This window comes from Oryzias latipes, chromosome 12, assembly GCF_002234675.1.
Source record: "Oryzias latipes chromosome 12, ASM223467v1".
Classification (NCBI taxonomy): Eukaryota; Metazoa; Chordata; class Actinopteri; order Beloniformes; family Adrianichthyidae; genus Oryzias; species Oryzias latipes.
The window spans coordinates 29,904,048-29,961,980 of NC_019870.2; the positions used below are offsets into that span (position 1 = coordinate 29,904,048).

At 47.0% G+C, this 57,933-nt stretch overlaps 4 protein-coding genes across 6 annotated transcripts; all 4 read left to right on the forward strand.

Annotated features, from left to right (window-relative positions):
* Window positions 1–10,632: 10,632 nt before the first annotated feature.
* Window positions 10,633–17,994, forward strand: LOC101168517. The gene is made up of 15 exons (XM_023960931.1): window positions 10,633–10,674; window positions 10,990–11,122; window positions 11,413–11,554; window positions 11,675–11,842; window positions 12,074–12,209; window positions 12,925–12,979; window positions 13,067–13,259; window positions 14,526–14,626; window positions 14,836–14,944; window positions 15,017–15,109; window positions 15,639–15,684; window positions 15,775–15,826; window positions 16,497–16,667; window positions 16,755–16,810; window positions 17,066–17,994. Exons 2-15 carry the CDS (start codon window positions 10,991–10,993, stop codon window positions 17,220–17,222), a joined length of 1,611 nt encoding a protein of 536 aa, XP_023816699.1. The 5' UTR covers window positions 10,633–10,674; window position 10,990; the 3' UTR covers window positions 17,223–17,994.
* Window positions 17,995–19,040: 1,046 nt separating this feature from the next.
* wdr91 (WD repeat domain 91) lies at window positions 19,041–41,552 on the forward strand. 2 transcript variants are annotated; one of them, XM_011492897.3, is made up of 18 exons: window positions 19,041–19,253; window positions 19,815–19,954; window positions 20,213–20,392; window positions 24,014–24,221; window positions 24,383–24,465; window positions 25,003–25,112; window positions 29,147–29,318; window positions 31,268–31,453; window positions 33,233–33,420; window positions 33,504–33,558; window positions 33,810–33,905; window positions 34,008–34,102; window positions 36,468–36,621; window positions 38,167–38,275; window positions 38,477–38,589; window positions 38,691–38,798; window positions 39,000–39,089; window positions 41,263–41,552. In XM_011492897.3, exons 2-18 carry the CDS (start codon window positions 19,832–19,834, stop codon window positions 41,425–41,427), a joined length of 2,235 nt encoding a protein of 744 aa, XP_011491199.1. In that variant the 5' UTR covers window positions 19,041–19,253; window positions 19,815–19,831; the 3' UTR covers window positions 41,428–41,552. The 2 variants fall into 2 exon arrangements, with proteins under 2 accessions (XP_011491199.1, XP_011491200.1); XM_011492898.3 differs by having other exon boundaries at window positions 31,268–31,375.
* A 1,448-nt stretch (window positions 41,553–43,000) lies between these two features.
* LOC101168763 (uncharacterized protein DDB_G0283697) lies at window positions 43,001–45,550 on the forward strand. The gene is made up of 2 exons (XM_023961196.1): window positions 43,001–43,937; window positions 44,008–45,550. Exons 1-2 carry the CDS (start codon window positions 43,398–43,400, stop codon window positions 44,194–44,196), a joined length of 729 nt encoding a protein of 242 aa, XP_023816964.1. The 5' UTR covers window positions 43,001–43,397; the 3' UTR covers window positions 44,197–45,550.
* A 2,045-nt stretch (window positions 45,551–47,595) lies between these two features.
* Window positions 47,596–51,785, forward strand: thap1 (THAP domain containing 1). Of its 2 annotated transcripts, none has more exons than XM_023961197.1 (3): window positions 47,596–47,964; window positions 49,531–49,723; window positions 50,795–51,785. In XM_023961197.1, the coding sequence occupies exons 2-3, from the start codon at window positions 49,577–49,579 to the stop codon at window positions 51,173–51,175; spliced, it is 528 nt and encodes a 175-aa protein (XP_023816965.1). In that variant the 5' UTR covers window positions 47,596–47,964; window positions 49,531–49,576; the 3' UTR covers window positions 51,176–51,785. The 2 variants fall into 2 exon arrangements, with proteins under 2 accessions (XP_023816965.1, XP_004084658.1); XM_004084610.4 differs by having other exon boundaries at window positions 47,604–47,895.
* The last annotated feature ends 6,148 nt before the right edge of the window (window positions 51,786–57,933 follow it).

Genomic DNA, 57,933 nt, shown 5'->3' on the forward strand with positions numbered 1-57,933 from the left:
AACGTTCAAATGCAGTTCAGTCAGGCTCACATCCATCTCAGGACGGGTGTTGTTCCCGTCCTCTTTCAGGATCAGGATGTTTCCTTTTCTGTTAACTTCTATAGAACTCCATTCACGGATTTCCGTAATATTGCATTCTGGACAGGATGCTACTCCAGGACCACTCTTCCAGCCGGTCCATATGTTCATGGTCTTTGCATCCTCAACAAAATGAGGACGCAGTCGTCAGTGTAAAACTCACGATGTGACAGCAGTGGTACCCGCTGTGGTCTTCTGCTGCTGCAGTCCATCTGCCTCCGGGTTGGACGGGTTGTTCAGAGATGCTCTTCTGCAGACCTCGGTTGGAACTAGTGGTTCTTTGAGTTTCTGTTTATCAGCTGGAACCAGTCTGACCTCTGGCATCAACAAGGCATCTCTGCCCACCGAACTGCTGCTACTGGATATTTCCTCTTTCTGACCATTGTCTGTAAACCCCAGAGATGGTTGTGGGTGAAAATCCCAGTAGATCAGCAGTTTCTGAAGTCCTCAGACCAGCCAACAACCACGTTCAAAGTCACTTCAATCACCTTTCTTCCTCATTCTGATGCTGGTTAGACCTGCAGCAGATGGTCTGGACCATGTCTACATGCATAACGTGTGTAGTGTGTAGAAGCAGCTGGACAGGTGTACTTAATAAATTGGAAAGCGTAAATAATCTTTTAAAAATTCAAAAGTACCTAAGTTCTGCTAGATGAATGGCATACCTCACAGAAACATTACAGACCAGGTAGCAAATGGTTCTGCACATTACTCCTTATGTTGCACATATTGTATAGAATAGTGCACATAAATATTACATACTTTTGCCTAAAGATAAAATTTGTTTTATTGGCTCTGGATGTAGTGATTTAGAAGGTGACTGTTCAAAGACTGTTCAAACGGCAACTGAGATCAACGATCAACTTCTGAGTGACCCAGATCCTCCGTCCATCTTCAGAACCGGCTGATTCCCTTTTGGGGTCAGGGATTTGCTGAGGCGGCCCAACATTTGTTGGGTGAAGGCGGGGACGCCCTGGACAGGCTGCCAGTGAGTTGCAGGGCCACACACTCTCAGGGACAACTTAGAATTTTCTGTTAACTTTTGAAGCATATTTGTGGACTGTGGGAGAAAGGCGGAGTGTCTGGATAAAAGCCAAGCATGCAAGAGGAGAACATGCATGGCCCTCGTAGAAAGAACCCAGCTAGGAGCACCAACCACAAGGCCGCTGCACGGCCCAGACCAGATCTTCATGTGAAAATAAAAGATGTCTGTGGGATTCTAATGAAATGTTAAGCTGCCGTCTCCTGCTGACAGAATTGGAGTCTGGTAGCTGTGTTGCTATGCCAACTGTAATTTTTATCTTCTTTACTGTGTTTGGAGGTTCTGCTAAGGAAAGGAGGGATGTCTGTCCGTCTGGTTATTGAATTCAATGGATATTTTCACATCAAATCAAATAAATGTCATTGTTTCAAAGGATATTGGTCTTGGACCCACAGTTCCAGTGGCTGCATTTACAGTACAGACCAAAAGGTTAGACACACCTTCTCATTCAAAGAGTTTTCTTTATTTTCATGACTATATTTGTAGATTCACACTGAAGGCATCAAAACTATGAATTAACACGTGTGGAATTATATACATAACCAAAAAATGTGAAACAACTGAAAATATGTCATATTGTAGGTTCTTCATAGTAGCCACCTTTTGCTTTGATTCCTGCTTTGTACACTCTTGGTATTCTCTTGATGACCTTCTAGAGGTAGTCACCTGAAATGTTTTCCACTTCACAGGTGTGCCCTGTCAGGTTTAATAAGTGGGATTTCTTGCCTTATAAATGGGGTTGGGACCATCAGTTGTGTTGTACAGAAGTCAGGTGGATAAACAGCTGATAGTCCTACTGAATAGACTGTTAGAATTTGGATTATGGCAAGAAAAAAGCAGCTAAGTACAGAAAAACGAGTGGCCATCATTGCTTTAAGAAATGAAGGTCAGTCAGTCCCAAAAATTGGGAAAACTTTGAAGGTCCCCGGCTGGACGGTGTTGCAGTGGTTAGCGCTCTTGCCTCACAGCAAGAAGGCCCCCGGTTCAAGCCCAGGCTGGGGGACATGGAAAAAAAAAACACAACATCAATGGGGGACCTTTCTGTGTTTTGAATTGAATTGAAGGCAGTTTGCATGTTCTCCCCGTGCATGCGTGGGTTTTCTCCGGGATCTCCGGCTTCCTCCCACCGTCCAAAAACATGCTTCATAGGTTGATTGGCAACTCTAAATTGTCCATAGGTGTGAGTGTGAGAATGAATTGATGTGTGGTTGAGGATATTCCATCCTGCGACAGACTGGCGACCAGTCCAGGGTATCCCTTGCCTACGCCCAAGTGGCCGGGATAGGCTCCGGCAACCCCGTGACCCCGAAAGGGAATAAACGGTTAAGAAGAAGAAGAAGAAGAAGAAGATGAATGAAAGTGTCCCCATGTGAGTCACAAAAACCATCAAGCGCTACAAAGAAAATGGCTCACATGTGGACCCCCCCCAGGAAAGGAAGACCAAGAGTCACCTTGGCTGCAGAGGATGAGTTCATCCGAGTCAGCAGCCTCAGAAATGGCAGCTTAACAGCAGCTCAGATTAGAGAGCAGGTCAATGGAACACAGAGTTCTAGCAGCAGACAAATCTCTACAACAACTGTTCAAAGGAGACTGTGGGAATCAGGCCTTCATGTAGAATATCTGCTAGGAAACCACTTCAAAGAAAGGCAACAAGCAGAAGAGACTTGTTTGGGCTAAACAACACCAGGAATGGACATCAGACCAGTGGAAATCTGTGCTTTGGTCTGATGAGTCCAAATGGGAGATTTTTGGTTCCAACCACCGTGTCTTTGTGCGACGCAGAAAAGGTGAACGGATGGACTCTACATGCCTGGTTCCCACTATGAAGCATGGAGGAGGAGGTGTGATGGTGTGGGGGGGCTCTGCTGGTGACACCGTTGGGAATTTATTCCAAATTGAAGGCAGACTGAACCAGCATGGCTACCAGAGCATCTTGCAGTGGCATGCTATTCCATCTGGTTTGCATTTAGTTGGACCATCATTTCTTTTTCAACAGGACAATGACCCCAAACACACCTCCAGGCTGTGGAAGGGCTATTTGACCAAGAAGGAGAGTGATGGGGGGCTGCACCAGATGACCTGGCCTCCACAGTCACCTGAACCCAATCCAGATGGCTTGGGGTGAGCTGGACCGCAGAATGAAGGCAAAAGGGCCAACAAGTGCTAAGCATTCTGGGAACTCCTTCAAGACTGTTGGAAGACCATTTCAGGTGACTACCTCTGGAAGCTCATCAGGAGAATGCCAAGAGATTTTATGCAGGTGTCTGAATTCAGTCAAGAGTTGGATGAATGATTATTTTCTCCAACTTAACAAAGTCAAAACTGAGGTTCTAGTCTGTGCTCCTGACAGTTGCCTCCCCCAGATAGTCCAGTGGTTCGGTCCAATTGCTTCCCTTATCAAGCTGTCTGTCAGGAACCTTGGGGTGACTCTAGACCCGGTTTTATCCCTTTATCTCACGTTGGGTCAGTTGTTGCTCTAGTTTTTATCATCTTAAAAGTATTGCAAAACTGAGTCCAGTTGTGTCGCGTTCTGAGTTGGAGATGCTCATCCAGGCTTTTCTATCTTCTCGTCTTGATTACTGCAACTCCATCTTCACGTTTAAGCAAAAAATCTCTAGAACGGCTCCAGGTTGTCCAGAACTCTGCACGCTGCAAGGCTTTTAACTAAATCCTCCAAGTTTTCACACGGCACCCCGTTGTTAATCCAGCTGCACTGGCTCCCCATCCGCTACAGAGTGCATTTTAAAATCCTGGTTTTAACACACACAGCGCTTAATACCTGAGCCCCAGTCTACATAGAAGACCTTTTGCAGCCGTCCACTCCCAGCAGGTCGCTGAGGTCATGTGACCAGGTCTGCTGGTTGTTAAAAACTAAAGGTGACAAATCCTTTGCAGCAGTGGCTCCATCCCTCTGGAACTGCCTTCCTCTCAGCCTCAGATCTGCAGACTCAGTGTTTTCTTTAAAAAAAAAACAGCTAAAAACATCTTTTTAAAATTGCATTTTATTAATTATTTTTTATTTTCTGTGTTTTACTGTGTTTTATTGTGAGGCACTTTGTAAATTTTTATCTTGATAGGTGCTATACAAATAAAAAAGGTTATTAATATTAAGAGTGTACAAAGCAGGAATCAAAGCAAAAGGTGGCTACTATGAAGAACCTACAATATGACATATTTTCAGTTGTTTCACATTTTTTTGTTATGTATATAAATCCACATGTGTTTATTCATAGTTTTGATGCCTTCAGTGTGAATCTACAATTTTCATAGTCATGAAAAGGAAAAAAAACTCTTTAAATGAGAAGGTGTGTCCAAAGTCTTGGTCTGTACTGTACATTTGTGCACGTACATGTGCAGGGTGTTAGGTGTGCTGTGCCGGAGTTACACACCTCTATGTCGTTAAGTTCTTTTATAAGAAGTTGTTTACACAGTGACTCAATGTAAGACAAAGGTTAAAACCTTATAAGACATTTCAAACATCCATTTTGTTATAGATAGTCCCTAAAAAATGGCAAGTTCATAAAAATGCTATAAAATCAGAAGTCAAATGCAATGTAAAAACAGCCTATGAGGTAAAACATAACTGGTAAAACTGTGAGGGTATACGAGAAAATATGTAAATAAAAATAAAATACAGGAGTTTGTAATTAAGCTGCATTTGACTCGAGTGCTTAACCATGCTTGTTTAGTAATGCAACAGATGTAGGAATAAATGATCATTTGTAGCTATTGCTTTTGTGTCTCATTCCTCAACAGCGCCGCCCTGTTGGTAAATGTTCATATTTGCCATGCAGTGGATTGGAGGTTATGTTTATGATTCTTTTTGCCTGACCCCCAACACGGACTCATACACCTTGAGCAGAAAAGGATCCTTTTAAACTACGATCCGATTCCTAGATCCCTAAAGTGGATCCAGATCCTCTTCATCCAAACTTCCAGACAGAAATTCCTGCTACTGAACAGTTTTCCAGATTCTTGGATTTCTTCCAGATCATCAAGTTAAATGAAATCTGTGTCCAAACCAACAAGTAAACTAGAATGGATGTCACATGTTAGTTTCCTAAAGTTCTCCAATGTTGTTTTTCCACATCCAAAGAATCCAAAGGGAACATTCTTAGAACATTCTTAGAACATTCTGATGTGTATCTTGTGATGATCTATGTTATGTTACCAAATACAGTACAGACCAAGAGTTTGGACACACCCTCCCATTCATTTGAATGAGAAGGTGTGTCCAAACTTTTATTTTGTTCTGGATGGTCACATGACTTTATTCAAAGTCTTTACACTTTCTTTAATTGCATCTGCTAGCGGATCCAGTGCCTGTCATGGCAGCAGCATGGCACCTGCTACTAATTGTCTGATTTCCTACGAATTTCCTACGTACGGATGAAACATAGGACGTGCGTACGCACAGAAATATTGGGATTTATAAAACCGTGCGCACGCACATACTACGCATCTTTCCCTTAATAAATCACAACCAATTCTAAATGCAGCGCAGCTTTTGTGGCTTCATGACACGCCCATAGTTGCCCATAAATAGTCCGTGAAACGCCCACAAATTAATATTCATGTCTTGCGTGATCATGGCAAACACAGAGAGGAAATGAAAAAAACGTAACTTCACTCAATGTGAAGGGGCAGCCGTGGTGCAGCGGTAGGGCGGACCCATGATCGTAAGATTGCAGGTTCAATTCCCGCCTTGCACGCTCATGAGTCGAAGTGTCCTTGGGCAAGACACTGATCCCCACCTTGCCTCTGGTGGTAGGCGGGCGCCTGTGTTTGGCAGCGGAGCCGCCACCAGTGTGTGAATGTGTGAGTGAATGTGTGACTGGGTGAATGGGTCTGTGACTGTAAAGCGCTTTGTCCTTGTAGGAAGAAAGGCGCTATATAAGTATACGCCATTTACCATTTTTACCAATTATAAGTTATCGTTGGCGAGGTGGAAAAGAGGAGAAAAGTGTTGTTTGGAGGGCACAGTGTGGGCATTACTAATGCCAAAAAGGCACGTGAGCGGCAGACGCCGTTAATGCTTTAGCCTCACAACCTCCAACCGTGGCCGAAATACAAAAGAAAAGGTCGGACATCAAAGTCAGATAGTTTGTTTTTCAAACTATCTAGTTATCTTTCACCCGCCGTGTATGGAAACTTTATGGAATCATGGGACGAAGCTATTATGCCTTTTAACACGTCTGGCATTACCCGGCTAAGGGTCGGCTGAGATATTCCTGACCCGTCAGCCAATTCCCTCTGAAAAGTGCCAGTCGCCAGGAATCCTAGTGTTGCTAGGACTTGAAGTGGGACAGGCACGGCGTGGTTCCTCCGAGTGCTCCGTAACGCCAGGCCCAAAAGCCCACAGAGGTCCAACAGGACGGCTGGAGGAAGTCGGAACCGGCTCATAAGCCACTCGTCCTCGTTTGCCAACAAGTCTTCTTGCTGTCTAAAGATGCGTTCACTCCGTATTCTTCCATTTGCCACATCTTCTAAGAGCGCAAGATCAGCCATTGTGCGTCATTACGCATTGTGATGGGGCATTTTATTTCCATCCATTTAATTACATCTGACAAGCTACAGATGTCGGTAATTAGTAAAAAAATTAGGTTTAGCAAGAACATGTTAAAAACAAGTAGGCTATCAGATCCAGATGGTTCTTCTGACCAATAGAATGACCGAGTAACTGCTGTTTAATTCTGAATGGTTTCTACATAGTGCTCTATCTAGTGCGTTCACCATTTTGTAGTTCTGTACGAATCTACAATCCCCAAATCCAGAGCCCTAGAAATTTCTCAGAAGTCTCTTCGAAAACACAGTGTGGATCGATGCTCACTAGATTGGTAAATATATACCACAAAGCACTGCGTCTGAACAATTTTTCACACAAAAAGATGTATTTAAATGTATTTTTTATCAAAGTTTTCATCTTCAGAACTCAGTGGATTCATGAGTGTGATTCAAATAATCGTGGCAAAACGCTCATATTAATGAGATTTTCCCCCGCGTGAAATCAATGATGTCATATTCGCCGATTGAAGAAAAAAAGTAGTGATCATGGTGTCTGACTTGCTTTAAAATTCAGGGTTTTACACAGTTCTGCGCTATATAGTTTGTAGTAGTTAGGCGTTTAGGGCGGGAATTCAGACACAGCCTAAGTTTATGGGATTTTGTCTTCTTGGAGCCATCATGTAGGGGGGCCAGGGGGCGGGGTCACTCAGTCCAGTGCTCATTTATAGTCAATGATCTTAATAACACTTTTTTTAGGGGGGGAAAAATCTCCTTTAAAAGTGACGTGATCAAATCAACAGTGGCGCGCGGCAACGAGCAGTGTGCGTCATTGTTTTTCTTCCCCTCTCATCAGTTCCGCCTCCGTGAAGCAGCTTCCCGCCTCGTTCCCCCGCATCGGTGGACGGTTTCCTTCCGTTTCTGCCTCCGGGGCTCGGATGTAAAAGTCTGGACGTGAACAGACGGCGGCTGTGGACGGAAGTGGGGGTGTTGGCCTTATAGATTTGAAATCGCTCTGGAAGCGGGGGCTCTGTCTGCGTCTGTGTGAGTAAAGTTTTCAGATTTGTTCAAAATCTGCTCTCTTCATTCTAAGAATCAGAGAAATAAAGTTAACTGGATGCTTTGGAAAGGATTATAGAAACAAATGACGTGGCTTCAAACGTTTATTTAGCTAGCTGTCAGCACAGACCCGGGATAAATAAACCCGGGATAAATCCATCCACAAGTGTCCCTGGTGACGTCATAGGGTGTCAGTTAGACTAAGTTAACGCTGTTTCTTCATCTTCAACTTCCAAAGAAATGAATAACCTCTTAGTTAACTTTGCATGGAAAAATAGACGTCACTATCTCCAGAAAGAACAACTTTATGCCCCCTCATGTAAAGGAGGGTTTGAACTCATACATTTTTCTGATTTGAATTATACATTTAAAATTAACTGGATTAAAAAATGCCTTCAACACTCGAATTCAATTTGGTATTTCATCCCTTTCAATATTTTTAATAAAATTGGTGGCCTTCAATTTCTATTAAAATGTAACTATAATATCAAAAAGATTCCCGTCAATCTCTCAAATTTTTAATATCAGCAGGCTCTTCTTGCTAGGAAGTTATCATGTTATAATCACAATTTTTCACCACACAAAAGTATAATTTGGAACAATGAAGACATAACAATACAAAATAAATCTTTGTTTAAACAAAACTGGATTGACAAAAAAATAATTTATGTTTCGGATCTTTTTGACGAGAATGGTACGATTTTGGATTATGGCAGATTTCTAAATAAAATGTGTTTTCCAGTAACCAGCAAAGAATTTAATGGTGTAATGAAAGCTCTCCCTTTAGGGTTAATTCAGCTGATGACCTCTGACCTTAAATATCAAGACGCCTCTAAAATTGACTCTCCTTTAATGATTAATGGCATTGATATTCTCAATAAAAAATGTGACAATAAATATATTCGGAATACCTTAAGTGAAAAAAGACATATCACACCAAAAGGAGAAATATTTTGGAACAACCTTTTAAATGATATAAATTGGAAAAAAGCTTGGTTATTGCCAGATACATTTTGTATAAATAACAAAGTTAAAGAAATACACAAAAAAATTCTACATAACATTTACCCCACAAATATGTTTATATCCAAATTCTCAAATATAGAAAATAATTGTAGTTTTTGTATTGATTTCCCTGAATCAGTTCTTCATCTTTTCTACTTTTGTAAACTTTCCCGTGAATTTTGGAACCAATTAGAACGCTTTGTAAACAGCAAATTTAAATGTAACATTGCTTTAAATTTGAAACAAATAGTTGCATATTTTGATTCGGATGATAAAAAAGTAGAAAAAAGTATTAATTTGTTACTTCTCCATTCCAAATTTTACATTCATAAGTGCAGAATAATAAAAACAACTCCCAACTTCACCATGTTTAAGATCGAGATGCTCCAGTTTTATGAATATATAAAAAAATTAACACACCTAAAGCAAGTAACACTGAAATAATTTGTGCTTTTTTGTTTGATAGGTAATCCCCTCCCCTAAGAAAACTTTGTATTATAAATATTATTATTATCATTATTTTGTAATCCCCTTTTATATAATTTAAGATACTTTATTTTTCTAACAGCATATTCTATTTTGGATATTTTTCTGATTATTTTTTTTTTTATTTTTTTTTTATTTGAGATAATTCAATAAGTTTGAATTGATAGCATTGACTTTCCCTGCTGATGTTCTTTCTGATTCATTGATGCTGGATTTTGTATGTTTATACTTTGTTCAATAAAGTTGAAAAAAAAACCCCGCTGTTTCTTCACTTTTTCTACTTTTGTAAATTCTAACTACAGTTTTTTAAACATCACATTTAACTGTAACATTTTTATAAAATCAAACAAATCCTCACATATTTCAATTCTGATGATGTAAAAAAAGTAGAAAATAGTATTCATTTGTTTCTTCTCCAATCTAAATATTACATACATAAGTGCAGAATAAAAGAAAATGTTACTGCATTAAGATAGAGATGCATTAATACATTAACAAGATGAACACACCCAAAGTAACACTGCATCAATGTTTGCTCTTGGTTTGATAATGAATCCCGTCCTCTAAGAAAAGGTTTGGTAATTATGATTATTTTGTGTCTCGTCTTTGTGAGATATTTTAAGCTGTTTTATTTTCTTATCAGCAGCTGTTTTTGAGAAGCTCCTGCTGTGTCTGATACCTTTGGAAAGCTAACATTGATGTCGATGCTGATGTTTGATTCCTGATGTTTTCTTCTTTCATATTCTGTTCAGTAAAGCTGAAAAATCAAAGCTACGGCGTTTCGGTCACTTGTGTTGGTAAAGTCTGATCAGATGCTGCTGTAGTCTGAAGGATTTTTGTCTGTCTGCAGTTTATAAAGTGGAAAAACAACAGCTTAGTGTCCTGATCTCATCTGACGTTACGTCTTGACTAAACCTACGGACAATCGTCTGATTTTAAATGAATTTTTCTCTGGTTCCCTGAAAAAATAGACACTTTTATTTAAATGGTGGTTCTAGTTCCTTTCAGACGCATCCGCATGTCAGGTTGATGCAGCCGTACACAACCTGCAGGTTATTTCATCATAACATGGTGACAGATGGACTTGCACAGGGGGGGCAGCGGCCGGCCCTCTTGTCTGACAGTGAGAAAGCGCTGGTTCAAATCCCGGTTGACATCGTTTCTGTGCATGTGTGGCTTTTGTCCTAGAACAAAAGCATGCTTCATTGGTTACTTAAGTTGCCCCCAGGTGTACTTGTGTGGCCCTGTCCAGGGTGTACCCCTCCTTCAGCCAACAGCAGTTGGGATAGGCTCCAGCAACCCAAAGGGGATTAAGTGGGTTTGGAGAGAGGATGGATGGAAGACTGTGTCTGAGAAGTCGATGACTAATGGAAGCTGGTTTCACCCGTCTTCTGATTTCAAAACCTTCTGCACTCATTCATCTTCTAAACCTGCTTTGACCCTTTCGGGGTCACGAGGCTGCTGGAGCCTATCCTGGCGAAGGCAGGGGACATCCTGGACAGGTCAGTGGCAGGGCCCATTGCCTCAGTCTTCTTGGGGTTTTTGCTGCTTTTTAAGACTTGCCCTGTCCATGCGGTGATGTGGTGTAGTGTGCCACCTTACATTAGTGAGTAGTGCTTTCACAGATGTGCAGCGTGTCGCTGAGAAGCCCCTCCTCCTCCTGGTTGTGCAGGAACAGTTGCTTTTGTGGGATCAGGGACGTCCGTTTCCTTCTCGTTGGGTCACTGGTCTGGAAAGTGGGCCGTTTTCTTTAAGTCGTGCTCATCGTTTTACCAAAGTGGGAACACTGAAGCCTCTCTTTCTTGGATTTTCCTCAGCATGGACTGCAGCCGCTGGTCTGAGTTCCCGTCTCCAGAGTCGTGCGTCACCTCCCTGCTGTCAAGTTCGGGTCACCTCAGGAGCAGTCTGCGACCTTCGGATCAAAACGCAACCTTCACATACAAGGACAAGGTTCATACGCCTCCTTTTTGGGAAATGAATGTCTTACAGTGAAGGTCAAGCTGCATTTCCAGGAACATCACTTTTCTTAGTGAATCATGCAGACACGCATGTGAATCCACACATGTATGCATTTTATTTAAAGCCCCTTTCATTCGTTCATTACAAAACGCTAAAACTGCTAACAAGACGAGCGTGATTGTTGGTGCTGGGGCGTGCCATCACCATTGTAGCGTTTCCCGTCACATGACGGGGGTTTCAGAAGCCAGCAGACGCCCTGATGAGCTTTGTCTGTCCCGCAGCAGTACGACTCCGCCTCCGCCGCGCTGGACGCTTACATCGCAGACTTTGAGGAGAGCGGTCGGACGGCTGGCCCGCTGCGTCTGCCGCGCGGCCCGCCCCCCACGCCCAGGAGAAAAGGGGGAGCCCCCAGAAACCGAGACGGTAGGAGGTGTTTTTGTCCTCCTGCCCCCACATTGATCGTTAGTGTGGCGCTATCGTCATGAGTCCAGCCGTCCTCTGGTCACATGACCTCAGAGTTTTACTCTTCGTCTCTACCTGCAGTTCTCAGGGAGCGTCTGACTGACAGAGAGCTGGACTTCCTCCACCTTCCTGTGAGCTCCCTCCATCACCATAGCAACCGCCAGAGACTCTCCATGACAACAGACGAACTGCTGTCCATGCCAAACGATGGCTCGATGCCCGTCACTCACACATCAGCCTTTATACAAGGTGTTTAAATGCATCGCTCACAAGCCGAGCCGTCAGATGGTCTTTGAACGCATCGTTTGCTGTCCTACAACTTATAAAACTCTTTTGCTTTGAAAACTTTGATGTTTTCCACTGTCTTCCCTGTCAACAAAAGCCTTCTCTGAAAGCATCATGGAGGCTTCACGTCTGTGCTGACTTGTACACCTTTGAGCCGGTCTCGGCGGCCCTGACTCGTCTCTCATGCTGGTTCAGGTCTCCTCCCATCCGGAGCCCCCCAGTCCTGCTGCTTCTCCCCCAGGTCTTCAGACAGAACCGATGCTGGACCCAGTGGGAGCCGTGCCGCCCCCCACCCCCAGAACCAGCCCTCTGCTCCGCCCAGGCTTCCCAGGTTCACCCGCTGTTGTTGCTCACAGGCTGCCAGCTGCTCTTCAGTTTTGTGCTCAGAGATGTTTCCTTTTAGTTTTCTGACCGAGCAGAAACTCCACTGTTCAGGTCTGTGCTGGATTATATTCATGCAGCTTGTCTAACCCTCACCCATGACCTGTAATCCAGCGTGACGGGCTCGTGGCCACGCCTCCTTAGATGCAGCTGATCTGCTGAGATCTCAGCTGGGTGCTGTGAATGTCTGCCACCACCAGGGGGCGCTAGAGCCCGGAAGCCACATGTGCGGGTGGTCAGCTGTGACCCAGATACTGAAGCCCCACAGACAGATCTGACCGACGTGTCATGAACTCGGTTTGACAGATTCTCATCTGTTCATAAAGTATGTCTGCATCTTCAGAGTTTTCCTGAACAAACATGAGGAAATCTGAAAGCAGCAGAGCCTTAACGCTGCATCAGAATCGTCCAGTTCTGATCCAGATCCAACTCACACCAGGAGAACAAAGACAGTCATGGATCTATCTGCAGGTGGAGGATCAGAAAGGGGCGGAGCTTGGAGACTGTGGCCCCGCCCACACAGCTGAGAGCTTTTTTTTAAGCGACATGTTTTCATGTCTCTTTTAAACATTGAAGCTAAAACATTCAGAAAAATGTCAAATCTTGTGAACATTGACTACGGTTTGATTATTGATGTCCTGACTAGGTTTTGTGTTTGGGTTTAGGTGCAGAGAAAGACCAGAGGTGTTGTCTCTGAAAGCAGCGGATCACTCCTCACCGGTGAGGTTTACGCCAAATAACTGTTGGTTTTACTCAGAGATTTCCACCCCAGTGCCCTTCAGCATGTCTCCTTCTGCCGCCGGTCAGTCTGCAGACAGAGCGCCGGTTCCAGAGGCCTCCTCGCTGCTTCACTTCCCTCACTGGTTCACCAGAAACAAAGCCGCCATGGACTGCTCTGACATCAGCAGCGTGCCTGACCTCATGTACCCGGCCTGGCTCCAGCTGTTCGACGGCGCCGACGCTGCTCGGCCCTCAGGGCCAGAGCCCCGCCGTCACCGCGGTTAGTGGCCTTCTGCAGCTCCTCTGTGTGACGGGATGTTTGCAGGCGACCTCTGTGGAGGTTAGGGCAGGAATGACCCGTGAAGAGATCCAGACTCCTCTCTGAGTTTACTGTTAGTAACGGAGTCGTGTGAATGGAGAGATGGAGAACTTCCCAGTCCATCCTGCCTGCAGCCAATGGATGGAGGGGACGCCGTGCAGCCACGCCACGATGTGCAGCCACGCCACGATGTGCAGCCACGCCACGATGTGCAGCCACGCCACGATGTGCAGCCACGCCACGATGTGAAGCCACGATGTGAAGCCACGCCACGATGTGCAGCCACGCCGTGCAGCCACGCCACGATGTGCAGCCACGCCACGATGTGAAGCCACGATGTGAAGCCACGCCACGATGTGCAGCCACGCCACGCCGCGCAGCCACGCCGCGCAGCCACGCCGCGCAGCCACGCCGCGCAGCCACGCCGCGCAGCCACGCCGCGCAGCCACGCCGCGCAGCCACGCCGCGCAGCCACGCCGCGCAGCCACGCCGCGCAGCCACGCCGCGCAGCCACGCCGCGCAGCCAAGCCACGCCGCGCAGCCACGCCGCGCAGCCACGACGCGCAGCCACGACGCGCAGCCGGTACAACAAGCCGGACTGGTTTGTGGCTTGTTGGGAGTGTTCAGGGATCAATCCTGTGGGATCTTTAGGAAGCTTTTTTACCCAAATGCTCCAGTTTATGGATAAGAAGATCAGATCAGACTTTATTGATCCCTGGAGGGAAATTCAGATGTTAATACAACAGTTAGAAAAAACAAAGAATAAAAATATTAGTAAAGTCCACTTCATGAATAAAGAAGTCTCTACAGCAGCAGAGGCAGCAGTCCTAGACCGTGTCCTCGTCCCGTCTAACTGCTGTTGGGACAAAGGACCTCCTCCTTTTTGCACCGCGGGTGCAGCGGTCTGCGGCTGGACCAGCTCCTCATGGTCCTCGCCGTCTGTGTGGTCGTTGTAGACGTTAGAGGTAGTAATCAATATTCAATATTCCCATAGGCTTACAGACATCAGGTCAGCTGCCTGGAATTTCCCAGCATTCTCCTCTCCGGTCACACGTCCTGCAGAATCCGTCCTCCTTTCTGTCACATTGACATATTTTAGAGGAAAACCGTTGACTTTGGTTCTCAGCTGTGACTGACTGCAGTTTAACCTCATGATCTTCCTCTGAGCGTCCCGTCTGACTCTTACTCCACCTCCTGCTGAACCGAGGATCTTTGCTTTTGCTTCAGCCGTTCCGTCCCGTGCCGTTTCCAGAACCGGCGCTCCGTCCTGGGTAGCTGATTTGGAGGAAGACGATGCTGCTGACCACGCCTCCACGCCGGTGACTACAGTAGGTGTCCTCTCCATTCTCAGCCCCCTTTTCCTACAAGATGACATCATTTTAAACAAACTCATTCATAACTGATGTGTGTCATGAGAGCTCATGCGTCTGCATGAACGCTCGCAGAAGCTCCTCCCACCCTCAGCTCTTCTTTCTTTGCCTCTTTCTGTTGAACTCCTGCCGGTGAATCCGACCTCCGCATGTCTGCATGTCTGCAGTCGGACAGCCAGCAGCTGCTGCGACGTCTGCGGCTGCAGCTGGCCGAACAGATTTCTGCGCTGGCTGCAGACCGGAGCGGCTCTGCCGCCGTGACGGCGCTGCACAAAGGTACAGCCCCCCCCCTGCAGAGTAGCAAGCTCCGCCTCCGCCTCCTGCAGTCTGCGTGTGCTTCCCCTTCAGAAAACAAGATGGGCTCTTTGATCCACAAAGCGGACCGAGTGCTGACCTGGCTGTCCCAGAGCGCCGCGGCGGCAGGAAGTTCTGCCCCCCTCAGTGAGTCCAGCTGCAGCTTTTCTGGTGATTCTCTGGAGGCTCGTGTTCATTTGTCCGGGAAGTATCAACACATGCGTGTTACGTGTGAAAGAATCCCATAAATCCTGCCAGTCGGGTCAGAACGAGCAGAAAAGGTCCGTGTTCTGGTTAAATGTCGTGAGATGTTTGTCATCCTGGTGGGATGCAGAGGAGATGAGGACCCGGATGTGGATTTTCTGTTTGAAACCATAGAAACTGGAACAAGAACACGTTAGGAGAGGACACATGCGTGATGCGTGGATCATGTTAGAATCTACGCTGACCTAAGCGTGATCACACCAACCTACGCCATCACAGTCACTACATGTTACCACTCACAAGGCTTTTATTGTGAAAGGCCAAGGGGATTGGGTTGCCTGAAGTCAGACACCTGTCGGCTTGGCTGTTCCGGCTCGGTTCTGGCTCGGTTCTGGTTTGGTTTAAACCGGTCTGCAGATACTTTTGACAGTTTTTGATAAGAAACTCAATCCTCACGTTTGCATTTCTTCAGTCAGCAGTGACGCCGTCTCCATGGAAGACCCGCCTCCTTTCCCTCTGTGAGACTCTGACTGCTTCAGCGCTGGTGGTTCTGGTTTCTGGTGGACGTGAAGACGTTCCTCATGTGGCTTTCTGTGTTGAACCTGCAGAGGCACCGCAGGTGAGGCGTGCGCCCAGGTGGAGACGGACGGGACCCATCAGGTAGGTCTGAGGCTGGATCACTTCACGCCGTCTGTCTTAGTCCAGAACATCCTTGTGTGGTCACACATTACTGCAGGCTCACACGCCATCCAGACCGGTCCGGCGTCTCCGGTTTGTTGGTTTCCAAATCTGGCTGGAGTGATTTTCTCTGAGGTTGGGGCAAAAGAAACCACCTAAACGGGAAATGATACCAGCGAGCGGAAAGTGCATCCTGTACATTTTTCAAAATAAAACCTTTTTTCCGCCGTACTCAGCATATTCTCCCCGTGGTGTAGACATGACATCATCTCTGCGTCACGCAGAAGCAGAGGTGTGGTGGATTTGATCCAGAATCCCGGAGGACCGAGGGTTTGTTTACAGCACGCCCTCTAGAAATGGCGGGTTATGGCGGCACTGCAGCTAGACCGCTCCGCTGGCCGCACCAAGCCCAGTGGAGGCCGTGTGATTTACCGTGCTTTTCAAATTAAAAGCCCCACACAGGGGACCCTGCACTGCAGTTTACCATTTACCCCAAATCCCAGTCCAGGTCATCAAATCCTGAACCCGTTTTTGTCCCAGTGCACCGCTTCAAAGGCCGTCACGTGACACTGACTCCTCATCTGTGGTTCACCTGGAAACCCGAGGACATGCAGGACAGATGACCAACCGTGACGGCTGCTGTCTCTCTCAGGTTGATGACTGTGGTTCCCATGGAAACGGCATCCAGACGCTTCCTGGACCGGTGGAGGCGTTGAAGCTGATGCTGTTCAGACTGCAGACTGTGGAGGCGGAGCTGCAGAGACGGGTAGAGACGACAGCGCCCCCCTCCCTCTGTGGGACGCCGCAGACCCCACGAGCTCAGGTGGAGGCCTAACCCGTGACGACCTCCAGCGGGTTCTGGGGTTGAGGGTGGTGTTGGTGGGACTGATGTCAGCTGCTTGTGTCGCAGGTTCCTGAGGGTGAAGCCCGGCTCCGGGGCTCACCTGGGAGCCCGTCGCTGCAGAGGTAACTGCAGCCGAGGCCGCTGGGGTGGGGCTCAGGGGTGGGGGTCACGGTCTGGTTGCATCAGTACTAGACTTGTTGTGATTCAACACAGTTTGTCAGGTGGAAAAGGATCGAACATGACTTTAAACACATCAGCATTCCCATCACGTCACTCATTTGCCAACGCTTGTCGTTTGTTGGGTCATAAACATGAATAATTATAGTGATGTCATAACTGTGTGGACCTGCTCCTGTGACGCGTGTGTCCGTCCTCAGAGCTCTGCATCACCTGAACCGCCTGAAGCTGCTGGTGGAAGAGCCCACACGGAAAAACCCAGACCCGGGAGAGGAGAAGGACAAAGACGAAGATGAGGGACGATACTCCTCTTCGTCTGCTGACAGACTCTTCAGCTCCCAGCAGCAGCCTTTGTGAAACCGACCAAAGGAGCCGCATGTGTGGAGTCTGAACGTGGAGGAGGTTCCTGCTGCTCCAACTTCAAGGAAAAGTCCAAACACGTCAACAGCCGGCCGTGACACGGACACGTGTGAGCGGGACTGTCGGCACAGAAACCCGACATGTTCTGTCACCACAGAGAGAAACACTGATACTGGATCAGTGCAGGGACACCGTCTAAGGAAAGGTTCACGCCACGTGACGGCAGTGTGACGTCATGTTCTCGCTCAGAAGGCGGCCCTGCTGGACCTGGAGGACGAGGCCAAAGCTGCTGCCACGCTTTGGTCTGCTGGAACCTCCGTCCCACCGTCGGCTTTAGCCTCTTTAACTGATTTTCCAGACAGTTTGGATCTGAAAACGTTCCTGATGGTCTTTTCATTAAAAAAATAACATTTGTCGTTTTTCTAGGACATATTTTCTGCAGAGTGGCAGGAGTTCATTAGAAATTCATCACTCAGTTGTCATCAGGACCGTTGGCCAGGAGTAAGCCTGCCCCCACTTCCCATCATCCCTTTGTGTCCACTGTCTCCTGCTAGCTTACTGCTAGCCTTGAGCTAACGTTAGCGGAGCAACAGAAATGGCAGCAGTATCGTAGCTGTCCAGCCGTCCAGTTTCAGTCCAGATTCCAGAGACGGGGGCGTGGCCCGCCGACTGTACCACCTATGTCACGACCACAAGCGTTTTCCAGCAACATACTTTTTTCTGCTCCTGATTCAGAACAATTTATGATAAATAAAGAAATGCATTCTAATTCTCTTCCTGCTTGTCCTCCGTCGTCAGAAAAATCCTTAAAAACTGGATTTTCCTTGGAGGGGGCCTTAAAGGGCCTGAAAAAAGATGCACAGTATTTAGTCAAAGCATCATTCAGAATCAGTGTAAAGAATAACAATCATTGAGGTGAACGCCACGTCTTTATTGGGATTCACAACACTTGGAATCCTGGAAAATCTAAATGGGAAACACTTCATAAATGCTCCTTTTTAAGATGATGAAGTCTTACAGTGAAGGACTTGGTGAGAAAATAAACGTCATATTTTATCTTTGACAAATACTAAAGAAACAAGCTGGGCCTCAGTGTTTGTCAGCAGTCTCCTCTTTTTGGGGTCCAAGACTTGGACAACCATGTATTTCATGCGTGTTCCAAACCACAACCGTTAGGATTCTTTCAGTTCCTCGTGTTCACGGCATCCTGGGCAGAACCCTCAGGGACGGGCTAGTGGGTTTGGGGTTGAAGTCCGCTCCGTACCAGAACCAGGATGTGCAGCCCTCCAGTCCCTGACATGGATTTCACACATTTCAGTGAGCTGTCAGAGGACACCAGCACATCAGCTGTCCGTGTTTGGCCCCTCGTCAGACTGACGACCTGTTCAGGGTGAACCCCGCCTTTGCCCAACAGTCGCTGGATTGGCTCCAGCAACCCAGGACCCCGAACTGAATCCAGGAAGTTCTGAGTCCATACACCTACAGGCAGCTGTCTGACACAGCGCTCCTGCAGAAGGGTTGCAGGGGGGGGGGCTTTTTTAAGCACAACACCATCAGAGTAAAGTGTGGGGCTCAGGGGCCGTGAGTGAAACGTCCATCTCTGTTCTTACAGATAACTCATGGGAATGTAAAAAAAAAACTCTACAACTGTTCGTTTTTTTCTCTTTACAATTTTTAAAATTCATTTGGAAGTTTTCTGATTCTAAATGCCGCATTCAAAAAGGTTTATTTGTAAAAAAAAGAAATTCAGTTGTTTTTCTGGACCGGTTTCTTATCATCGCCAGCAGATGGCGCTCAAGAGGAAATGCAACTCGTGCGTCACGTGATCCCGTCACATGACTATCAGCAGGAAGCGCTTTTCCCCTTTCTGGATGTTGTTGCTCCAAGTTTTCATCTTTTATCCGCTAAAAATCCCAAAAATAGAACAAATATCAGCAGTGATTCCTTTTTCTGCTTCTTCAGGATCATTTTTGTTTGGTTCTAAGAACCAGACCGGACATTTTCTCCGGATCTTCTGACTGGACGGAGGTTCGTAGAAGCTGCAGATCGAAGCAGAGAATCGTTTGAAATAATCTGTTTGTCTGTGAAGTTATTCAGATTGTTTTTCATGGTCATGAAAACAGCGGGAAAATCCTCAGACTGAAACAGACACACCGGAGTCACGTGACTCAGTGTTTTTTCAGAGGAGCGGTTATCAAATACTGCAGGAAATCGATCAGGTGTTCAGAACCTCATAATATAACATCTGCGTAGAAGCACGGCGGTGGTAGTGTCATGATGCAGGACGTGCTCTGAATAAACCTGCATAGTTCCTGTGCTATTTCACTTTTACGGTTTAGAAATCGGTTATATTTAAGGACCAGAACAAGATCAGAACTGGTTCTGAGTTTTAGTCCATGAACTTTATTTGAATAAATCTGAATGAGACACATCAGGCACCAGACATGCTGGCCACGGTTCTTCAAAAGAGACCTTCCTGTTTCTAAAATGCTCTTTCTGCTCATTCTGTGCTGTTCTAGTGAACCTGCGTTCTCCCCTCTTATACCTTTATTCTGACGGTTGAAGAGCTTCTTGGGCGATGCGTTTCAGGTGAAAAGGGCATCAGCATGGCGTCGGCGGTGGAGAGGACGGATGAACACGTCCGGGAGTATCTGATCTACCGCGGCTTCACCAACACTCTGAAACATCTGGATCATGAGATCAAGGCGGACAAGGAGAAAGGCTTCAGGGTACGTCCTGCAGAGGAACTTCATGACGGTTTGGCAACAACCAGCCAACGGCTGCTGACAAGTGGAAGCTGACAGGCGAAGACTCTTGATGTCTGTGTCTGCTGTTCTCTGTGAACGACTGTCTCTCTGCATCACACGCCAAACATCCCAGCATGAACGCACAGCCGTGGAAACCAGGAAACCCTTTTGTTGTGTCGACTGAAGAGCTGCAGTCTGGAACACGGCTGGAGCTCATCTGGGCTTGTTTTCTGCTCTCAGGTGGATAAGATGATCGAGCAGCTGCAGCAGTTCGTTCAGAGCTTTGACCTGTTCAGCCTGAAGGAGTACTGGCTGTACCTGGACAGGCGTTTGTTCTGCAGGCTGGAAGACGTCTACAAGTCCACCGTCAACAAGCTAAGAACCAGCCTGTACAGATACTACGTCATCAACACCATCCAGGTAACAGCAGAACACCTCAGCCGGCTTCTCTGTGGCTTCTGTCACCTATGAAGAGGGTGTGGCTTCTGTCACCTGTGGGGAGGGTGTGGCTTCTGTCACCTGTGGGGAGGGTGTGGCTTCTGTCACCTGTGGGGAGGGTGTGGCTTCTGTCACCTGTGAAGAGGGTGTGGCTTCTGTCACCTGTGGGGAGGGTGTGGCTTCTGTCACCTATGATGAGGGTGTGGCTTCTGTTACCCGTGGTGAGGGTGTGGCTTCTGTCACCTGTAATGAGGGTGTGGCTTCTGTCACCTGTGATGAGGGTGTGGCTTCTGTCACCTGTGAAGAGGGTGTGGCTTCTGTCACCTGTGAAGAGGGTGTGGCTTCTGTCACCTGTGAAGAGGGTGTGGCTTCTGTCACCTGTGAAGAGGGTGTGGCTTCTGTCATTTGTGATGAGGGTGTGGCTTCAGTCACCTGTGAAGAGGGGATGGCTTCTGTCACCTGTGGGGAGGGTGTGGCTTCTGTCACCTATGATGAGGGTGTGGCTTCTGTTACCCGTGGTGAGGGTGTGGCTTCTGTCACCTGTAATGAGGGTGTGGCTTCTGTCACCTGTGATGAGGGTGTGGCTTCTGTCACCTGTGATGAGGGTGTGGCTTCTGTCACCTGTGGGGAGGGTGTGGCTTCTGTCACCTATGATGAGGGTGTGGCTTCTGTCACCTGTGGGGAGGGTGTGGCTTCTGTCACCTGTGAAGAGGGTGTGGCTTCTGTCACCTGTGATGAGGGTGTGGCTTCTGTCACCTGTGAAGAGGGTGTGGCTTCTGTCACCTGTGGGGAGGGTGTGGCTTCTGTCACCTATGATGAGGGTGTGGCTTCTGTTACCCGTGGTGAGGGTGTGGCTTCTGTCACCTGTGATGAGGGTGTGGCTTCTGTCACCTGTGATGAGGGTGTGGCTTCTGTCACCTGTGAAGAGGGTGTGGCTTCTGTCACCTGTGAAGAGGGTGTGGCTTCTGTCACCTGTGAAGAGGGTGTGGCTTCTGTCATTTGTGATGAGGGTGTGGCTTCTGTCACCTGTGAAGAGGGTGTGGCTTCTGTCACCTGTGGGGAGGGTGTGGCTTCTGTCACCTATGATGAAGGTGTGGCTTCTGTTACCCGTGGTGAGGGTGTGGCTTCTGTCACCTGTAATGAGGGTGTGGCTTCTGTCACCTGTGATGAGGGTGTGGCTTCTGTCACCTGTGATGAGGGTGTGGCTTCTGTCACCTGTGATGAGGGTGTGGCTTCTGTCACCTGTGGGGAGGGTGTGGCTTCTGTCACCTATGATGAGGGTGTGGCTTCTGTCACCTGTGGGAGGGTGTGGCTTCTGTCACCTGTGAAGAGGGTGTGGCTTCTGTCACCTGTGATGAGGGTGTGGCTTCTGTCACCTGTGAAGAGGGTGTGGCTTCTGTCACCTGTGGGGAGGGTGTGGCTTCTGTCACCTATGATGAGGGTGTGGCTTCTGTTACCCGTGGTGAGGGTGTGGCTTCTGTCACCTGTTATGAGGGTGTGGCTTCTGTTACCTGGGATGAGGGTGTGGCTTCTGTCACCTGTGATGAGGGTGTGGCTTCTGTCACCTGTGGGGAGGGTGTGGCTTCTGTCACCTGTGATGAGGGTGTGGCTTCTGTTACCCGTGGTGAGGGTGTGGCTTCTGTCACCTGTATGAGGGTGTGGCTTCTGTACCTGGATGAGGGTGTGGCTTCTGTCACCTGTGGGGAGGGTGTGGCTTCTGTCACCTGTGATGAGGGTGTGGCTTCTGTTACCTGGGATGAGGGTGTGGCTTCTGTCACCTGTGATGAGGGTGTGGCTTCTGTCACCTGTGATGATGGTGTGGCTTCTGTCACCTGTGAAGAGGGTGTGGCTTCTGTCACCTGTGAAGAGGGTGTGGCTTCTGTCACCTGTGGGGAGGGTGTGGCTTCTGTTACCTGGGATGAGGGTGTGGCTTCTGTCAACTGTGATGAGGGTGTGGCTTCTGTCACCTGTGAAGAGGGTGTGGCTTCTGTCACCTGTGGGGAGGGTGTGGCTTCTGTCACCTATGATGAGGGTGTGGCTTCTGTTACCCGTGGTGAGGGTGTGGCTTCTGTCACCTGTGATGAGGGTGTGGCTTCTGTCACCTGTGAAGAGGGTGTGGCTTCTGTCACCTGTGGGGGGGGGGGTGGCTTCTGTCACCTGTGAAGAGGGTGTGGCTTCTGTCACCTGTGGGGAGGGTGTGGCTTCTGTCACCTATGATGAAGGTGTGGCTTCTGTTACCCGTGGTGAGGGTGTGGCTTCTGTCACCTGTGATGAGGATGTGGCTTCTGTAACCTGTGATGAGGTTGTGGCTTCTGTCACCTGTGAAGAGGGTGTGGCTTCTGTCACCTGTGGGGAGGGTGTGTGGCTTCTGTCACCTATGATGAGGGTGTGGCTTCTGTTACCCGTGGTGAGCGTGTGGCTTCTGTCACCTGTGATGAGGGTGTGGCTTCTGTCACCTGTGATGAGGGTGTGGCTTCTGTCACCTGTGAAGAGGGTGTGGCTTCTGTCACCTGTGAAGAGGGTGTGGCTTCTGTCACCAGTGGGGAGGGTGTGGCTTCTGTCACCTATGATGAGGGTGTGGCTTCTTTTTCCTGGGATGAGGGTGTGGCTTCTGTCACCTGTGATGAGGGTGTGGCTTCTGTCACCAGTGGGGAGGGTGTGGCTTCTGTCACCTATGATGAGGGTGTGGCTTCTGTGACCTGTGAAGAGGGTGTGGCTTCTGTGACCTGTGAAGAGGGTGGGGCTTCTGTCACCTGTGAAGAGGGTGTGGCTTCTGTCACCTGGGATGAGGGTGTGGTTTCTGTCTCCCGTGGTGAGGGTGTGGCTTCTGTGACCTGTGAAGAGGGTGTGGCTTCTGTCACCTGGGATGAGGGTGTGGCTTCTGTCACCTATGATGAGGGTGTGGCTTCTGTCACCTGTGATGAGGGTGTGGCTTCTGTTACCTGGGATGAGGGTGTGGCTTCTGTCACCTGTGATGTGGGTGTGGCTTCTGTTACCTGGGATGAGGGTGTGGCTTCTGTCACCTGTGATGAGGGTGTGGCTTCTGTCACCTGGGATGAGGGTGTGGCTTCTGTCACCTGGGATGAGGGTGTGGCTTCTGTCACCTGGTATGAGGGTGTGGCTTCTGTCACCTATGATGAGGGTGTGGCTTCTGTCACCTGGGATGAGGTTGTGGCTTCTGTTTCCTATGATGAGGGTGTGGCTTCTGTCATCTCTGATGAGGGTGTGGCTTCTGTCACCTGTGGGGAGGGTGTGGCTTCTGTCTCCTATGATGAGGGTGTGGCTTATGTCACCTGTGATGAGGGTGTGGCTTATGTCACCTGTGATGAGGGTGTGGCTTCTGTCACCTGTGATGAGGGTGTGGCTTCTGTCACCTGTGATGAGGGTGTGGCTTCTGTCACCTATGATGAGGGTGTGGCTTATGTCACCTGTGATGAGGGTGTGGCTTCTGTCACCTGTGATGAGGGTGTGGCTTCTGTCACCTGTGATGAGGGTGTGGCTTCTGTCTCCTATGATGAGGGTGTGGCTTCTGTCACCTATGATGAGGGTGTGGCTTCTGTTTCCTAAGATGAGGGTGTGGCTTCTGTCTCATCGTTCTTCCAGAGAGGGAACCTGGAGAAGACACAGGAGTTTTTCCAGAAGCAGGCTCTGGAGCTGCAGGGGCAGCCGGAATGGCGCGACTGGTTCATGCTGCCGTTCCTTCCCGCCCCGGAGCAGAACCCCGCCATCGCACCGTATTTCTCCAGGCAGTGGGCCGACACCTTCCTGGTGTCGCTGCACAACTTCCTGTCAGTCCTCTTTCAGTGTGTGCATATCCTTCAGCTGGACAGATGACCTGTCTTTACAGGTGCAGAACCGACTCCAGAATGTGGTTCTGATCCATGTTCCTGGTTCTGCTGCTGGCTGCAGAGACCAGCTTCAGACGTTTGAATGGAAACTGATCATGAAAAATAATCCTTAACTGGATTTCACCTCAGCCTTTGCTGCTGAGTTTTGATGCTGAAGTCCAGAGGATGACCAGCCTGACGGAAGAGAATGAGCAGCTCCAACAGCAGGTGAGGACAGGGTAGCCTAACCCAGACCCCCTAACCCAGACCCCCTAACCTAGACCCCCTAACCTAGACCCCATAACCCAGACCCCCTAACCCAGACCCCTAACCCAGACCCCCTAACCCAGACCCTAACCCTAAAACTAAACCAAAACATCGACCCCTAACCCAACTGAACCAGCCCCCCTGCCTAAACTGAACCACAAAACCCCTTCTACAAACCTGACTTCCACACCACACACTCTTCAAAGGACCATCTGATCCCTCTGCACAAACGCAAATCATTTCAAAGGACCCCCAGATCCTAAATCCATCCCTGATCCACTGACAACACTCCTCTATACCCCCCTTCACCCACTGCCCCCAATTCTGAGGAACCTCATTTCCTCTTTCCTAGTCTTTTGGTTAGAGTTACCTCTTTACTACAATGTGTCCCACCTATTAGTGCCGTAAGGTAGATACCTGTGTCACAGGTGTCCAACACACGTCACAGCACACTCCACGCCACGGCACCGTTTGTAAATGTGTTTTCATCTCTTCCAGCTGTTTGCTATGCAGACGGAGAGCCGGGACCCGAAGGACGGAGAGGGGGTGACCCTCCACAAGCTGCCCCCATACGTCCAGAACATGGACCGACTGGGAGACACCGAGCTGTGAGCCCCCACCCTCCGTCTGTATTGATGACTGACTGTTCAGTGACATGAAGATCCTCCTATCCAGCATTCACAAAGAAACTGCTGAGCACTCATGTTTAGAGAGAAATGAACCAGTTAGATTCAACACCAACTGAATGACTATCTAGTATTGTAGAACCGGGTTATAATACACCATACTTTACAGGGTGAAGAAATAAAAGAAGGCTGACAGTAAGCCTGCTGAGAGAGCTATCCTACCGATGACTGTAGAAGACGACATAAACCTAAGATTTAACGTAGAACCTGCCCCCATAAAGCTAGAACTACGGAAACTAGAACTGCTTTAGACCGACCCGTCAGGAAAAGTTTGCAGTTCTCCCCACACAGTTGTCAATTAAACAACTGAATGTGTTAAAAATACTCCTGGATTTAAACACCAATGGGCTGTAATTACTTAGGTGTGATACAGCTGAAGAAGAAATCCGCTCTGATCTAAATAGGTCAGCTGGTTTTATGCCACTGAACTCTTACAAAGAGTCTGGAGTGAGCGCCGTCTCTGTCCGGCACAATAGATTCAGTTTTTATCCTTTAGAAAGGAGATTCTGGTCTCATCAGATCAAAGCAGGTCTTGTCATCCTGTTTGTGACGACTCTTCTGCAAACTCAATCAATGGTTCACAGAGGTTAGTTCTGCTGCTTTATACCATGGTCCGGTTGAATACTCGATTCTGATTGGCTGCTGGGTGTCCATTAAAACCTGAAAACCGAACAGTGAAAAAAGAAGTTCCGGTCAGCTAGCTTAAATGTTTTGTATCACTGCGCCGGCTTCTTTAAAACAACCTTTAGCTTCATCATCTGGACAAAAACAAGCGGTTAGAGGAGAACTTTCTCTCTGAACTGATGCTTTATTCAACCCATCGGGACGATCAGCATAGATATATCACTTTATATCACCGAATCTTGACTGCAGTGCTGGTGCGGCGCGACGCACCAGCACTGCTACTTGGATTGCTTTTTTGTGAGAAAAGCAATCCAAGTAGGAAAAAAAACAAGAATTAAGGACTAAAACCTGGTTAATATGTATTCCTTTTGTAAGTGACCATGGTATAAGTGGGTTAATGGCCTTCGAAGTGTGCGTTATTACTTTGTAACGCATTTCGCGGAAGCAAGGTGACACACTGCCCGGCTTTGGACAACTCATCATGTTCCAGAAGTGGGCGGGAGTTTTTTTTGCTCCTTAATGCTCCACAGTTTGAGCTCTGAAAAAATCAATCCAGCTCTTTTCATAACCCCCCTCCTCCCCCACTCTATCTTCTGGAATAGAGTAGAACTGTGATTCTAGAGGTGCAACGATACAGGTAGTTGAACTCCACCGTTTCGGTACGGCAGTTTCGGTTCAGTTCACTTCTGTACCGTTTCGGTACGTTTTTTCTTTTTCCCCGCTTCTGCATCGTAACGTTCCAGCTGCTTTGTCACTCGTAGCTGGGAAACGAGCTGCTCCTTAACCAAGATCCCAACTTCTGCCTCTTGGCTGATGCAGGGCTCGACATAGCCATTTGTCCGCTGGCCCGGTCCTGTTTTTCAAGCAGTACGGACCACAAGACTTTATTTTTTACTTGTCCGCTCGGGCCACTAAAATATCTAACAATTAATACATTTTTCACCTTTTACAATAAAGTATATTTTGCGAAAACGTGTAGATTTACCTCGTCTTCATAATTTACTTTTTCTGCTATGGGAAACCTTTGATCGCTTCTCCTCCTCTCCCGCCTGCGCGCGCGGCTGCCACTGCCGAGCACCACGCGGCACGCGCTCACTCAATTTTTTTTAAAAACGTTATTGAATGTAACAATTCAATACAAAACAATGTTAAACAGCAACAACGAAGGAACAAGCCAGTGGGTTATTATTACATTTTATGCAGATATATTTAAACTGACACACATATCAGCGCGCCCCCTGGTGGTTTTTCACCGCGATGATCATAAATCCAACACCGTCACTGAAGAGAGACTGAAGCATGTCAGAGATGTGGAAGACATGGCAGGAATAGATAGGAATATGTTAGTAGTTATTAATTATTAGTATGGACAGCAAGATATTTAATGAATGCATTGAAGATGAAACTGTATGCACTAAGCTTTAAGCTGAACGTCAAAGAATCAAAGGCAACTCCAAATACCTGAATCTCAGACTCTAATGCAGTATAAGGTCAAACTACTTAATTTTGTTTTTCTTTACAACACTGTAAGCAGTAAGTATTTCTAGTTAGCTGAATGATCTCAGTAATTTAATTGTATTTAATTTTTCAATTATTTAATTTAATTAGGTAACTAAAGTAACTAAAAAGTAAATGTAACTTTGCAACAGTAACAAAAAGCAGAACCTTAAGGCAGTCAGAGCAAAAAAGTCAATAAAACTTCTTAACTATTGATTAGGAACAAATGTGAAATAGCAGTGATTAGAAGCAGCATGAAAACTTCTTAACTAGTGTTAACTACTACACTGCAGTGCTCTCTTCAAAACATCTGAAACAGACTAGAGCAGATTTAAGTTTGATATGCTCTATTTTCAGTCATTGAAAAGTGTATAAATAAGTGCTAGATGTCACCAGAATGCACCAAATTGCACCATATTAAAATTTTCCGGGGGGGCATGCCCCCGGACCCCCCTAAAGTTGCAAGCACCTGCGGAGCGGCGGGTCTCGCTGTGCGCGGTGTCGGGCCAGTAACTTTCAAAAACTACTGGCCCTGTGGGCCAGTGCAAATTTCTGGGCTATGTCAACCCCTGTGATGCTTCTGATGCTTCAGTGTTTCCAGCTGTTTCTTCATCAAGCTGGTCCCTGAGGTGCACATCTTCCTTCTGCAGCATCAGTCACGTACCTGCCGAGCCTGAAAGTTGGTGCTTTCAGTTTCACAAGCATCCTCGCTGTTCTCCAAATAATCGTTTTGTCCATCTGCTCCACTCAAATGTCATCAGGCAAATGTCTCCAAAAAGAGCGTCTTTGTCCCTCTCGTCCATTTTTGCTACTTCTTTGGAGAAATGTCTTCTTCCTGGCTGAATAACTGATCTCTGAATGAAAAGTCTCATTTCCTGGAGACAATCACACACTTAACTAGCGTCTCCGACCAAGACTTTTGCTTTGGTCTGGCGTTGAGGCCCACCTTTAAGACCAAGGGTGGACGCCCCTGGGGCACAGATCTCCTTCCTGGTTGGTGAGGGCTGGACGTTCCCAGATCAATATTTCAACCTTCAGGCATCTGAAAACTGACCCACGGACTCTCCTGGTCATTTTCAGTTCACTCAGACGGCGTTAATGCAATGTGGGCAGCTTCTGGAGCTTCACACCTTCGTTAAAGGAATCTAAACTTCAGAGGAAAGTGATGAAAATCCTGTTTCTCCTCTGAGGCTGTAGAACTTTGGACCAGCGGAGGCTTTTATAGAGAAGCTTTAGAAGAGCTAAAGGAGAATCCTTAAGAATTGGATCAATGCAGCAGTTTCTACGTTTGACCGTCTTTGATGGTTCACAGTTCCTGTTTTTGTCTCAGATGACTCTGATTTCTCACAGCTGGACTGGAGAGCAGATTGATGTCGTCCGCTGTAAATGTTCAGTGCGATCAATTGGACTCTTAAATAGGTTTGTAGCAAAACGTCCTGCCTGTTCAGGTAGCAGGGGTCCTGTAGGGTACATAAGCGTGCACAGAGATGTCTGTTGAGACGCTGCCACCACGGTACGAAACACTTCACCGAAGAGACGGTTCATTCCAGAAAACCTCTTTATTTTTGAAATGTTTCCACTGGGATTGGATTCTCTCTTAGATCAGAATTGACTAAACCGGAGTGAAAATGTGACCCATTACTACAGATTTCACTAAAAGTTAGGTTTTCATGAGCTTAAACACAGTTCATGTGCAGAAACATCAAGGATCTTTCTACAATAGAAGGTTGTCATTTGGATAGAATGTCTGTGTTTGTCCTGCTGGACTGTAGCGTGACCTGTTTGGACCGGCGTGTTGTCATATCGCCATTCCTCCTCCTCCTTTCTTCCTGCAGGGACTTGGTGTCGAGCCAGCGAGCCGTCAGCACCACCACCCCTCCTTCCAGGAACTTCTTCTCCACATTCCTGCCTCAGGGCAGACGGACATCAGGAAAAACCCCTCAGATGACCTCTGGGTCCTTACCGAGCCACCCGTCAGGAGCCAGGAAGGAGCCTTCGGCCGGCCAGGTGAAGGCAAACGGCGGCTTCATGGAAACGCTTTCACAGACGGCGAAGGCCTCAGAAAGTTCATGTCTGTCTCTGGATTCTCCATAGACAACCTTCTAAAGTAATCAGTCAGGGCTGAACCCTGAGGTTCATGCTGGAGCCAGTTTGTGCAGAAGACAGAAGGGATTCTCAATACTGCATAACAAATGATGCAGCACTTTAAGGAGAAAATCCATGAAATATAATGACCTTCATGACTTTGTTCCTAACTAAAAACAAAAAAACTGTTAACATTTTTGAATTAAATGATAATTATAATGCAAAAAATAGTTTTCTTTCTTCTAAAATAGACAGTAAATGTGATCACTAGTTTGTAAAACTATTATAAGTATTATATGTTTCTGATTACTGGTCCCTTTTTTTAATCATTTTTACATTTTACTCAATATTTATTCAGATAAAATAAAACAAGATTTACAGCGGTTTAAAAATCATTGTAAATTACTAGATAATTTAGATTAAAGTCCTTTTTTATTACCTTTCTTCATCTTTCAGTTGCTCCCTATAGGGGGCGCCACTGCCAGTCCTCCGTCTAACCCTCTCCTCCGCATCCTCCTTGATCCTCTGTGATCTGATCCTTTGATGGATCCAATCTTGATCCACCCTGGTGCCAAAGAGAATCTCAGCATCTTCATCTCTGCTGCCTCTAGCTCCGCCTCCTGTCTCTGCATCAGTCTCTCTAAACACACCTCTCCTTTCCAGATCAAACCTCCTCCTCTCTGGCTCCACCTGCACCACCTGCACCGTGCTTTCACTACAGATCACAGTGTCATCTGCAACCACGATGGTCCACAGTGATTCCTGTCTAACCTCATCTGTCAGTCAGTCCATCACCATAGAAACAAGGATCTCAAAGCTGATCCTTGGTCCAGTCCCAGATCCACCCACAGGACATCTGTCTTCCAGCTCTCATCCACGTTCTGATCAACTCCATCGTTCTTCTCTGTCACTCCAGACTTCCTCCAACAAACCACAGCTCCTCTCTGGATCCTGTCATAGACTCCCTCTACATCTACAAAGACAATGCGGCTCCTTCTGACCTTCTCTGTTCTTCTGCAGGAGCATCCTTAAAGCAAATATTGTTTCTGTGGTTTGTTTGGTCTTTGCCACCATCACCCCGTGTCACCTCCCAGTACTTGTGTCTGCTGCCTTCTAGCCTCTAGGTGTCCCACCTTGTCTTTGCTACCTTATTCTCTGGTCTTCTGCTCTGCTCTCACAAAGTGGAACCAGTGAGTTCTCCTCCCTCCATCATGTTAGCCCTCTCTGTTCTGGAATAACATCTTCACTGCTCTTTACGTTTTTTTAGCCGTCTACCAGCATCTGTCCGTCTGCATTTCTGTCCTTAAGACCGTGTCGCACAGCTTCTACGTCCATTTTCCACGACATTACTGACATGTCGGTCTTTGGTGATCCATGCGTTGATGAACGTCTCTCATAAGTATTCGTCATTCGTTGATGTGCTCAGATGTCCGTCGAGGGTTTCGATGGATCTTCACGTGAATTCAGTACTGAGCTATTCTAAATGTGTTTTTCATTTGTCTCCGGCTACGTGGCTGCATGCACAGAACAGACCAAAGGTTTGGACACACCTTCTCATTCAAAGAGTTTTCTTTATTTTCATGACTATGATAATTGTACAATTGTACAATTTTCATATTCATGAAAATAAAGAAACCTCTTTGAAAACCTTAGGTCTATACTGTATGTAAGACTCCAGTGTTTTCTCTTTCTTTATTGCCACTACAACTTAATCTCCCTGCAGGGATTCCTAAAGTTCCTCTTAATCTTAACCACTGATGAAAAGTGAATGAAGCAAAGACTTTCAGGTTATTTACTCCGAACAGATGACTACATCTGCGTTGTACTGAATGTTCTCATAAAGTTCCAGACTCTGGGTTTGTGTTTTTCAGCTTTCAAGGTCTAAAGAGGCAGCTCCAACCAAGGAGGTGAAGCCGATCTCCAGCCAGCCGCTGACCAGTGAATCTGCCAATTCCCAGCCTCAACAGCCAGCAAACCAGGTGACAAACCAGAATTCCAGACACAAGCGAGTCCAGGAACACGAGAAAGAGAGAAAGGAGCTTTTTTCCAAACCACAGGTACTGAAAAACTGGCCTCTAAATCTGCTGCATTTGAGGATTTGCTTAGCTTTGGGGGATCTTGTTATGCATTGTTTTGGCTCAACAGTCTGTCTTTAATATTTAGGATTTAAACATGAGCTAAAGTTCATAGAGTCTGGTGCTCTTCAACCAGTGTGGCGCGGTACGCTGGTGCGCCGTGACCGATGTTCAGGTGTGGCCTGAAATTATTCAATGTCTCCTGTTGGTTCTAAAGAGGTTTAGCATCACCAGATATCATCAAGCAGGTCCAGGTTTCACACAGCTGTCAGGAATTGGAAACATTTGTTTTGATTCTTATGTTAATCTTTTTCAATGCAAACGTTCCCGGTGGTGTTTACCTTCTGCATTCTTAAAAAGTCATTTTTCATGTTTAAATGAAGCCTCTGTTCCCAAATCTCCTCTGCATGGGCGTGGCCATTGGTGCTGAGCATAGTAGCCCCGCCCCCTGTTGTTAAGCTAGACATGAGGGGGGTACAAACGACAGCGACTGACGGTCTCTATTCTCCAGTGTGTCTTTAGCACATGCAGATTGTTGAATTACCTTACAGCAAGTCAATTGAAACGCCAGAGAAAGTGCCTATTCACACTCATTCTCCAAATCCGTGCAGCCGCTCCTCAACGGTTGTCTTGACCACACGGACCCAGAGGAAGGGTTGAGATTTGGTTTATGTGTTTGTGTGGCGGCCAGTTTCAACGTTAAGTCGATGGTACAGACGCCATCTGAGGTCCAGCGGCGCCATTGGAACGCCAGGTGTGGCGTGAAGGCAGCAGTTTCAGGGGCGGGGTGTCCAGGGTGTACCTGAAGGCGGGAAAGCGATACTAAAGAAGGTCCCCTGATTTTATTCTTGCTTTTCTTTTTACCCTCTCTGGTTAATGCGGGGCAGGAAGCCTTCAAACTGGGTCAGAGCGGGAACACAAATGCAGAGAACACATTTACTGGGACTTGAACTGTAGGTTTAAATACGTGCGTTCAACAACAGAATCCAGTCTTGGTCAAACTTAAACTGCGTGTGGAGAAGGCAGCAACGTGCCATCTTCACTTCTCTGGCACCTGAACTTGTCCAAAGCGCTCCTGGGCCGTTGTGACATCACAGCCTCTGATTAATTCAAAAAGAGACAAACCAACCAGTAAACTAGAATGAATGTCAAATCCATTCACATGTTGGTTTCCTAAAGTTCACCACTGTTGTTTTTCCACATCCAAAGAATCCAAAGGGAACATTCTTAGAACATTCTAGACACTGGATGGTCACATGACTTTATTCACAGTCTGTCCACGTTGAAGTTAAATAAACTTTCTGTTTTATAGATTTTAAATCAATTTATTTCTTTTTGAAACGATTTAGTAATGGCGTAAAAATCGATTCGATGGAAAAGTTCCTCTATATATTATAAGTAAATGTGAAGCTGAGACTGGTTTAAATGGGTCTCAGTGGTTTTCTAGCAGCTCTCAAATATGGATTTTTAATGATTCACTAAACAATTAAGTCTAAAGCACCGAAGAGAGTCTGATTTAAATCTGTGGATTTTTGTGAAAGCGTCAAAGTGTCATGGTTTGTATAAGAAGTGTTAGCAGTCAGTCAGTCAGTCAGTCAGTCAGTCAGTCAGTCAGTCAGTCAGTCAGTCAGTCAGTCAGTCAGTCAGTCAGTCAGTCAGTCAGTCAGTCAGTCAGTCAGGCCTGTGGGACTTTTTGAGTGAACACATTACTAATGAATCCAACATGGAAAGTTGATCTGTTGTTTCTGCTTTTGTCTCCAGACTCCAGAGAGGAGAGGAGAGATGGAGGATGTGGAGCCCCCTGCCGAGACCCCCTTTAAAGCCCCCGAGGGCACCAACAGCTGCAGCTCTGGGGCAGAAACAGGAGGAGGCCTGTCCGTGGAGCAGGCCTTCATCAAGCTCAGTCAGGAGGAGTACGGAGAGCACCACTCCTCCATCATGCACTGCAGGTGCTGCTGCTCGTCCACAGCCTAACATCCGTCACAGAAGCCGCCGATCTCACCCTCCATGTCTGTTCTTCCCCGACGCTCAGGGTCGACTGTTCGGGTCGCAGAGTGGCCAGTTTGGACGTAGACGGAGTCATAAAGGTGGTGAAGATAGAAAGTCAAAGTATAAACTTGACCGACTGCTTAGGTCCGTCTGTTATCAGACACGGTTTTATTTTTTGTGGGTGTTTTTCACATGCCTGACATGTTTCAACAGACGTCTAAACATGTCATGTATGTGAAAAAGAACACAACTGTGTGTGAAAACAGAAGAACCCAAGCAGTCAGATAATAATTCGGACACGATGAACGCGGTTGCACTGTAAAATTGACCTTTCTTGTTGTTTCCACAGGTGTGGTCCTTCAACCCAGTGATGCAGACCAAAGCCACCATCATGTCCAAATCCCCGTTACTGTCGCTGGAGTGGGCCACCAAGCCGGACCGGCTGGTACGACCATTTCTCCATCACTGCTTTCCACTTTGCTAACACGGTGAATGCACATGGTTAGGAACTTTCCTTTGCCCAACCAATGAGCATTTGTGATGTCAGCTGTTGCTAGGCACCGGCGTTGGGACCGTGCGGCTGTACGACACCGACGCTAAGAAGAACCTCTATGAGATGAACATCGATGAGACTCATCCACGGTAAAGCTGTGTGTCTGCGGTTCCCTGCAAGAAGAGAGAGAGTGAGAGGGAGAGAGAGCAGAGAAAGTGTGTTGGGGGTGTGTGTTTATTTTTGTTATCCAGAGTGAAGGAGAACTGTAATAAATGAAGGTTTCCCCCAGAAGAAGATGAATGATTCTTTATTAACCCGCTCTGGAGGCTCTGAGGGTCCAAACGGGGAAGTGAACAACTGAAGGAAGATCCGCCTCCAGCGGAGAGGAAAGAAAGAAAAAACTAATGCAGGAAAGGTTCAACACATGATATTTACAAAGAAAGACGGTACACAGAATCTAACGTTCACCTATCTGCATGGAACTTCTAGACATTTAACTCCAACAAGACGCTGACTGCTGACCGCTGTCTCCAACAACCGCTACAACAAATGATGTCTTTGTCACGGTCTTTTATTGTGAAATGCCCAAGTGTCATTAAAAATGTAGTTTATTTTCAGTAGTTGAAGTTTAAGGCTGTATTCAGACAGGACACATTCGGTTTGCTTAAAGTGAACCAGAGTTCATTTCCCGGATAATCTGGAGCAGATTATCAGTCTGAATCCACCCAAACAGACTCTGGTCCTGGACCAGGATCAGCTCTCAGACCCGTCTTTGGAGGCGGTCTCGGTTCGTTTCCGATCAGACCTACGTCTGGTTGGCTCTGAGATCCCTCAGTCTGAATACAATCTGTCTTCAGAGCGGAACAACTGAACCAAAACAGCCACCGTAGTCGGGTATTATGGGATGTAAACAGACCAGAAATGAAGCAGCAGAAAACCGTGGACAAATGTAAAGCAAGGATTGTCGTGTAATCAAACAGAAAAAGGTCCAACTCTTTGTTACGTTTACTTTAACACCTGAAAACGCTCCTTCCATGCTTCTCTGTGTCTCGTCACGCGGCGACAGGTGCTGCTGTGACGTCATCCTAAAAGATGACAACACATCTTAAATTGTCTTAAAACAATGCCATAACACAGTGTTTTTCAACCAGTGTGCCACAGATGGTCAAGTGTGCCGTGGGAAATTGCCCTCATTAACTGCTCTAACAACATTTTCCATCTCCAGGATTTCAGCTCTTTGTTCATCCAAACAGGCATTGATAAAACACTGAGTAATTAGGAATATAAAAGATCTTAAAATTACTTTTTCTTTGTGTTTATTTAATTCTATTAAAGACATTTTGATCAGAATGACGGTATCGCGATTTATCTCCAGCTATAGCAGTTTTCTGAAAAGTCCCGCTCCTTTAACTGTCTCCGCCAATCATTCTTGGAGGCTTAATCACACGTCATCAGTCTGACCAATCAGAAGTGCTTAAAGTCTTCACTTCCTTGTTCTTAATTCTGCTGAAAAGTCTCTCAGTTCTAACAAAAACACCAGCTAAAGCTCGTCTTTAGCTGGTGTAGCTTTCCACAGAATCCGGTGTCAGACCGTGGAACAAGAGAACAAAACAATGAAGCTCAGAGACGCGAGTCTTTCTGCCCTTTTTCGGCCGTTTTCACACTACATCTCCCATGATGCATTGGCTTAAAGGGACAGCGCCTAATGAGTCGACCTTGTGACACGTCTTGAAACCACAACAAACAAACAGTTTCTAAATTTTCTGATTTAACTTTTATTTCATCTCTTAGAAAAAACAGCTGCGACTTCCTGCTTTTTCTACTACAATTATCACAAAAATCCACGTGAGATTGCGGGGGGGGCTGTCAATCAATACAGACCATGAATTTCTGCTTTTTTATTTTTTTTGGGATGCTGGTGTGCCGCGGGATTTTTGTCAAGGTTAAAGTGTGCCGTGGCTCAAAAAAGGTTGAAAAACACTGCCATAACACAAAAAACAGGAGACACAGCGACTCACTGAAATGTGGTGGGATGAAGTCAGGCACATTAAAGCAGCCTTTAACGTGACACACATCACTTTCACTGTTTTCCAACAATCTATACATCATAAACTCTTCTCAGCGTTCCTTCATAGCCGTGGTCTCCTCTGGAACCGCCCTGCAGCACGCCTCCACCGTAAAAGCGAGTACAAAGTGTTGATCCAGACATTCAGAACTTAGACCCTGTTTGAATGATCAGCTGATCCAACCAAAACGAAAGCAGAAATCTGAACTATAATAAAAGTATTTCCATCCGATGAAGGATTTCTCTTTTGCTTTTTCCAGATGTCAGTGATCTTTACTGATGTGTTCTGCAGAACATCGGTTCTTTTAGCCGTTTCTCCTGCTTCGTGTGAAAATGCTTCCTGTTTTCTTGACTAAACCGATGAAAAAAGCCAAAGAATTGTTGTTCTCTTTTGCTTTGTGTACAGTTGTGTGAATGTGTGTTGTTTACACCTGTTGCGTGTCTGTCAGCATCTTGTCTTTAGCGTGCAGTCCGAGCGGCTCCTCCTTCGTCTGCTCGGCGGCGGCTCTCGGCGGCTCCGGAAGTGTGGAGTCCGCTGCAGCACTTCCCGCTCCAGTTTCTGGTCAACTGCTGCTGTGGGACACCAAGACGGTGAAGCAGCAGGTAAGCAGCTGTGGAGACTTTTCATCAGGACAGTCGTAGGTTTAGGGGGGCACCACGGTGCAGAGCTGGGGTCTGGAGACACCTGGGGCCGGTGGATGTGCTGCAACAATAAACACCTGTTCTGTTGCATGCTGAGGTCGGCTTCCTATTCACTGTCTTTCACACTGAGACCAGGTCCTGTTCAAAAACTGCTGCACCTGGACTGCTCAAACCTGAAATCACTTATGATTTAGATAGTAAAAAATACATTAAACACAGTTTCTGGGACCTGGTCTGAGGTGGTCTCAGTAGGTAAAATGCAATAAATCATCCTGTTTCACATTTTCACATATCACATTTTCACAAATCAGAGACTGTGTTTAATGTATTCTTTACTACCTAGATCATAATTGAATCAGGGTTTGAGCAGTCCAGGTCCAGCGGTTTTTGAACAGGACCCAGTTCTAGGGGGTCTTAGTGTGAATAATGCAGTGGATGTTCCTTTAGTGGCCTCGCCAATCGGAAGCTGTGAATAGGAAGCCAACTTCAGCGTTTGTGAATGACTGTCCAACTGTGGAAAATGTACATGACCATAACTAGCAAACTAATGAAAAAGTTCAAACATTGAATTTCATATACAATAAAAGCACCATGACAGAATGAACTGAAGTTCCTCTGTTTTGTCTCATAATGGAACAAAAGATGAATAAACCAAAATAAACATATTTTTCATGTTCATGGTTGTGAAGTTCTTAGGAATATTGATGGTATTTTGTTCTGACGTATCCAATCCTACTTCTGTAGGTACAACAGTTCTGTTAACATATCATAAATGTAGAAACAAACACAGCTGCACTATTTCAACTTTGACCTATTTTCTTTGTGCAATATTGTTATGAAAGCACTTTTTGAGGTAATCTCAGCCAATGTTTGAGAAAGCTGTTTGTTTGAGAATTCAATAGAATTTCAGATCTATTGGATTTACATTATAGTTGGTGACAGCACAGCTGTTTAGGGGAGAATCTGGAATTGGCCCTTAATGTCATAAATGTTGTTGACCCCTGGTGCGGAGGTAGAGTGGCCGACCTTTGATTGGAAGCTTGGTTCCCAACCTGCCCATCCATGTGTCAAAGTGTCCTTGGGCAAGACACTGAACCCCACCTTGCCTCTAGTGGTTATGGGTTGGCGCCAGTGTTCGGCCGCCATCAGTGTGTGAGTGGATGACTGTGACTGGAAAAGGCCTCGGACCCTAAAGTGAGATGGAAAAGCACTGAACACGTCAACTCCAAAGCCTGTTTTCCTGTAAATCTGTCCAGACAAACGGGCCCATGTGACCCAGCTGCAGCTCAGGGATTGGTCGACATTCATCCACCAGTTGAGTTTTTCAAATTTGGGTTTCCCGAGTCTTTGTGTTCCAGAGCAGGTTTTTCCCAAATGCGTTCAGTATAGTGATTGATTGTTGATCAGTGATTAGTTGGTGCGATCAGCTGGAGATAAGACATGAGCTTTCTTTGGACAAATAGGAAGCGTCTGTGTTTTCATGCACTCTGTCCTTCTGCCTTTCAGCTCCAGTTCTCTCTAGAGCCGGACCCAGTGGCCATCAACTGCACGGCCTTCAACCACAATGGAAACCTGCTGGTGACTGGAGCTGCTGATGGAGTCATTCGACTGTTCGGTCAGTCGTTAGGCTCCATCCTGTATCCCAGATTCTGCTTTTTTCTCAGACAGATGTCTTCCTTATTCTGTCATGTTGTAGCTTTTGGGATTCTTAATAACACAAATATTCAGTTGTCTGAGAGGTTCTGCTACTTAAACCATCAACTGCTATTTCTTTATGTTCCCCCAACACCTGAACCCCCAACTATCACTGCTGCAGATATGCAACGCCTCGAGAGCGCCATGAGCTGGCGAGCTCACGATGGAGAAGTTTATAGCGTGGAGTTCAGCTACGACGAGAACACCGTGTTAAGCATTGGAGAAGATGGCAAGGTGTGAGGCGCCGAGCCGTGGCGTGCAGATCCATGAGCGGTCTTTAGTCTGTGAATGTGTGTTCTGGGGATACGGGTAAACGTGAGCGTCCCTGTGTGCAGTTCGTTCAGTGGAACATTCATCGCTGCGGGGTGAAGCAGTCCGAACAGGTGTTACCTCAGGATGCCACCGGTCCCTTTGTCCTGTCAGGGTACAGTGGATACAAACAGGTAAGCCGGTTACCATGGAAACAGCTTCTGTTCGCACAATCTACAGTGCCTTAAACTGATCCAATTCAATCTTTGTCAACGGTAACTTGAAGACATACAGTCAATGCAATAATCTGTCTTTATCTCAAGAAAAGTAAAATCCAGAAAGAGGACTAGAATGAGCTGAAGTACATCTGATGCTGTGAGGCGACTCTTCTGCAGGTTCAGGTTCCCAGAGGTCGACTCTTTGCTTTTGACTCAGAGGGACAACACGTGCTGACCTGTTCTAGCACTGGAGGACTCATCTACAGGGTAAACGTCCCCCTCATCCTCATCCTCAATCAGATATTAGTGTTTCTGGTCCCAGGTTAGCCAATTACAGAGCAATTAATACATTAATATAAAAAAGATGAAAATAAAACAAAAATGCAATTAATAATTAATTATGCTTGTAAAAACCTGACAGTGTTAATATAATCACTGTGCGGCTAGCATAGAGTCTCAGGGTGCTGGATTTGGGATGGAACCCTCCATGCATGGTGAGGAGCTTTCGTGTTTTAACATCCGTGGTCTGTATCTCTTCCTTTGGTCATCTTATTATTCCTGCAGGGTATCTGATAACTGGCAGTAGCTGTTTATTGCCCGGGTCTTGTCACCATCCGGTTGCATTTCTGGAGCCCGAATGACATCCCAGTGTCAGTACTGTAGATCCTGGTGGTGTGGATCAGGGAGTCAATGTCACGCTCACTCTTAGCATATAGCTTGATGTCATCCATGTATAGGAGGTGACTGATGGTGCCCCCATTTCTGAGTCGGTATACATAGCCAGTCTTGGTGATTATTTGACTGAGGGGGTTCAGACCTATGCAGAACAGCAGTGGGGACAGAGCATCACCTTGGTATATCCCACATTTGATGGACACTTGTGCAAGTGGCTTCCCATTGGCTTCAAGGGTGGTTTTCCACAGCTTCAAGAAGTTTCCTATGAAGGCTCTCATAGTCCTGTTGATGTTGTACAGCTCCAAGCATTCAGTGATCAATGTGTGTGGCATTGAGTCATAGGCCTTCTTGTAATCAATCCAGGCTGTGCACAGGTTGGTGTGTCGTGACTTGCAGTCTTGAGCGACTGTTCTGTCGACCAGGAGTTGGTGTTTGGCTCCTCTGGAGTCTCTACCAATGCCCTTCTGTGTGTTACTCATGAATTGATCCATGTGCCTATTTATCTTGGTTGCAATGATGCCTGACATGAGCTTCCATGTTGTGGACATACATGTTATTGGCCGGTAGTTGGATGGGACTGCACCCTTTGAGGGATCCTTCTGGATCAGGATCGTTCGCCCTTCCGTTAGCCATTCGGGGTGAGTCCCATCTCTTAGCAGCTGGTCCATTTGTGCTGCCAGGTGCTCATGGAGTGCGGTAAGCTTCTATAGCCAGTAGGCATGTATCATGTCAGGGCCCGGTGCTGTCCAGTTCTTCATACCCGAGACTCTTTCTTGGATGTCTGCCACTGTGATGGTTACTGGATTCTGTTCAGGGAGGTTTCTATGTTCTTTTCTCAGAGAGACCAGCCACTGGGCATTGCTGTTATGTGCTGTCTCTTTCTCCCATATACTTTTCCAGTACTGTTCAGTTTCTAGCCTTGATGTGTCAGCTCGGCTGTTTTGACCCTGCCACTGAGCGTACACTTTCGCAGGTTGAGTTGCGAAGAGCCTGTTTATTCGTCTGGCTTCATTGTCTCTTCTTTACTTCTGTAGGCGGCTGCTTATGGCTAGGAGCCTTTGTTTGGCAGTTTCCAGTGCTTCAGGTATGGGCATCTGGGTGTATCACTTAGGTACTTGCTTTCTCATTGTACCTCTTTGAGCCTCTGTCAGCTGACTCACATCCCCCCGAGTTGCCTTGATTTTGGCCTCTAAAAGTAGCTTCCATGGTGGGTACTGTTTTCTTCCATGGTTGCTCTTATAGCCAAGCATCTCAAGGATTTCTGCTGCTGAGGTGTAAACCAGTTCATTGGTTTCTGTGATTGTAGGAATTGCCCTCAATGCTTCATTCACAGTTTCCAGGAGACTGTCAGGCGGTACATCACTTAACCGTTGTAGCTGGTGTCGGGGTTGCCTAGTGTTCATTCTAGACATGATCTTGTCTTTCAGGTCAGTTGCTGCCTCGCTCAGCATATCTGTGGTTGTTGGGGCTGCGTACCCAAGCTTCACAGAAGCTTTTCTGTGAATAATCTTTCATGTCTATACATTTTCTATCAGTTTTTGTGTGTGTGTGTGTGTGTGTGTGTGTGTGTGTGTGTGTGTGTGCGTGTGTGTGTGTGTGTGTGTGGGTTTGGGTGTGTGTGTGTGTGTGTGTGTGTGTGTGTGTGTGTGTGTGTGTGTGTGTGTGTGTGTGTGTGTGTGTGTGTGTGTGTGTGTGTGTGTGTGTGTGTGTGTGTGTGTGTGTGTGTGTGTTGAACATTTTTCTGGATCTTCTCTTGATCTTTCAGCTGACCAGTGGAGAGCCGGCTCTGGAGAGAGTCCTGTCGCTCGGCGGCCACAAAGCTCCGGTGGTGACAGTGGATTGGTCCTCGGCTCTGGACTGTGGCACCTGCCTGACAGCCTCCATGGACGGGAAGATCAAACTGAGCACTCTCCTGGCACAGAAGTCGTAACCGAGGAGCTGATGGAGAATTGAGCGGTTATGAGAGATGAGTTCAGAGATAAGCATGAGATAGAAAAGCTCTAGACCACTGTTAACTCGAGTCTGGATTAAAGTCTGAATGATATTTACATTTCAGAGCTGGTTTGTCTAATTTACTCATTATTTCTTGTTATTGATGTTAGCAGACAATACAAAGGGTTTTAAAGCTCAGTGGCTTTATGTTGCAGTGTCCGCCCTGTGACTGGAAGTCATGTGTTCAAATCCAGGCCGATTCATACCAATGACTCCAAAATGGGACCCGATGCCTCCCTTCTTGACACTCAGCATTAAGGGGTTGGATCTGGGGGGTTAAACCACTAAATGGTTCCCGAGCGCAGCTGTGTCTGCAGCTCACCGCTCCCCCAGGGGAGTGGTCAAATGCGGAGAACAAATGTCACACACCTAGGTGACAGATAATGGTACTTGGTAACTTTAAAGTGAAAGCGTTTGTGTCACCGTACAGGTTAAAGATTAGCTGCAAATCTGCCAAACTGCTCCCTGCTGCAGGAAATCAGCCTCAGGACTAATGATGAAGAAGACCTGAACTTTAACCTCTTTAGACGGAGCTGCCTTTTTTTTTTATTTGTCTTCTCATTTCCCACTGCGGTGATGTTGAGACCAAGTATGGACTGATTTTTGTACCATTATTCCAAGTACAACACTCTGTTTTTTGTGTAACACGCTAAACGTTTTGTGTACTCAAAAAATTATATTACGCTTGAAACAGAAAAATGCATTTGAAACTCAAAACAAACGTGGAATCAAAACAATTCAACTCTTGAAACTTAAAGACCCACTCCAAAAGAATATTGTGCTTTTAACATGTTCTTGTAGCATTTTCGTCATAATGAAGGACGTGTATAAAAGAAATTCAGATTAAGACAAAGTTTCAGGGTATTGTTTTTTTATTTAAGTGTTGTTGGATCAGATGAAAACCAGATGTTTGTAAAAGCTCAGACTTATGACGCAGCTACTGCCAGGGGCGGGCCAAAGTCTGGCTTTCTCCGCTCCAACTCTAAATCATCCACTGTCAGACAAATAGATGCATCTACGTCTTTGTCTTCCTCGTCTGGGCTGGAATCTGGCTCTAAACTGTGCGGCTGCATAGCTCGCATATTGCTAGCCGTATTTTTGCTACACTAATGTTAGCTTGGGCTTGTGAGGTGCTTGTCGGTAGCGGGAGAGGGTGTCAACGAAGGCATGCTGGGAGATTAGCTAGGCTAATATCCATGCTAACAGTCCCTCCCACAAGCCAAAAGCAAATTTGTAATGAGCTCCTGCAGCACTGCAGAAAATATTTCTTGAAAATTATACAGGCTTTTAAATTTAAGCTAAGAAGTGTATAATTATAATAATAATAAAAAAACACTGGGAAGGATTTTACAATAGAAAGAAATATAGTTGGAGTGGAACTGGTAAAGATATTGGCAATAGAGTAAACATTTTTGTCTTGCTTTTTGTTTGTTTTTGTACTTGTTTGATTTTTAATTGGAATTTTCTGTCTGAGGAGCAAACTAATCTTTTAAACACAAAGTTTTTGTCTGTAAACGGTGAGTGTTGTACTTTGAATAATGGCACAAACGTCGCTCCGTAGCGCCGCGCGGGCTGCAGTACCCGCTCTCCGCCGCAGCGGGGCGCTGTAACAACACCGCGCGTTTATCGAGACGAGAAGAAGCGGGGGCTACAATAACACAGCAGCAACGGTAGCTGCGCGCGAGGAAATTAGCTAAACCGGCGAGTGAGAACTCCAAACTCCCGAGTGTGGCGTGTAGACGCCGCGCGGATACGAAGCGCTTCCGTGTAGTGCACGTGCCGGCGCCATGTCTGTCAGACGAGCCGCCGCATGGGCGCGTGCACAGTAGACGTTAGCTTCTGCCACGGTTAGGTTTCGTCCCTAATCCCCCCGTTTTTGTTGGATGTCACTGGCCTCCGCGTGCAGACATGGAGAGTTTGTACAAGCGCAAGATGTTCGCGTCCATGCGGAAAACCAAGGTGGCCGCAACCAAGAACAAGCGCCAGATCGGCCTGCCGGCCTCCATCCTGGACGACAGTGACGAAGGCTCCTTCTCCTCCTCCTCCTCCTCCTCCTCCGGGTCCCAGTCCGACTTCCAGAGCTCCCCGGAGGAGGACAGCGAGCGGGGGGACCGGGACTGGAGCGAGTCCGGGGCGTCCTCCAGCGACGACAGCCGCTCCGTGGCCCGCAGGAAGCGCTCCTTCCTGGGCGGCGACGACAGCTCCTCTTCCTCCAGCCCCGACGACGAGGAGGGGAAAGGCGGCGGGAGCGGTCCGAAACGGACGGTGCAGCCCCGGAAGCGCAGCCGGCTGCAGCGGCAGGACGAGTCCGACTCGGACCGGGCGGAGGAGAGGAAGAAGGAGGAGGCGGACAAAGCCAAGAGGAGGCAGAGGCACAACAAGCTGCTGGCGCTCTCCAGGAGGATGAAGGCCCGGGTGCCCAACCGGAGGAGGGGCCGCCTCAAGCAGGTACGTCCAGAACCACTTTGGACCCTATTCTGACTGTCGGAGCCGCTGATCCTCTGAAAATCTGCTTTAGACAACCGGCGCCAAGGAGGAGGCTGAGGATGATGAAGATAAGGAAGACGACAGCAAGACGGAGGTGAAAGGAAACGAGAAGGAGGAAGAGCAGCAGCAGGAGGAGGAGGAGGAAGACGAGCAGGAGGAGGAGGAGGAGGAAGAGGAGCAGGGTGAGCAGGAGAAGAAGGAGGAAGTCTGTGACTGCTGAGGTCAAACAGGAACATCTGGAGAGGACAGCCAGCTGTTGAGGTGCACAGACTCCTCTGCGGTTACCCGGGAAACCACAGCAGTGCTGGTAGGAGGAGCCTCGCCTGGCATCCATCATCCGAGGGTTCAAACCTCTCATACATATGCTTATTTTTTTACTCCTAAACCCCTAGAGGACTATTTTCTCAGAGTGTTTGTGAAGCTGAAGTTTGACTCTAGCGGTGAAACCAACGTTTGACGGAGAGCCTGTCGATCTGCCGGTCCGGGGACCAGAACAGAAGGGATTGTGGTGGTACAGTAAAGCGGAGCGGCTGCAGCCAGAACCAGCATGTTCTGATCCTGCGGCTGTTCTGTGGCCCAAAGACAGTGAGCCAACGTTTGAGGCTGGAAGGAGGGAGCCCTGTTTTAAACCGGCAGGAAGCGTCTCATGGTTTGCTTTGAAGCTCGTAGAGGTTCAGCAGAACCGGGCCAAACCCAGAATGCTTTGGGAAAACACAAACGACTGGTGGGTTTTAGGATCTTCAGGTTCTATCTACAGTCTAGGAGGAGAAGTGAGTGAACCCACTGAGCAACAATGTCTGGATTCTGTTTGAACACACGAAAACTTCAAAGTGATTTCTTCATTTCCTAAATATTCATAATCAAATGTTAGCACATCTTTTCTTCAGCCTCCATCTCAGCACATCTAGGTTGCGTTGTCCTCCAACAGGTTGCTGAAACAGTTGAATCTACAGCTCTGAAGATCAACCAGGGATAAAAGATAAAAGATCTGGAGGCTTTTAGTGAAGACGCATCCAAACCAGACCATCGTTTCCTGTTGGGACCGAGGCGGCGGTGCAAATGCATCAGCAGCTCGTTCCCAACTCAGAACCTGGTCTGTGTTCTGATCCAGCTTCAGGAGTCCGTGAGGTCATGGTGGGATCCTTTGGTTTCTCTTGGCAGGAGTGGACTTTGGTTTGAATGTGCTGTGAATAAATATTCCGTATTGACTCTTAGAGTGTGAGTAGCTCGCCTCAGTGTCTGCTTGTCCTGTCGTTCTGATCCCAGTGATGCTCTTGTCTGCACAGGAAAACCCGGATCCTAAATCTGAGCTTCAGATATTTATGGTTTTGTATTTTCCTCTGTATTATTGGCCGTTTGTATTTCTGCTGACTGTAGAGGAGTGGCTGACGGTGATGAGTCGGGGTCTTGGACAGCTTCAGAGTGGCGTGGCCTTTTCTCTGACTTTGTATATAGACTACAGACACGTGGACATGCATGGCCGTCATTCATCAGTGTTGTGCTCTGCACCATTTTCAGTGTATTCCTGCTCTGGCTGCAGACCAGCCTGTTGTAATAAACCGCTGGTTTGTTGAGGATGTTTCCTTTTTTCTGTTCAGTGTGGAAAACCGTGGCGTCTTCAGACTAAAGAGCCCCCAGCAGCATGGCGTCTGCCCCCATCCACACAAAAACACCACAAACTGACACTGAGTTAGCACTGCTGCCTCCTGCAGGAGCGGCCTCCCCCGTGTTCATGGCTTTAGGGGGGGCTGTCCAGCATTCCAGGCTCTTTTAGTTCATGAAACCATCAATGTAATAACCTGGCTATCCAACAGTGTTAACCGGCCTAAACTAACCATCCATTGTCCCTGAGAAAACAGCCACGGGGTCAAAGGTTTGCCTTTCATGGTGGTAAACCTCTTTTTTTTTTTTATGCATTGATTTCAGTCGCCCATTCGTGACGGCTGCCGCAGAAAGTCATGTGAAACTCAAGTCTTCATGGAAAGAAGTGTCAGGCTGTCCGAATACTAAAAAACTACTAAAAACTATAAAGTGCAGCAGGAAGTAGCGCCCTGGATTTTAAAAACAATTCTGACTCCACGCTCTCTCCGAATCACAGCTCCAAAATACAAACCCATGAAATTTCCCAGAAGTCTGTGTGAAAAGCCAGTGTGCATCCATGCTCACTAGATCGGCAAATATAGACCACAATGCATTGAGGCAGAACAAGTTTTGCCAAAAAAATGTATTTAAATGTATTTTATTTAATAAAGCATCAACATTTCTATCTTTAGGAGACAGTGGATCATAAATCATCGTCCCAAAACGCTCACATTAATTATGTTTACTTTGTGAAATCGATGACGTCAAATCCGCCGTTAAAAAACAAAAGTAGTGAACGTGGCGTCCAAATTCCTTTTAAAATCCAGGGCTCTACATAATAGTGCTGCACATAGGGGTTAGGGCGGGAATTTGGACGCAACCTTAGTATTTATAGAGGTGGGCGGAGTCACAGTAACGGCACTGCATGATTGGACCCTTGCCTTATGACCTCATAGGGAAAGAAAGCTCATTGTGAGAAGAACCCTCCACGTGCCGCGGTGGCGCCCGGCCCGGGCTGCCGACGGCTGGGTTAGAGTAAAATACAGGATGAACAACAACCCCCACCCCTTTCATCCAGGACACCTACAGATCATTTTGACCAAATCAACCAAACAAGACAGAAATCTTTGGTCATTAATGTCTAAAAAAGGTTTTAGGAGTTAAAAAAAGGAATATTCTGTGAGTCTCTGAAACAACTTGATCTATACTTTCCCTTTTTTTAACTCAAAGAGAAAATGTGAGTATGAACCCCAGTGAGCAGCTGAAAAGCCCAACAGAGACCGTTCCCTCAGACAAACATGACCCAAAGACAGCTGGTGACCTTTGACCTCACCACCGCGGAACGTGGACCAACACTGCAGATGCTCCTGGTTCGGCCGCCGTAAAGCGGCTAGAAGGAAGGCTCTCCGGCGGCTCGCCAACACCGCCCAAAACATGCTGGGTGCCCCCTCCCCGCCCTGGAAACCCCCCCACAGCTCCCGCTGCCTCAGCAGAGCAGAGAGCCTCATCAGAGACGCTACACGCCCCGGACCGCCGCCGTCTGACCTGCTGCCTTCAGGCAAACGCCGCTGGTGAAGAGAGACGGAAAGACCCAAAACCATTTCCCTCCAACCGCCATAAACCAGTTGGAGACGCCAGAAACCGTGAAACCTGGACGTCTGCTGGTCACTGAGGAGACTGTGGACGTCTGCTTCATATTTAGGATCATTGTCTTTACTTTCAACCATTTCAACACATATTGAAGCACTTTTTCCCCACAACTTTATATTATAAAGAATGAGTCACGACAACACAGCAGCTTCAATAAAACTCATTACATTTTCCTAATAAGAACGAGAAGGGAAAAGAACAAAAAGCTGGATTGTGTGACATTTTACTCAATATCTACATCCAAGCCCGTTTTATGTCGTTTCGTCCATTATTTGTTATTTTAGTAAGTTTTTTTTTTTTAAAGGTATGAATGTTGCACTGACACGAAGACACGTTAATGTTATTGTACACGTGACACAGATCTCTGTATCCCTGAAATGCTCTCATAATCAATCAGTCAATCAATGGCAGCTGTGCCTGTTGACGGTTCAAACTCGTCTCCTCCACTCCCGCCCGTTGGAGGAAGCGCAGCTCTCCAGCGCTCTGCGCATGCCCAGAGAAAGCCTGAGCCAATCACGTTTCAGAACACAGATCACGTGATTCTTCCGCCGCCATAGTTGTTAGTGGCAGCGAAGCCCTCGCTCTGTCCGCGTTCGGCTGCTGTCCGGGCCGCCGCCATGGTCCAGACGTGCTCGGCGTACGGCTGCAAGAACCGGTACCACAAAGACAAAGACATTTCCTTCCACAAGTAAGCCCCTCCCACAGAGGCGGACGCTCCGCCGCCGGAGCGCCGGTTTTCCGGGAAGAAAACCTCCCGGTAAACGCACCTAACGGAGACGTTCCCTCACTCGCGCTCCGATCCACGGTGCATGATGGGAAAATAAAAAAGAAAGTTTGGGTCATGAGTCCGTCCGTCCGGTACCGGCGGGTCCACATGCTGCTGGTGGTTCTCGGTCAACCGAGTGACTGCTGGAATCCCGACTACCGAGTACCCTTTGAGCAATGCTTCAACAGGTTTAGGAGGTCAAAGGTTAACCTTCACCACTCATCCGGGTCTGTCCGGTACAGACGTTTGGACTGAACGACTTAAGGACGGTAGTCCGCTCCGGTTTCGTTCGATACCTGCAGTGATCCTACGGTGTCAAACCGTTACACTGGATTCAACCGGTCAAACACGTTTATTCGAGTCCCACTAGAGGCAAAGAAAGGCTTTCAATGGGTTCATCTTTTCTACGGTGACCCTGAAGTGCAAATAGCTTAACGTGAAGCATTTAAAAACTCACAACGACCAATAAAAAGCGAAACAAATAATCAGAAACTAAAACTATTCCTAGAAATGTTGGGAAAATGAAGCCCAAGGAGAAACCAGAAAGGTGGATTTGTTGGAGGATCATGGGACGGATGTATCCACGACCTTCATGTCAGCTTCTGACTGACATGAAGGTCAAGCGTCTTCGTCCAATCAGCTCAGTCCTATGGACCTTTTCCGGGTTCTCATTGTTTCATTTTACATCATTTCATTTCGTTTTCTGTATATTTTTTTTAATATTTGTTTGTATGTTGTGATCTTAAAAAGGTTTTGCGTCACATGACTTATTGATGTGATTTGTACTTCAGGGCCACCGTACTTTCCTGTTGCAGTCAAAGCTGACGGCTGGATATCTCCGTTATGCTGCCATTTTTGTTGCTCTGCTAATGTTAGGTGGGGGGCAAAGGGATGATGGGAATCAGGGCGGGCTTAGTCCACATCAATAGCCCCGCCCACAACTCGGAGGTGAATTTGTGATCAGCTCCTGCCGCTCTGCAGACACTGTTCTAGAAAAGGAAAATGGTAAAAAAAACCATCGTTAAGACCTCTGGGAACACTTTGACAGCTCATTGGGTGATGGCAGTTTAAGACTGAAATGACTGACAGGAATGAGAAATGAATATGCAACCAGCTCAGCGGCCCTGTGGTCAGTGTCCACCCTGAGACTGGAAGGTCGTGGGTTCAAACCCAGGCAGAGTCATACCAAAGACTATAAAAATGGGGCCCAATGCCTCCCTGCTTGACACTCAGTATTAGGGGGTTGGATTGGGGGGTTAAACCACCAAATGGTCTGCAGCTCACCGCTCCGCCAGGGGGAGGGGTCAAATGTGGCGCAAAAAAGGTCACACAGATGGTGTGATTTAATTTAATGTTAATGGTCGTGGAGGGGGGAGAATAAGTCACTACCAGGACCTTGTTGGCTCTCTGTGGCAGAGTTTACGGTGACGGGAGCCTCTGCACCTTTAGATACGTTTAGAACTTTACTGGAGATTAAAACATTTGTTTACCAGACGGAAGCACAGAAACGTGTCCGGCGATGGGCTGAACGTGGTGTTTGTCGTCCCGGACTGCAAGGTTCCCGTTGGCGCGTCCGGACGTTTGCGGGAAGTGGGTGGCGGCCATGAGGAGGAACAACTTCAAACCAACAAAGTACAGCAACATCTGCTCCCAACACTTCACCAGCGACTGCTTCAAGAGGGAGTGCAACAACCGCGTGCTGAAGGAGAACGCCGTGCCGTCGCTCTTCAGCGCCAACCTCAGCTTCAAGGTAACGCGGCTCAGAGGGCCGATGAGGAGCGCCATGACCACGGGCAGCCATGCGTCTTTTCTGTCTGTGGGGTCTGTAGCATAAAGTATGTTTATGGATTTGTATGCATGGATTTCATACAGAAATCTGATTGGTCCAGTTTCTGACTCGGCTAGTGATGCTCCGCCCACAAACGTGTCCATGGCGTCTAGGCCGGTGGTTGTAGGTTTCACGGCCTGAAACCCGTTTGGGAAGCAGGTGAACAGTGTTGTGGTGCATTGTGGGTCAGCAAAACAGTGTTGTGGTGCATTGTGGGTCAGCAAAACAGTGTTGTGGTGCATTGTGGGTCAGCAAAACAGTGTTGTGGTGCATTGTGGGTCAGCATTGTGGGTCAGCAAAACAGTGTTGTGGTGCATTGTGGGTCAGCATTGTGGGTCAGCAAAACAGTGTTGTGGTGCATTGTGGGTCAGCAGACCAGCGACGGCTCAGCCTTACTGTAAAAGGTTTTAATCTGAAACAGACTGATCTGCTCTGATTTAGTTTTTTCTCACGTTTTCTGACTTCTACAGGTTTCTAACCTGAAGGTCGTCTCACAGCCGCGACCTACATTATTGCACATTTTCCTCGTATGATTCAGTCGTTCATACGTGTCTCTTTCGTCATCCGTGGAGGGTTTCAGCCGACGGGTTTTGAACTGCTAACGATTTTTGTTCACTTGAGAATTCTGCAGTTTACGTGTCTTTTATGTAGTTTATAAGTAATTATTACGTAAAATCTTTGTGAGATGCATACACAAATGTGTCTTTTCTAACTGTTACATCACGTGTGCGGCGCACATATGATGTCATTCATGCATGAATCCCACGCCTCATGTCCTACGTTGGTTTCCGTGTTCTTTGCGTGGTTTATTCCTTCTTCTGTGGTTTTAACGTGGTTCATTCCTGATGCACCTGTGAAAATTCCACATAGAGACTGAAACCTTTCTCACTTTTTCCACATATGTTCACGTATGACCAGTATTCATCCGTGTAACTGCAGATCATACGCAGCAGCTGTGACGCCTCCTTCTGCAGCTGAACTTCTGTTCCACAGGTGGAGTCCATGGACGACCCTTTCTCCTCAGAGATTCCCGCCTCGCTGTCTTTGCCTCTGACATCTGACTCGCCGGCAGAGGAGGAGCCTGAAGGGGGCGCGCCGGGCCCCCGCACCGACACGGCGGTGGTCTCCTGTGACCACAACTACACGGCCGAGGACTCGGCGCAGCAGAAGAAACGCATCGAGCAGCTTGAGGAGCAGCTGGAGCATCTCAGGAAGAAGCTGAAGACCGCCCAGCAGAAGTGTCGGCGGCAGGAGAGACAGCTGAGGAGGCTGAAGGCCGCCCAGGAGGGGCCCCGGGGCCCCGCCCCTGCATTCAGTGAGGGCTACGTCATTTTACCCAAGCATATGTTCCACGCGCTGAAGGGCATCGAGTGACGGACAGCCAAAGCGAGAGGAGGTGAAACGACGAGCAGAGAGGATCAGTCTGGCTTCATGTTCACAGACTGAGGTCCTGAAGCTCTGCCGGGCCCGTGGGGGCCGTCTCTGGCTGGACCCCGCCGTGGACGCCACGCGGGACGTGGATGTCCTGGTGTGGACAGAAAAGCTCTGGAAAGGGACTCTGGTGAGGAGTTCTGGCTTTTGCTCTGTAAGAAAGTTAGTTCTCCAGGAAAACGACTGAAGGGGGCGGGGCCAGTTAGCTGGGTTTTTGATTGGTTGGGATGGTTTTCAGAAGAACAAGCGTTTTGGTCCCGTGAACATAGAGTCCTGCATGAACTCCACGAGGAGCATGTGTTGTTCTTCAGCTCCGCACTGGAGCAGAACCTCAGTCCTTACTGCCATGATCGGTCACTTCCTGCTTCTCCCGCCGCTGCGTCCCGGTCCCACGTTGGTGTTTCTGCACAGGAACCTGCAGGCTGATGGAGCTGCTTCCCTCCCAAAAAAGACGGTGGAGCTCCTAGCACTCCATCCAGTGATGCTTAAACCTGAAGACAAACGTCACCCAAGCACCTCCCCCTCCTTAAGCAAATAAAACAGTGAAACGATTTCCTTTTGTCTGCGTGTCCGTTATTCCGTGGGGTCCTGAGGTGAGACGACCTCTGAATGGAAACACGTGCGTCTGATCCAACCAGAGACGTTTCTCTTTGTGCCAGGAGATTCTTTAATTCCTGTTTTCCAGAGAATGAATCATATTATACAAGGGAAAGAACCGTTCAGAGGTTTTCCCAACCAAGATCCCTCCAAACCAAAGCCGCCGCCGCCACGTCTGACCTCAAACGCCAAACGTGGACTGATTCTGGACGACGCTGACAAACGGATCAGCAGGGCTCTGGTGGGACCAAACGTGGCCCTCAGGCCGTGATGTGGAGCTGGAAGGTAGGACCCCCCTCCCTCCACTGTCAGCCCCATAAACCCACCAGTCCTGGGAGTTCAGGAGCCCAGACGACACCCTGGAGGGGGGGGGGGGGTCTGACCGTCCATGACTGCGTGTCATTCAGGAAATACGTTTATAAAATGTGTCATTAACACGTTTGTATGTGAACATTATTGGAGCCAACACGGATGGTTATAACATTTGAGTATGTGGACAGGCCCCGCCCTGTGTGGACAGGCCCCGCCCCTTCTAGATTTGTATTACATCTGAACCTGACAGTAATGATTCTAACCATCCGGCAACTTGTTGCTTTATGCTGCTTCATGCATTTATCCCCCCTCCCCCCTCTCTTCTTCCCTTTTTTCTTTTCCATCCGGTCGACACAAAACTGTTACAAATATAAGATGAATAAAGTTTAGTCTAAATTACAAAAGGGGTTTATTTAAATATAAACCTCTGGTTTGAAGATCCATAATTCCTGTTGTAACAGTAGAATCTGAGAGGCCTTCAGCTCTCATGTCTGCTCAGCTGCTGGACAAGACAAGGAAAGGGAAAAAAAGTCATTGAGGGAATGAAAGCTCTGGTCTGCAAAGAGCTGGGAAGGTTTTCAGTTCCTAATGAGAAGAAATGAAATGAAAAAAATGACTTGCTGCCTTAGATTCAACCAGATTTGTTTCAAAACCCAAAGAACTGACGGTCATTGATGATGTGACCACGCTTTAAACAAAACTACTGGTCTGAGGTCAGGCGTGAAGAAGATTTGGTGATGAAGACTGTCCTTCATCCAGGTGACGTCTGGAGGTGGAGTTGTGCCGCGAAGACGACCAGACGTCAACTTAAGATTAATGCTTTCAGAAAATGAACGATTGTCTTTTATTCATTTACCAAATACACCGACAGCAAATAGAAGTCGTGACCAGAAGTCATGCCGGTGTCCACCGGTTTCCATTGAGGAGTTTCAGCCAAAACGACGTGGAAACGGGATGAAGGACAAGCTGACGATGGGATCAGGATGGAAGAACCATCAGCGTCTGCAGAAGGAGTGAGGCATGATGGGTCGTCAGAGCTTCACCGCTCTGAGAACAGACTGGTCTGCTCTGAGGAGAGCTTTTCCCTCCCCAGTGCTGGCATGGATCTGTGCTGTCTGTCAGAGTCAACAACAGTCATCAAGAGGATCCAAACCAGCAGCAGCTCAGGAACTGGACCGTGCAGAACCATGTCAGCACTTCAGACTTGACACACACATTCTGGACTTTCATTATTCCTGAAACAGTCATTTGGTTTCCAGTTGCAGGTTAAAGCCCGTCATGTGTTGGATGACCAGTAGGGGGCAGAACCTTCATGTGATTGAGTCTGTCTGAGAGTCTGTGGTGCCGCAGGTGAAATCAGGTGGAAGACAAACCTCCTTTACCCCATCTGGGGGCAGGAATGGAGGAGCGCTCAGCATGGAGGTGGTTCTGCCTTTGGTGGCATTATGGGGGGGGCAGGAGGGGCTTAGCAAGGGTTGGCCTCCTCCCCGTGACCTTGACCCTCCTCAGGTGAGAGGATGCCCCTGATCCAGGTGGACATGTTTAGTCTGACGCCGTGCCTGGAGGCGTAACACGCAGCGTGCACGTGGGGATGGCGGCACTCCTCCGGCTGCACTCTGACTGTTCACATTAAAGCTCACATGCAGTTTCTTTGCTCCCAGCATCCTCTGCTACTGCTGCCAAAGCAGCCACTGGGTGATTTTCAGACCATTTGTTTTTGGACCATCAGGACTCTGAAACGTATTCACACAGAAAACGGCTTTTTTTATTTATGACTCTGCTGAGATTTAGCAGAAAAGCTTTAAATAAAATAATGTCTATGTTTAAATGAATCATGTGACGATCAGGATAAAACTGAGGGGCTCTGAAGTATCATCACATAAAATCTGTCATATCTGGTACAGACGGTGTCAATGTGTCTCCCCAGGTCACCAAAGACGCTCTTTACCTTCGTCCACAGCAGATGGAGTCAGGACCCTCTCTTCTTATCGTTATGCTCATTGTTTCTATTTCCTTTCACACGATTCAACTGAAGGAACCTCGGATGGAAAGAAGTTCCTGGTTGTGGTTTTTGAGGGAGGGGTTAGTCTCGGTGTGGGTCCACCGTTGAGCAGAACGACCGTGTTCGGTCATGTGACAGGAGGAACTGCTGCCTTTTCACTACTGTGTGAATGCAGACCGGGAACGCCACGCTGCCGTGTCATCTGCAGCAATGCACGCTGCTGGACCGCCGCAGCTCCGCACCAACCAACTGGAAGAAGATGGTGGAGAACAAGTGGGATTTTTCTTTTTAGATCTCTATAGAATTTCTCCTCCATCCGCACAAACACTCAGGTAGCCAAACCCAGATCAGCGTGGATAGGCTCCAGCAGCGTCGTGACTGAAAGCGCTTTGACAGGTCCAGAAGATGGACGGACGGATGTCAACCTGCAGAATGGGTTTGTGCAGACGCTCATCCACAGACGCTGAGGCTTGAAGGTCCAGCTGTGGCGTTGCATCGACAGAAGCCTAAATCTCCTCAGCTTTCCAATCTTCACCACAGCGACTCAGAACTGCTCTGAGAGTTTCAGTGAATCTCTGCTGCTGCTTTCCATTTCTAGAAGCTGTGATCATCTGGAGACCTGAAGGCAGCCGGGACGGAGGACTAACTGGACATCCCTCCGTCCGTCTGTGTGTCCGCCTTCGTCCCTTTGGCGCCTCATGATTGTGTTGTTTTGTTTGTCCTCGTCTGTCATCAGTTTACGGCTGATGAATCTGTTTATGTGTCACCTGAATGCAAAAACGGTCACTTTTTCTTCTCCACAGTCTGGTTCCACAGCCTGGAGCAGAGAACCTGCAGTAAGCGGAGTAGAACTAATGGTGATGATGATGATGAACACAAACACCAAGAACTGCAGTAAATGTAACATCTGCCCTGCATCCTCTAGAAGACGCAGCACTGCATGGTCTCTGCCAATAATCGGCTCTTAGCTCCAGGGAGAATCAAAGCGGGGGAAGAAAAGCCCAGCTTTGACTGAGGGATGATGGGAAAAAACCTCAGAAACCTGTGACAGCGACTGCTGTGTCTAAATGAACATTCACTTCCAGACTGAAAGCTCCACTAAAATGGATTGTTGCTCTCTAGAGGGGACTCTTTTCCAGGTTTGTCTGTGCCCCGCCCTATAGTTTGAGATGTCAAGTCATTCTGATGTGTGACCTTTCTGACCAACAAATGTGGCAAATAGATGTATATACCTTTGATGCATTTCAGTAGCTGTCAATCATAAAAAAACTGAAGCAGCGTTTCCTGAAGAAACGGCAGCAAAGCGTCACAGAAACGTGGACATAAACGTGGAAGCCGTTGCAGACTTTGGTCTGAAGCAGGAAACCGCTTTTTTGTAAATGTGACACACAGTAAGATGATGATGATGATGGTGCTTCTTCATCAACACTGTCAACAGAAACCTAAGTGTGTGTTTGTGTGTCTTCAGACGTCACCGTGACGCACACTCGGGTGGAGACCGAATGACATCACTCCTCTGGGGTTAAAGGGTGTCAGTATGACACACTCTCTCACACACACACACACAGTTTCACCTTTTCCCTGTGTGTGTGTGTGTGTGTGTGTGTGTTTGCTTTGAGTCATGTCTGACAGCCTAATTTCTGCTTAATGTAATCAGATTGTTTGCTCTAAAACTGGAAAGAAAGTTGAACTTCAAAAGATTTAGAGATTCTTCACATCATCGGGATATTTTTCAGCTTCACCTTCAAACTGCTAAACTGAAACTGGAAACTAGACAAAAAATAAGCGAAGTGCACAAAAACACATTTGATTTGCTTACTCGTCTGAAAAGGGTCACATAGAAAACGAAAGCTTCAGTATGTACTGCAGGAGCGTCTGAATGACAGCGGTACGTTAGCCGTACGTCAGGAATACGTTAGCGGTACGTCAGGGATACGTTAGCGGTACGTCAGGAATACGTTAGCGGTACGTCAGGAATACGTCAGCGGTACGTCAGGGATACGTTAGCGGTACGTCAGGAGCAATGAGTGATATCACTAGAGGAGACATCACGTGGTTCCTCATGGGAGGAGAGCACCGCCATCTTGGTGAGGTCAAGTTACTGCTGCAGTGAATGCATTTGAACACATTTTTTGCAAAATGCCAGTTCATTGTGCGGGTTTCAACTGCCAAAATCAGATAAATGAGTCCAATAAGGAGGTAGGTGTATCATTTCACAGGTAAGTATTTTAATTTTTTTTCTTTTAAGGCTGCAGGGGGCTTCATTAATAGAACACATGTTGACATGCATGATGCTGCAGGGCTATTATTATCAACATACTGCATGATGTACATTTATTTTGCTGTCAATATAAATGTACATTTTATTTTGCTAAACCTGTATACAGCATACTAGGCTATTATAGTAATATAGATTTATACATTTCTGACTCAGTCACTGAACTTTTCTTGCAGGTATCCAATGGATTCAGACTTAGGGAAAAAGTGGGCCTTATCTATCAAAAAAGTTAACCCAGATGGATCACTGTGGTATCAGCTAGCAATACAGTCTGGCTATGTTCAGAACATTTGTGGAAACAGATTTTGATGAGAGGCCAGACTGTTTATTTTAGGGTAAATCTGTTGTTCACTTTTGGACTTCTTTTGAATATTATTATTATTATTATCATTATTAATAATAATAATAATAATAATAATAATAATAATAATAATAATAACAATAATAATAATAACAATAATAATAATATCATTATTTTTATTATTATTTATTGACTTATTATTTATTTATTGTTATTTATTGTTTGTATTGACTTACTATTGATTTATTATTATTATTATCATTATTATTATTATTATTATTGACTTATTGTTGGGTTTTTCTAAATAATTTAAATTACATGTCAAAGAGGTCTAAAACTTCTAAATGTTTAGAAATTGATTTTAAAAATTCTTTCTAATAATTTTTTTATTTGTAAGAAGTCCTGCAACAATGCATTTTCATTAAAGTTTGAGCTTTTAAGGCTGACTGTTTCTCTTCTTTAACAACAACAAATGATGTATATATATATATATTATATACATAAAATATAATATATTTATATATATGTATAAATACATTTAAATCTAAAAATATATACAGTTTATAAAAGCTACTTAGACACCACTAAAATCAATAGAAATCAATGTCATGTGGGCGTCGTCGACCTCACCAAGATGGCGTCGTGCTCCGCCACCATCGGCCAGGCTTCTAAAGCGGGCGTGTCTCCTCTAGTGATATAACTCATTGGTCAGGAGTACGTTAGCGGTACGTCAGGAATACGTTAGCGGTACGTCAGGAATACGTTAGCGGTACGTCAGGGATACGTTAGCGGTACGTCAGGAGTACGTTAGCGGTACGTCAGGAATACGTTAGCGGTACGTCAGGAATACATTAGCGGTACGTCAGGGATACGTTAGGGGTACGTCAGGAATATGTTAGCGGTACGTCAGGGATACGTTAGCGGTACGTCAGGGATACGTTAGCGGTACGTCAGGAATACGTTAGCGGTACGTCAGGAATACGTTAGCGGTATGTCAGGGATACGTTAGCGGTACGTCAGGGATACGTTAGCGGTACGTCAGGGATACGTTAGCGGTACGTCAGGAATACGTTAGCGGTACGTCAGGGATACGTTAGCGGTACGTCAGGGATACGTTAGCGGTATGTCAGGGGTACGTTAGCGGTACGTCAGGGATACGTTAGCGGTATGTCAGGGATACGTTAGCGGTACTTCAGGGATACGTTAGCGGT

Bases quoted from the DNA above. Each gene is read 5' to 3' on its own strand.
- thap1 (XM_004084610.4), top strand. From the start codon at position 47,825: ATGGTCCAGACGTGCTCGGCGTACGGCTGCAAGAACCGGTACCACAAA. The intron at 47,896-49,530 runs GTAAGCCCCTCC...CCGGACTGCAAG, and splicing joins AAAGACATTTCCTTCCACAA to GTTCCCGTTGGCGCGTCCGG. The intron at 49,724-50,794 runs GTAACGCGGCTC...TCTGTTCCACAG, and splicing joins GCGCCAACCTCAGCTTCAAG to GTGGAGTCCATGGACGACCC.
- LOC101168763 (XM_023961196.1), top strand. From the start codon at position 43,398: ATGGAGAGTTTGTACAAGCGCAAGATGTTCGCGTCCATGCGGAAAACC. The intron at 43,938-44,007 runs GTACGTCCAGAA...AATCTGCTTTAG, and splicing joins GGAGGGGCCGCCTCAAGCAG to ACAACCGGCGCCAAGGAGGA.
- LOC101168517 (XM_023960931.1), top strand. From the start codon at position 10,991: ATGGACTGCAGCCGCTGGTCTGAGTTCCCGTCTCCAGAGTCGTGCGTC. The intron at 15,827-16,496 runs GTAGGTCTGAGG...TGTCTCTCTCAG, and splicing joins AGACGGACGGGACCCATCAG to GTTGATGACTGTGGTTCCCA. The intron at 16,811-17,065 runs GTAACTGCAGCC...GTCCGTCCTCAG, and splicing joins GGGAGCCCGTCGCTGCAGAG to AGCTCTGCATCACCTGAACC.
- wdr91 (XM_011492897.3), top strand. From the start codon at position 19,832: ATGGCGTCGGCGGTGGAGAGGACGGATGAACACGTCCGGGAGTATCTG. The intron at 24,222-24,382 runs ATATCCTTCAGC...ACTGGATTTCAC, and splicing joins AGTCCTCTTTCAGTGTGTGC to CTCAGCCTTTGCTGCTGAGT. The intron at 24,466-25,002 runs GTGAGGACAGGG...CATCTCTTCCAG, and splicing joins ATGAGCAGCTCCAACAGCAG to CTGTTTGCTATGCAGACGGA.